Source organism: Oenanthe melanoleuca, chromosome 2, assembly GCF_029582105.1.
Source record: "Oenanthe melanoleuca isolate GR-GAL-2019-014 chromosome 2, OMel1.0, whole genome shotgun sequence".
NCBI classification, from domain to species: Eukaryota; Metazoa; Chordata; class Aves; order Passeriformes; family Muscicapidae; genus Oenanthe; species Oenanthe melanoleuca.
The window spans coordinates 106,916,315-106,979,879 of NC_079335.1; the positions used below are offsets into that span (position 1 = coordinate 106,916,315).

General features: G+C 38.5%; 1 protein-coding gene across 1 annotated transcript; it reads left to right on the top strand.

Annotated features, from left to right (window-relative positions):
• The first annotated feature begins 15,451 nt into the window (after positions 1-15,451).
• PIK3R4 (phosphoinositide-3-kinase regulatory subunit 4) lies at positions 15,452-36,960 on the top strand. The gene is made up of 19 exons (XM_056484688.1): positions 15,452-16,466; positions 17,604-17,737; positions 17,911-18,493; positions 19,815-19,949; positions 21,845-22,066; positions 23,420-23,593; positions 24,732-24,877; positions 25,960-26,163; positions 26,947-27,148; positions 28,703-28,902; positions 29,858-30,068; positions 30,404-30,569; positions 31,025-31,189; positions 32,257-32,468; positions 32,726-32,857; positions 34,027-34,127; positions 35,134-35,222; positions 35,680-35,788; positions 36,731-36,960. The coding sequence occupies exons 1-19, from the start codon at positions 15,737-15,739 to the stop codon at positions 36,899-36,901; spliced, it is 4,086 nt and encodes a 1,361-aa protein (XP_056340663.1). The 5' UTR covers positions 15,452-15,736; the 3' UTR covers positions 36,902-36,960.
• The last annotated feature ends 26,605 nt before the right edge of the window (positions 36,961-63,565 follow it).

Consider the following 63,565-nt stretch of genomic DNA (forward strand, 5'->3'; position numbering starts at 1 on the left):
CCAGTGAAATGAGTTGCCTTCTAATTTCATACCAGATGGTGGGACAAGGTCAGGACCAACTTGTCACTTGTGTAACTGCTTCTGAATTAGTCCATCTTCTTAAACTCTCCAACCAATTTAAAGCATTAGCCTTCCACTAAGCAAGAGAAGGGATAGGATGGGCAAACAAATTTCAGTATGTGTCATGGCAAGTTCCCCTGAGGGCTTTATCAGCTATTTTTTAATAGTTGAGGAAAAGGTTGATAAAAACAGCTGTGCAGAAAGATTAAATATATTTCCCATGTTGACATTTATACTGACTCTAAGTTCACAAACACCTCATAAAGTATTAGTTGTAAGGCAGTATGTATCAAGGCTGTTTTTCAAAGCAATTACACTTAATTTGTCAATCAGAGCCTTTCATCAGAAATAAAACAGGTAGAAGCAAATGAGAATTTATAGATTAATCCCTTGCCTCAAAATTTGCTTTTAAAAACATTACACACAGCTACAACAAGAAAGGTCACTGAAAAAATGAAATTTGGATTAACAGGCTGCAGACAGCAGCAGTAAACATTTCTGTTTGTCCTGGTAGCTTAACAGTGTAAACAGAGCAGGGGAACGCAGGGGAAGGTTTTGAATCCTCACTCTTACTGCTCAGAAGTGAAGAGTGCAACTACTTGAAAATTACTACATATCAAACAGCTGTAGAGCAAGTGGATGGAAAGGACCTGTAGAAGTTTCCTAGCTGAGTGCTTCTCAACAGTTTTTCACTGTCTCATCATATCTTAGATTTTCCAAACAATTTAAAATCCCGTAATGTTAATGAAATATGCAGCCAAATTCAAGCAAAAAAAATTAATAAAAATGATGATATAAAAAAAGAAAGCATGAATGATCACATATCAATACACTTGTTGTTTAGGTACACAAGAAAACATTCAACTCCAAATGAGTAAGACAAATGTCTCTGCTTAAATTCTGGCTTGTTCTTCAACTAGTAGAAGCTGAGAAACATCAATATAGACTATAGCTGAATCCTAAATTTTGTGTGTGTTATTATTCCTCACTGTGCTTGTGTACTCTGTAACCAGACTGTCAGCAATGAAAATTATACTAATTTCTTCAGTGACACAGGGACCAATCTAGTGGTTAGTTAAGCTGATAGAGTAATCTGTTGGTCAAAATGTGACCCCTGTGATTCATTCACTCTGCAATTTCTTAAGAAAATGAAAACAAGAATGTTGTCAAAATTAGCTGTGAAGTTCTTGGTTGCAGGTATCTGGGTTTGAACAGAGGCTGAGAAGAGACATGATCAGAGAAGATTTTTCCTTCGGGAAGTCATTCTTCCTTCCTTTCTAACACACTCCTGGTGCTTTGATTGAAGCATACAGTTAAAGATAGATTGTATCAGAATAGTTTTGAATTATATATTTGTTCAATTTGTGCAGATGAATATGAAATGATAATATTTTAACACGCTTCAGCACTAATAGAATCTTATGATTTTTTACTCAAAGTTTCTCTGTATGTGGGTAGGTAAGCACCAACTTTTACTCTTCATTTTGTATAAAAAAAGGAAGATAATTTTCTCTCAGTCTAGATTACACAATAAGTATGATAATCAAATTTCTAGTAATTGGGAGAATTAAGAGGCAAATTATTAGAAGTGGAAAATATTTTTTCAAATGATCCTCTGAAACACCCTTCATTTCAATGCTTAAAGGCCTAACTAAAAGTTACTCTGCATTCTATGTAACCCTGGTTAGTGAACTTCAATTAACCAAAAATCCTTCTTAAGCAAACAGTTTAAAGTCTTGAGATGCTGATTAATTATATTGGAAATTTCCTCAAGCATTAAATTACTTGGTTATCTGAAATAGTTCTTTGCCATTTTCTGCATACAGGTAATAGAGTGTATGACAGTACAGATGTCAGCTTGTTATTTTATCTAGTAACTCCAGAAATGAGCACTAAATTGGAAGGAATACTGTAGCACAGTTATCTAAAGTTATAGCTAAAGTGACCAGAATTTCTATTTTCAAGACCTTGCAGCTCTTAATGATGGTTTTAAATTATTCCTTACTTCTCATGAGAAATGTCTGGCCTACTGAGTTATCATGCTAGCCTTGACACCATGGGCTAATTAGATGTTAAGCATAACAGCTCAGAAAGGAAAAAGCCTTCTCCCAACATTAATTCTTAAGAGGATCACTTGAGGAATTTGTATGGCAAACCATTCCTGTGCAGGGTGCACAGAGGAAGCCCAAGAAACACCAGCACTGCAGATAATTTCCTTTCAGTGAGAGACAAGCATTGTGGAAATCAGGACTCTGCCAAAGCCTGGACTGCAGTGGCCATGTGTCTCTGTTGGAGAAACACCTGTGTCAAATTGCAATCCTCAGGGGCCATGACCACTCTGTTGACTTAGCTGAGGAATGGAATCTTCCCTGTCCCAGGAGAGGCTGGCATGAAACCACTTCTCTGCCTTCTCTTCTGAAAAACAACTATATATTCCTTCCCTTAGCTATTGCTTAGGTTTCTTTTTGGTTTTGTTAATCAGGATTATGTTATTTGTATACAATCACTAGTACAGAAAAACTTTCAACCAGGACATCTCCATGGATGCTAATTTAGCACAATTATGCTTAATGACAGTGAAACTGCTGATCAGGGGTATATTCATTTAGTGATACAGAAATGAAGTATGTCAAGCTCTTAAATCAGTGTGAAATGCCAAATTTCCATTACAAACAGAGATTCCAGTCATAATAAGGAAATAAATACCAAAGACAAATTTAATGCTGTGAGTAATCTCCTTATTGCTGTAGTTTTACTTTGATGGCTACTTTATGTAATGGCAAGTCTTTTCAGAAGCATTTTTGTGTCTTTTTATCAGGATAACTGTTTAACTGTGTTGGCTGCCTACCAGATCAGAGGATTCTACTGAATTAACACTCAGATTTGTTTAGCTTTAGCTAATCAGGTAAGCAGGTATGATGTTCCTGCAGGTCTTTCAGTAAGCTTATGTGTTGAAGAGTACAAGTTGGTGGAATGAAAAAGATCTGTAAAAGATATTATACATTCCCTAGGGTACCAGACTGCTTTTCTTTCTTTTATATTTTATATAATTATTACAAATCACTATTGGAAGAAATCCATGTTTTGTTTACAGTAAATAATTCTATAGCTATGAAGTTTAGATTAAGAAGAAGAAAATATGAAACTAAGAAAAGAAGTCCACAATAAATAAGGGAAAAGTGGCTAAAACACTATTAAAATTGCCTAGCAGCTAGGATGGGTGTTTTTTCCAGTGATACACCACCAATCCAAATCACTCTAGAAATAAGGGCACAAACTCAATTTCCATTTAGCCCTGGAGGTTATCTGCCACAAAAACCAGTGGAAGACTTGTCTATTTGAAAGGGGGAAAAAAAAAGTAAGAAGAAAAAATTACTTCTAGAAAGGAATTAATGAATATTTAATGATAGTTTTACTTCCAGCAGCCCACGTGTAATTTTAAGACCTAAAATCAAACTTGTCTGTTCATGTGAAGATTTTCAGGGTGTGAAAGAACAAGATGGTCTTCATCTTTTTTGAAACACCTACACCTGCCCCAGGACACTCAGAACCCTGGATCTGGTACTGGATAGAGAGGGGAGAGAGTTTCTACTATTACAGCCAAAGATTAAGTGGCCATTGTGCAAGAGAAGCCTGATTGTATCACTGTCCCCCATATCTATGTCCACCCTCCCCATGCTCACTGCAGCACCAGAAAATAGGCAGGGACATGAATCCTTTCCTGCCAAGTTTTCTCCCCTGCCTCAGCAATCCTGTTTTTGTGAAGGTGTATTTCAGATTACAAAAAGGATTGAGAGTGAGGAGTTCACCATCTTGTTTGTGCTTCTTGAACTTCAGAATTCTTTTCTTCCTTCATGACAGATTTTTGCTTTCCTCTCTTTGCCCAGTAAACACTTTCAGTGAGAATATGGAATTTCCTTCATACACAGGAACACTGGGATTTTTGGGAGTAAACAAACAGGCCCAGCTCTTCATCACTGAATGAGGCTTTTAAGGTGCCACTGTCTTCATCAGATAACAGTCTGTTATTGTTGGTTACATCATAGAAATAATTTTTGAAGCATGTCAAGGCTAGAAAGTAAAAAGCTTTTGCTACAAAGACATATTTTTGTGTGTTACTGTCTTCAGAGGAAGAATGGGATTATTTTGTGGCCTAGAAGTTGTCTCTATACTCTATACCTTCTGTTTTACTTCCCTTGTTTTGCCATGGTTTCTTTAGGACCCATGTTGAGCCAGAACTGCACCTGAGAAGAAATTTGCTCCTTGTCACATCAGCTCCAGGAGCTGTAAAAATGTGAGAGCACTGCTGGAAATGTCTCACTTCCTGAAATACATAGAAACTGTATGCATTACTTGAGTAAAAAAGATTCCTGTAGTGGTAGGACATGGGGCAATGGTGTTAAATGAAAGATAGATGATTTAGACTGGATGTAAGGAAGGCATTTTTAATGATGAGGGTGGTGGGGCACTGAGAAATGTTTCTGATGGAAGTTGTGGATGCCTTGTCACTGGAAAAGCTCAGGGCCATGGTGGATGGGGTCTGAGCAACCTGGTTTGATGAGAGGTGTCCTTGTCCAGGGCAGAGGGTTGGACTAGACGGTCTTTAAATGTTTCTTTCAACAAGACATTCTGTGGTTCTTGTCATTCAAACCATATTTCAGAATACTTCTAGTATGGAAATGCCCCATGAAGCGGAAGACCATGACTTTTCTAATACAAAATTATGTAAATTTGCTAGTAAAATAGGAAGGCTATGTACAAAAGATCAGCATGGAATCTTTATATAAACTATATAGGAGCTCCTGAATATTTTCTTTGCTGAGTTTCTGAACTCTCTATCAAGCTGTTAATAATGTAAAGGATCTCAAATGATGAACACAGTTCATGTTTGCAGAAAGAAAAGGTGATTTATTATTTACAAGAAGATCTATCAAATAAGATGTCAAATCACAGGTGGTTTTGTCCATACTGACAGGCTGCAGAGTGTTTATACACCAGTTTCATACTTCAGTTTGTCTTGATTCAATTTCATTAATAATTGACAACTGCATTTGCCTCTATATATTGGCAATAAAATACCATGCAAACAATATTTGTGAGTATACGTGCAGCAAATCTCGTATCAACACTGACTGGCTGCCAGATTTGGAATCAATTCACTGATTAGTTTGCGAGTGATTAATGTGAGTGCTTAATTTAAATCCCTGATTTAAAAACATTTATGGAAAGAGAATTGACAGCCTAAATAGCACTTCAAAGTGCTACAACTGTTCCTTCCATGGATTCTGCTTTTGTGAAGTGTGGGGGTAAATTTTTGCTCAGGTACAACATACCATAAGGTGATGATGTTCAAATGCCAAAATTTTCAGCCCTTCTTGCAACAAGAAATGATAACTGTTAACAGGTTTTCTGAGGAAAAACCGGAAGAAAATCCACTTTTTTTCTTAAAACTGAAAAGAACACTAAGAAATGGCTGAATAGGGTACTAGTACAATGAAAAAATATTTCATTATACCCACACTTGGAATTTCAGCCTGTTTTATGTACTTTACTTCCACCTAGGACATGACAAGCAAAATTGAATTTTGGGTTTAGATAATAAAACAAGTCCATGTAGAGAGTCCAACAGTTTCCTGGTGCAACTATTAATTCAGCTAGAAGCTTTTCTCAGCACTGTCAGACCTGGTGATTTCCTTCTCTGCATATTTCTGTCCTATATGGATTGGAAACCCACAGTCCAGGTCCAGCCATGGCTTTCCCAGCTGTCTGCTGTGCAGTTGTCCAGGAGCAGTGCAGAAGGGATCCATTGTAATGAATGTACCAATGGCCAAATGTCAGGGCTGACACTGGAAAAGAGGGGTTCTTGACACTAAGCCTGGTCTTGAAAGACGTTGTGAAGAAAGAAGTCTTAACATCAAAAAAATGCTCTCTTGGATAGATGATGAAGGAATGAACCCTAGAAGATCAAATAAATTGAATTATTTATTTTTATTAGGACACAGCTGCGTGCCCCTTCTTGAACAGACTGAATATTTCTTTGACTGAACACATCCTCTTGCATCTTTGAACTCATCCAGTTCTGTTTGTTTGACATGAGATACTGCCTTCTGATCCTTCCAAGGCTCTTCCTTTCTCAAAGTCAAAATCACAGCAGCATTTCAATAGCTAAAATAAATTACTGAACACTGTCATATATTAATTTATGTACATATGGAATAATTGTTTAGTTGATGTTTTCATCTGTTTAAATCTGTCTGGACATGGTGGAAGCAGACAGATTTCAATGTGAAATGAGAAATGTGCTCAACTGCATTATGGATTTTTCCCCTTTCTAGCTCCTTTTGGAAAGATTCATTGGTTAAACCCAACATGTGTGTAACACTGTCTATTAAGATCTAACATTACTGTTTTGCCCAGGAAGAATTCCCAGATATTTGGAAGGTGCACAGTTCAGAATTGATGTTCTCCTTGGCAATTTCATTTTTGTGAACTACTTTTGCAGCCTATAGCAAATTCCCTTCTATTTCTTATGGATATATGCAACATGAATAACAGTACAAATTTGTTGTGCTGCTCTGTTCTATAACTGTCTAGGTAAGAAAATGAAATTGCCTCTTTGTCCTATTCACTACTTCAGGCTGCCAATAAAAATGAAAAATCACAGTAACCACCCACCATGATTAGAAGAGATTTTCATTGTTTTATAGCAGCCAAGCAACTCAGAGCTGACCTAAAGTTCTCAACATTCACATGGGTTATATTCAAATTAAAAATTGATAGTAGAAACCCTCCAGAACTCATCAGTAATTCTTCAAAAGCAGCTCCCCTTTATTTTGAATTGAAGTGAATTGAACCCTATGGACTTGGTATGTAGAATCAGGGAGAATGGATTCTGGCCCTTTATTGCCTTCTGCCAATGAAAAAAAAATTATATTCATACTTGACTAGCAGGCACACACAATAGTGCAATTTTTTTGGACTTATTCACTGTTCTTCAGGAACACAAAAAGCACAAGTTCTTATTACTTAAAAAAAAAAAAAAAAAAGAGAATTTGCTCTGCAAAAACTTTTTCTTCATCTTTTGGAATAAACTCATGGCAATCTATCTTCATTTAAACTGTAAGGGATCTGGCTTGGGTCCTGGAATAGACTCTGGTTCCTTTTAAAACAGGAAAATAGCTTCTAAATACATTGAGCTGCTTTTTAGAATTTATGGAGTAGAGCACAAATCTAAGAGCTGGCAACATTTAGTGGTAATGAGGCAATTCTTACATGAGAGAGTTCATTACAGGATCAGCTCATGTTATTTTCCAGCAGCTGGAAAACAAATCTTTCACAGGCTGGGAATGAAAAATCTCACTTTAAAATTATCTTGTGTATACACAATTAGTATAAGATGTAAGCATAGCAGAATTCATCCTGCTGCTTCTAATGAAATGGGCTTTTTACTGAAGGAAGAATGGGTGTTTTGCTGAAGGAAGAAGTGATGTTTTCCTCCTACAGTGCAGAGTGGATAGTGGGTTTTGGCTGTGCTTTGCTCCTCTGCAAATGTTTTGAGATAGTTAACACTGCTCTTGTATGAGGCATAACCTGTCCCTGTAGTCAAAAAGCACAAACACAACAAGTATGCTTGGCTCTGTGGTGCAAAGAAGAGGAATTTCCTTACAAAGGCACATTTCCCAAAAATCTGCCATATCTCTCCAAGTGGTCTTTCCTACTGTATTTTTGCCATCAGATGGCTTCATAGCAGAAGTATGGCCCAAGAGGAGTATAAAGTCTCCTCCCAGCCTCAGACCTGGAGTGACTTTGCCAGCACTGAGACATGTAGATGCAATTCCTACCCACCTGTTCAGTCTTACTACTCTCTCACCACTCAGATTTTGACCACGACAAGTTGCAATAACACTGTTTTTCTAAGTAACTGTATTGGCCAGGCAGTAGATGCTACTACAGGAGAAAATCCACCTGCTTAACTCCTCCTATCCTTTTTTTTTTTTTTTAACTGGTGGTCTGCAGTGTGTATGCTGAGAAATTCTCTCAAATGACCCAGGGCTTCAAACAAAATCACCCCAAAATGGAAAATATTTTCCCTCTAATTTGCAGTCTGCTGCTGTTGAAAGTATTTTCAAAAGATGCTAAGACAACTATTTCACTTCACTTGCTATCCTCAAGTGTCTCTAAGTTTAAAAGATGCTTAAATCAGTTGAAAACAATAGGACAACAAAACGTCCCACTCATCCTTTTTAAAGGCTGCAGAAGCCCAAAGGACAGCTAGAACTTAAGCTCTCAAGAGGAATCCAGTCTTTCCAAGTCAGCTGCAGTTCCTCATCAGTTACTGACTGGCTCCTACACTCAGTAGTGGTGCAGAAGGGGATGGTGGAGACCAAGTTCAAAAACTGCTTCCCCTGCACTCAGTTCCCCAGCTGGCTGTCATCACTATTTCCCTCCTCCCCAGGCAGGTATTATGCAAGGCTCAAACATGCCTTAGGAGTGAGGCCACAGAAAACACAGTAATGGAATCAGGAAGGGTTGGGGAAAGAATGAAGATGGACTGAAAATGAGGATTTTTAAAAGAAGGGCATCTATAAGAAGCTTATTTTCTTGCAGAGGCTTGCAAACCTTACATTAGCAGCCTGACTGAAGTCAACAGATAGGCAGGCTGGACACTAACAGCAGTCTGAGTCAATGCCAGCAGTTTGTCTCAGAAAGAAAAGAATTATAGAGAACTATATAACTTAGGTAATAAGCAATTTATTTTTTTAGGCGTGTGGATTGCAGTGGCAAAAGTCAAGGAAGCTTGAAAACTCCTGACTCGAGTGTTGAGAAATCATAAAGAGCAATGTTAGACTGCTAAACCAAGAAAATCTTTTGCTTCAGACAGAAGATGCAAAAATAGAAAACAAAAACAACAGAAAAAAAATCACTAGAAAAAAAGCTGGCAGCAAAAGAACCAGGTATCTCAGCTGCAGAGAAGGCCAAACTGTGAGCTAGAAACAGATTGCCAAAGGAAGATACCCAAGCAAGTCAGCCAAGTGTTTATTTTGATTTACACCAATGCTTGGCCCAAAGCCCCAAACACTTTAAAATATACTACTTGAACAGTAAGACTGAAATTGCAACTTCAGCTTCAGATTAATTTTATAGTAACCTTAAGTTATTGTTGACCTTTAAAGAGCAACTACTAATGGTCTGAATTTCTGAGACAAGTGAATAAGCTCTGAATGAGACATGAGAGAAAGAGAGAGAGAGAGAGAAATAAAATCTACTCCAATAAACCAATACCAGTAGTTTTCCTGCTAAGAGTTTTTTTTGTTACTGAGGCAAAGGGGCTGCAGTTCTTGGCCTACAGCTCACCCAGGATGTATAAGTTTGCAGCAAGTTTCTGGCTGAATTTTTGCCTCTCTCTACAAGAATTCAAACTAGCTGGTAGTAGCAATTTCTGTCCTGAAATCCAGTCTATAGCTCTAAGAGACTGTCATATTGTCATGGCTCAGTGAGACCCAAAAAGAATTTCACTGTTGTTTGCAAACAGATTGATACGACTGAAAGTCAGGGTATGCTCTTCTGTGCTGGAGAAGATATAATTTAACACTCTTGGACCAATTTTTACCCTAATTATAGGCAACTGAGAACTTTGCAGTGAAGTTGGTGGGCAGAAATCAAACCCCTTACTGTAGGCTGACAGACAAATAACAATCTGCTAAACAGCAGAATGTAATTTACTCTGCATGCTAAAAATGAGTTTAAATAGCTCTAATATCAGGGATTCTTCAGAAATAGAGGACCAGTGGAATAAGATGCATGAATGACAATGCATTGATATGAAAAGAGCTCAGATGGTTTAGTGAACACTCTCCTACTCCTGGATGCATTAGAGATGCATTTCTTGAAGCAGTGAACAGACACCAGGACGAAGGCACAAAGCCTGAAATGGGGGAAAGGAAGCAGGAGAAGGGAACTCTCCAAAGACTAATCTGCTAATATATTTTTAAGACCCCTTTGTTATCACCAGCTTAATTATAACTGGATTTGCCTTGCTTTTTCTTACTCTCTTGCTGCAGCCAGAACTGGCAGCGACACTGCAATCCTTGAAGTAAGAGCTGATAAAAGGAAAACCCACAGGGAAGTCCGGTGTGCGGCTTTCCAGGCGCTTTGCGTGCCAGGAGTGAAGCCGTGCTTAATTACCTGCCTCCAGCCACTCCTTAAAAGCTGAAGAGCTTTTCTTTGTATGGCTACAGTAGCCATGGCAGCTGCTCATTTATTAGTTGCAGCACACATTAGAGCAGGCTGTGTAACAGGACTGTGTGCAAGGTGAAGATGGCAAATTTCTGTTTAAAAAAAAGGGGCCAATAATCTGTTTACTGAGAGCAGGTAATGGAGGTGCCAATCAAAACCCGAAACTGTCATGCATTTCACCATTAGGGATGTATGACTAACAACTGAATATTGCACTGAAGTACATAATTATGTTCTGATCTAACTAACCCTTTCATCTGATAATGGATCCTTCACTAAAGATGGGCCTGAGTCCATCATTTTTGTCTCAAATTTGGAAAAATCTTTGACAGTATTAGTTGTATTCAGACCAGGATTTGGAGCTAAACACTCTGACTGCAGCAAGACTGAGACTCTAGCAGTGAATTTCCCTGATATTTTACAGTTTCAGTGGGGAAGAGTAAGAGTGGAGAAGAAAGGGCACGGTTTGATACCACTGTATAAACATTACTGCTTCTGTCACTGGCAGAAAGCTGTCACTGAAAGAATAGGGTGGAACAGTTTTTAATGCTGTATGTCAACATGAGGAGATAATGAAGAGCAAAGTGAATCCATTCTCAGTCCTTTCTCCTGTGGACAAACCCACTATCACTGTGGTTGCTCTCTCACACAGGCCTGGAGGGCAATAATACTCAGTTATGGGGCTGACCATAACTATTTCACTGTCCTCTCACCTGACTTTCCATAACTAACACCACTGACCAGCCAGATATTCCCAGCCCTACATCACCTCCCCAGATATTGCCTTTTCAGTTTGTGGGCCAGGCAAACTTAACACCTGACTTTTCTCAGCAGGCTTTCTCCTAAGTGTACCTATTCCCAAAGAGCTCACTTCTTGCTTCCCTTGCAAGGGAGGAATCACTTTTAATTTCATCCAGATTTCCAGCAACTAGCACTTGCTAGCTGTTTTTTGCTGGGAAATTTAATATCTGACCCTAGTTCTGTGCTATCTTTTGCCTCTACAATTTCAGTAAATGAGGACATGCATTTGCAACATGATACTCAGCCTTTTGTCAGCAGATGTTTTGAACAGTCTCCTCTATATCTTGGTAAAATTATTTCCTACTGAGACAGGAACAGATGGGGTATGGGAAACCAAAGCCCTGGAAATGGTGAGTTATAATCACTTTGGGAAGACATCTGCTTTCCACAAAACCTGTCTATCTAAAACATGTTTCCAAAATGTGCTGGCCACTCTGTAAGACCCTCCCAAATTCTCATCAGCACACAAAATAAACAGCTGAAACACACAAAACACTCAACTTCCAGCAGAGATCTGCTTCCTTGGAAGCACTTGGTATTTCTGTGGGATCACAGCTGAGACCAAGTCTGGATCTGGTGGAGAGCAGCTCATTTAGCACAGGGCTGGTACCTTTACTGAAGAACATGTTAAGTCTCTGCCCAAGAACACAGTTTGGGATTTGTACCCTGGATTTCAAAGAAAGACTAAATAGTCATAAAATAAAATAAATTTTAAATTAAATAAAATTAATTTAATATATAAGGTGTTTGGTATTGGAGCTTAGGCTAAAATAAAACTAAAATACAAGACAATAAAAAGTATGAGGCGTTTGGCACTTGAGCTGACTTAGTCCAATGAAAGATGACCATTAGCTGACTTGTGGCTCATATAGAAGAGACATTTCTGAGTCTCAGGCAGAGGAATCAAATGTAGGAAAGAGGAAATTTACACAGTTTAGTTCCTGAGATTAAAGAGTTACACAAATTTCATTTGAAGCTCAAAACATAGCAACATTTCCCTCAGTGAATCTCCATAGTTCTCTAAAAAAAAAAAAAAAAAAGAGCAAAGCACTCTTCCTGCTCCACTCTCCCTGCAAGGAGGTGGTTATAAGAACTAGCCAAGCTTGCTGGTATATTTAAGGTTTAGGTTTTTAAGGTATGTAATAGAACTTGCTTCTACAATTTCCCTCTTCCTCTTTTTAATTCCCAAAGTTAAAAGTAGTTGCAGACACAGAAGAAAACTGCACCAGTATAACCTAATGGTGGGCATGTGTGCTAGTGCAATTTAACTTGCTCTGTGGCAGAAATACTGAACTTGGTCTGAATGAAACATTAATAGAAGATTGTGTATGAAAGTATCACACATGACTGGATGCTTCTGAGTACATGGTGTGGGAGTGCAAGGGACTGACATCTACAACACAATATGTTAGTGACTGAAATCAACTTTGTTTAAAATAAATACCATTTTCCCCTTCCATATGGTCTCTTGCTGAGTTTTGTGAAATTAATTTTGTACATGCTGCTTTGGTAGAAGGATCCAGGAGCAAGTGATTCTCATTCCAAAACAATTAGCACATGACTAGGGAACAAATCTGTCAGTACATCAGTCTGGAGACTAAACTTGAGGCAGTTCTCCTACCTTAGGTACTTTTAAAGAAAGTATTCTATAAACCATTTCTCTCACCCATTTAAGTCCCTGGGATCACTGCCATATTGCATACAGTGAAGTCTTGCTAAATCAGCAGGACAGCCTGTCACAAGATGTGATAGCACAGAATGGTGCTGCAGAATGTTTTAAAATGTACACACATACTAATCAGGGGTAATATGCACAGATCTTGAATCCATTTGCAAATTAGTAATTTAAAAAGCACCATTCCTAGAAAGTCAACTGACATATTGAACCATTTCGAAAGCAAAAAACTACCCAAAATCCTGGCATAGACAATCATAAGAAATAAAAACCTTCCAAGCCCTTTTCAGTAAAACATACAAATTTGAGATTTTCAAAAACTTTGTTCTTATTCCAATATTCTTTAGATTGAAGATTCATTAAATCTCCTTTCTTCTTTCAAAGCAGTTTTGGTTTCACACAACATAAATATTTCCATAACCCCTGGAATGAGTAAATAGGGATAAATATTTTGTACTGGGGCAAGAGTGTTGGAGATCCACAGGACACACCACCGAGCCCAGGCACTTTCCAGGCAATTTCCAGGCTTCATCCATGATTTAAAGGAGACTTCTGATATGACAATGCTCTTCGCTTTTCTGTTTCTGCAGAAACAGCAGAGTTCTGACATTTTCAAGAAATGATGAAAGGCATTGCATTTGCATAGGTACCCAAGGATGTTTGCTTTAGAAGGAAAACAGATTTGGGAGACAAGGAAAAAGATCACAATGTATTTGGCAGCTTATATAATTTCTGTTAACTTCAGCATGATCAACAGCTGAAATTAAGCATCTATTTTTACTTCTTGTACACTTCTGGATAAATGCTGACCAAAGATGCCACAGTGAAATGATAAGTTTTCCTTCCTATTTGTTTTTGATTTGAAGGAGCACCTAAACAGTATAAGACTAGGAATAAGTTGAAATTCACTCTTTTTCTTTTCATTTTATTGGTCCGAAGCCATAAATAAACCTCCTCTACTTGTTGTGGCCAGTTTACGTAAACTTCAAATAAAGAGCAAGGAAACATGTATCTCTCTGAGCACCTGTGCCCACACATGCTGTACGCCTGGCAGCACTGTGGAAGCTGTCACCCTGACACAGGTGGCTGAAAAACTGGCCTGAAGCATGACTCTAGCCCATCACAACTGTGTGCACAGGCAATAAATATATCTTAGCTGGGAGACAGCAGATAATGGCTCAGCTTGGAGCAAAGTCTGCCTTTGGCAGCTACAAAGAGCCCTGGCTATGAAAAAGCCCTGCCTTCTTTTGGAACAACCTGCCTCCTGTGATCAAAGGCTGGAGAGTACAGCTGAGCAGCAGGGGCTGACAGTTGCAACTGAGAATACTTTTCTGCTTTAAATCCATTTACTTTTTCCATTAGAGAGAACAACATCTATGTAACTGTTCTGCAGACAAGTCCATGGAGATTTCCTGATTATCCTTTTAGTAACTTACAAGACAATCAACCAATTTAGCCAGACCTCTAGCAGTCACTCAATTGTCTCCTTACACAGCTTTCTCCACCCATGTTATGCCCTAAAACGAGGGAATGAAGTTTCAGGTGATTAGGAAGGATCATACAGGGTACTATTAACATACTATCAAACTCAAAAAGATAGCACAGAAGTCACCACTCCACACTCCCTTCCCTACCCAGTGTGACAGAAGCTAAACAGTGCTGTTTACAGTGTTACAGCACGAAGCCAACCTGCCAAGTTTCTAGAAGAGCAGAAAACTGAGTTATGTGCCTTCTCTTCCAAATTCCCCTGGCACTTGATGCCTACCCTACCTGCCCTCCAGGTAATGGTCTTGTGAATGGAAATTATGTCCAGATCATGGGATTCCAAAGAGCAAGAACAGCATGACAGTTATGAACCTAGAAGGAGTTGTGCCTAAGCACTGGTCTAATGCCAGAAGGTTGCTGCTTCTCACTCTCCTCACCCTGATCCTAGTCCTAACCTAACCCTAGGCCTGGGCTAAGATTTCTGCCCTGGGACGCTAACTCTCCAGGCTTCAATTACTGATGTGAGAGTCCTGCTGGCAAGAAACCCTCGCTAGGACAGCTCCAACCACTTTGAAGACTGCTTGATTAAATGACCTCACACATGGCTGGTAGCAATCTTGTATTAAGGAGATTTTGAGTATACAGGCACTGGTCTGTGAGACCCAAATACCACATCTTCAGTAATACATCACAGGCAGCAAAGAAAGAACATGGCAAAGGGAAAAGGCAAAGGGAAGAATGAACAAACTCTGCCATGGACTCCCCCTTGCTCTCAAGCCCTTTCAGATTAAACTGTGAGGAAGTCAATGATTTTGTTTGCCACGAAAAGACTTTTTCCTCGTATTTCAGGTAAACCAAGCATTGTCAGAACAGACCTAGAAGTGAAGCCGCCAGAAAAAGCCAAAGGCACGCAGAGGGAAACAACTTAAAGCCGGCCTCTAAACATCACATAGCTGCCGCCCCAGCCTCTTCCCATTGCACAGCAAAGAACAAAAAGAAACTTTTCCAGAGAACGGAGCCAGAGGCAAAATAAAAATTAAAAAAAAAAAAAAAAAAAACAAGGAGGCCATGAGGCCAGGTGGCGATCAGAGGCGGGCCGGTGTCACCGCGCAGGCACGGCCGCGGTCCCCGGGACAGCGCGGGGCCGCCGGCGGGCGCAGGATGTGAGCTCACGGCACCGCCCCTTCCCCGCCCGCCCGGCGGTGCCGGTTCCGCCGCCCCGAGTCCCGCCTCGCTGCTCTCGCCGCCTCCGGGGCCGGGGGTCCCGGCTCCGCCTGGGCCGGTGAGCGCTGCGGGGGGAGCCGCGCCCCTGGGGCCGGGCCTGGGCAGCGGCGGCGGCCGGGCCCGCTCGGGGCGGGGAGCGCGGCCCGCGGGCCCGGGCGGCGGGGCGGAGCCGGGCTGCGGGAGATCCGCGCCGTGCTTGGCCCGGCGGACGCGGGACAGCCCCGGCCCGTGCCCGCGGCCGGAGGAGGTGCCGCCATGGGCAACCAGCTGGCTGGCATCGCCCCCTCGCAGATCCTCTCGGTGGACAGCTACTTCTCGGACATCCACGACTTCGAGTATGACAAGAGCCTGGGCAGCACCCGCTTCTTCAAGGTGGCCCGAGCCAAGCACCGGGAGGGGCTGGTGGTCGTGAAGGTGTTTGCCATTCAGGATCCCACCTTGCCCCTGACGAGCTACAAGCAGGAGCTGGAGGAGCTGAAGATAAGGTTACACTCGGCACAGAACTGCCTCCCCTTCCAGAAAGCCGCCTTGTCCGAGAAGGCCGCCATGCTTTTCAGACAGTACGTACGGGACAACCTTTATGACCGAATTAGCACCAGGCCGTTCCTCAACAACATCGAGAAAAGGTGGATCGCTTTCCAGATCCTCACTGCGGTGGACCAAGCGCACAAATCCGGAGTCCGCCATGGTGATATTAAAACAGAGAACATCATGGTGACCAGCTGGAACTGGGTCCTTCTAACTGACTTCGCTAGTTTTAAACCAACTTATCTTCCTGAAGACAATCCTGCTGATTTCAATTATTTCTTCGACACATCCCGGAGGAGAACGTGTTACATCGCTCCTGAGCGCTTTGTTGATGGCAGCATGTTTGCCACGGAGCTGGAAAACATGCGGGACCCTTCCACTCCTTTGGTAGACTTGGCAAATAGCAATCAGCGAACAAGAGGGGAGTTAAAACGTGCAATGGATATCTTTTCTGCAGGTACTTGGAGCTATCAGGTGTTGTTTTTGTGCAGAAGAGCTTAGAAGCTTAGAAGACTGATGTAGTACAGTATAGCTACAGAAGAACATAGTAGGCTACATAATTTAAGTCTATTGCTATTCTCTGAGGAGAGGAATCAAACTATTCTGCTATGGCTCAGCTATGCTCTAGGAAAGAGGTGGTTCTTCAAGGCACAGTCCATCATCTTCTATTGGCAGAGAAGCATGTGCCTCATGGGGCCTGAGAGGAGAAACCAGTCAGTTGTCCAGTTCAGGGGGGGACTGGAACAGTATAAATTGGCAATACTGGCTCTAGAAACGCCTTCTCATTTTATTTTCCCCACAGGCATGAAGTGGGAGCAAAGTGCTGTTATGGTTCCAATCACAAATACTAGTTAGAGTTTGGCTGTGGGAGACTGCCTTGAGTCTTGGCCTTGTCTTGAAAGTATTGAGTTTAGCCCTTGTTTTTGAGGGTTTTTTCTCCCCTTAAAGTCATTCAAATATGAATTGAAGGGAAATGGTTACTTCATTTTACAAGTTGGTCTTGTGGCCAACCTTCCAGGATACTCCACTGATAAAGCAGACCATTGGGAGCAAACTGCAGGAGCAGGTTCTTTGAAGAGAGACTGGTATCATGTACACAGCACTGAGGGTCTGTTTTTAGCAATCATGTGAGTGAATATATGCTGTCTCCCAGCATCAGCTGTGGGAGCAGAAGTTATTCCTCTATCTTCTGTAAAAGGGCTGCTTAATTTTGACCTACTACCCGATCCCTGCTGACTTACCACACTCTTAGCACACATGACAGTGATGTGGGTTCCTTTTCTAGTGGTGGATTTTCCTGCTGACAGGTGGCTGAAGTCACCATCTCATGTTTTCTACTGCAAACTCTTCTGCTGTTTACATGCTTGAAATAAATTACTTGGAACATATTTCAGGGATCAAGTATAAAAGCCAGGTTTTGGAGCTTGAGATGTTACCTCCTTCCTCCAAATTAATTTGGCAAGTAATTTGCCTTATTTTTAATCTAGCAAAGACTTGTTTAGGGTTTATTCTTGTCTGCATATAGAAAACAAAGTTAAAGTGTCTGTTTATATTCCTCTGACATCTTTGACTTCTTTTTTTCTTTCTGTCCCAGGTTGTGTAATAGCAGAGCTCTTCACAGAAGGTGTACCCTTGTTTGATTTATCTCAGCTTTTGGCTTACAGAAATGGCCTCTTTTCCCCTGATCAAGTCCTAAACAAAATTGAAGACCGCAGTATCAGAGAACTGGTAAGGATGAACTACAGGATTACAACCTCTGTGTGTTCTGCTTGCAGTTTATTTCACCTACTTTGGTAACAGATTGCTTATTGTTTGGGTTTGGGTTTTGATGATTTTGTATTACAAATGTCTAAACCTTTGATCTTTCTCTCCCGCTCCCTCCTACTTCTGCCTTTCTCAAGGTCACTCAGATGATCCATCGAGAGCCAGATAAACGTTTAGCAGCTGAAGATTATTTGAAACAGCAGCGTAACAATGCATTTCCTGAAATATTTTACACTTTCCTTCAGCCTTACATGGCCCAGTTTGCCAAGGAAACGTTTGTGTCAGCAGATGAGCGTATACTGGTCATACGTAAAGATCTGGACAACATAATTCACAATCTCTGTGGGCATGATCGCACAGAGAAAGCCGAGGGAGAGACAAAGGAGAATGGTCTGGTTATTCTAGTGTCTGTGATAACTTCCTGTTTACAGACTCTTAAATACTGTGATTCAAAACTGGCCGCTTTGGAGCTGATTCTTCATTTAGCACCAAGATTAAGCGTTGAGATTCTTCTGGATCGTATTACTCCTTATCTGTTACATTTCAGCAACGACTCTGTGCCCAGGGTGAGGGCAGAATCTGTGAGGACACTAACTAAAGTTCTTGCACTCGTCAAAGAGGTGCCACGCAATGACATTAACATTTACCCAGAATACATACTGCCAGGCATTGCACACTTGGCCCAGGATGAAGCCACCATCGTCAGACTTGCATATGCTGGTAAGAGGACATCCAGTCAAAACTCCAAATCTTGAGCTTTTCTGTATTCTCTTAACTGTTTCTGTCAGTAAAACCCTCCAGAAGTCTCAGAAGTGACTGCAGGTAATGACACCTGTACTCGCATTTCAGTAGCTCTGATTTTTTCCCTAAAATGGCCTGGTGGAACTGAATAAATACAAAACGAACTTAAAAGCATCTCTGTGTTGCTGGGCTGCAGAGCTCTTTTCCAGCAAAATGAAATTTGATATGCAGGGGCTGAAATTAGATTATTTGCTCTGTAATACACTGGCTTATACTGTAACAGATGTTTTCTTTAGATGTTATTCATATGTGTGAGTTATGCACAGTTCAGGAAGAAGCTTTGTAGTCATGCCCGTGTTTGCTATTTACTATGTACCCTTATTTGCTATGACTAGCAAATTTCAGGCGTATTGTTTTGGGTTTGGGGTTTTTTAAGTTATAAATGAAGTTTCCAGTTGAAAATGTCTCAGGTGATGTTTTTCTGTTTTTTTTACTAAGTAAACTGATAAAACTACTTATTGAAGACTTTGTATATGTAATGAGTGGAACCAGTTGCTTGTGGTCACCGTGATCAATTTAAATTTCAAATCCATCGATGTATTTAAAGGTAGTCACACTTTTGGTCAGACTGGTGTCTTAAGAGGATTTGGTCTGTGGACAGGCTCCACTGGCATTTTGCTGTTGTTTTGGATGACACTCAGAACGGCTGCTTAACTGGGACTTCTGCCTTGATGTTATTGTTGCTGTGCCAGCAGTGGCGTGACCCATATAATGCAGCCTGAGTTGCTTCAGCAGCTTCCAAATGGTGCAGAACGGTGCCAAATCGTCTGGATAGATACACTGACAAATGTTCTAAAAGTGGATTCTAGTGTAACAAGTTGTTATTCCCTAGGATACATGTCCTGGTGTGGTGATTTGTTGTTATTTTGTTGTGCAGTCTACTATGTGGCAATGTTAGTCAATTCAGGATATTTGGCCTTTACATTCTATCAGGTTATTTTGTCACTAAACTGAGATTAAGTGGCATTTAGTGGTGGTTCTAGAAAAATTAAATTAGTCTGTTACACCTAATATCATCAGGATTTTTCCACTTGTTTACATGACAAAAGTACTGTGTGAATTGATGTACTTCAATAGCTTTGCTGGGAGTCAACAGGAGTGGGTTGACCAGAGCATCCTGTGTAATTTCAGTCCTGTTTGCCCATTGTGACTGGTGTTGTCAGTGGCATCAGGGGGATCATCAGACTGGTGTAAATTGGCAAAGTAGATCAATTCTTAACCAGAATGTTTTCCTTTGCAGAAAACATAGCATTATTGGCAGAAACAGCTCTGAGATTTCTGGAGTTAGTACAGCTGAAAAATCTGAATATGGAAAATGAACCAAATGGTGAAGAAATGGATGAAACATCTCACCCTAGTGATAACTATGACACAGGTAATGTCACTTTTTGCCTGCTTAAAATTGCAAATCATGGGCCAAAGCTCCTAGGTAACATTGATCTATACTCATCTCTCAAAGTTTAGCCTTCCTGTTAAATGGGAAGAATGTTTTGCCTTGACCAGTACCAAAGTATGTTACAGCTTCACGCAGACACCTCTGCTCTGAATGTTGTGAGAGACAAAAAAGGGTATAAATGAACATATTTTTCTTCTCCAGAGGTCCTCAAGGTATTTGACTGTGATGCTGGCTGCCTGGTTGCATATCCAGCTTCACATCCAGCTTGTCTCATAAACAAGTCAGCTGCAAAAACACGCCTGTGTTCCAAATACTGCTTCTGTTGGAGTGGGAAGCAGCATTAGCTTTGGAAAACCTGTCAAATTCCAGCATAATCATTGTACTGTATTTTTCAGTCATTCTTCCTTTTCTCTTCCTCAAAATTTTTATCTGATTGCCTGGCAAAACTAGATATGTGGGTGCCATTTGGCAGTAACATTACTGTAACTTTGTATTGTAACTAGTGCAGAGAATGAGCTAAAATCCTAAGGATGGATTTTCTTTTCCTTTCCTTTTGGAAAGACACATGGTAATAAGTGACCTGTGTGTCATCTGCAGTGCCTTTTAGTGTTGCATTAATTCCCAGAATGAAGCTGGGCAAGTCTTCCTAGCTGGGAAGAGTTTGTGGTTAAAAACAGTCATTTCTCTTGTGGGCTAAGTAGATCAATCTGTGACTAATCAGAGTTGGTAAACATCCTGCACATATTCCATTTGGGGAAAAGGCAATTATCTCTTAACTAGTTGCAGGATGATACTTTAAAATAAAACAGCAATGAGTCTGCTAAAACCAAATATAAAAGATCCTCTTCAAATTCCTTCACGTAAGGCATGGGGTGCCCAGAATTTCTGAGGAGTGAGGGAGAAGCTCCATTGTATGGGCTGTGTTTCTAAGAAATGCTGTCCCCTGCCCTTGAGATAGCTTGGAGATGAAGGATGTAACACAAGGAAGGAAGAAGCTTTTGTAGGTCTGTTCTTTCCATTGTTTTAGAAACCAAGCATGAGAAATTTGAACCCAGGAGGCAGATTTTTCATGTGAATGATAGACAGGGTCATGATAGAAAGCAAATTAGCTGGACTTCTGACTGCAGGCAAATGATAACCATCTCTCAAAAATGGTGCAGCAGTAGCTGAAATTTTTGGGTTGCTTGTTTGAGATCCTGCATTGTAGTTTTAAATAGTATGCAGTGCATTAACAATTTGTTATTTCCATTTAATAGATTTTTTTTTTAATTGTGTGATGAAGTAGAAGCCATAGGCAAGGTCATCTTCAAATTTTTCATCAGTATTGTTAGGTTAACTGCAGAAATTTAATGAACCTCGAAGCACTCACTTTTTAAAGTGTTCTTATATTCCTCTCTGTATGCTTAATGAAGTGAATCTATCTACCTAACTAAAAAACATACTCTTGATCTGTTGTCAGTTCACAAATTTTGAAATTCATAGCCAAATAAACAAATCAACCCAAAATTTCCTGAAAGCATTTGTGGTAATGTTGCTGCTGACTCATTCTGCTGCTTCTTCACATCTGCATATCACCTATATGTATAAAATGAGTGGAATCATCTTAGTGAAAGTTGCAACAAGTTTGGAATAAATTGATCTGGGTAAAAATGTCTCACATTTCTCTACTCTTTGGCTTTGTCACCACCTGATGCTTAGCCCGAAGTCTTTGGTAAGCCCTTGTTGGAACTGTTGAGGTTCTGCTGCATCACCAACTTTACCAAGTTGCATGTTGTTCAGGGTGACCTCTCAGTGTAACACCTTTAGCAGCAGGTGGTACACGTGCACCTGCTGTTTCTCCTCAGCCAAAATGTTCATCCTGTTGTCCCTTGCAGAGTTGCAAGCCTTGCATGAAATGGTCCAGCAGAAAGTCGTGACTTTGTTAAGCGACCCAGAGAATATTGTGAAACAAACACTAATGGAAAATGGAATAACACGTCTGTGTGTCTTTTTTGGACGTCAAAAAGCCAATGATGTTCTTCTGTCTCATATGATCACTTTCTTAAATGACAAGAATGACTGGCATCTTCGAGGAGCTTTCTTTGACAGCATTGTTGGTAAGTGTTTGGTTTCGGCCAAACAGAGTGGAAAGAAAATAATATAAATAAATTAACAGTTTCCAGAACATTAAAAAATAAGTCATATAAAAGTGCTTATAAAGATGTCTAGAATTTATAAGAAAATAGTTTATGAATTATTGGGTGGAAATACTTCTTTAGGGAATTAGGATGAAACAATGTAGATGCAAATGTATACTTCTTTTAGTTCAAGTATTTAATACAAATAAGACTGAGACATTTAGGTTTAGGGTAGATTAATATTAAAAATTTGGAATTTAAATTATTTTTTCTTCTTTGAGTCTCTGCTGCAGCCACTAACTTAAAAAGCTAAATTATGGCAAGTGATTACTAGGATTTCTGCAAGCTCTGTAGTGCACATGGTCCCATTCTCTCCACTAGATTTGTTCATATCATGAAAACCAGGCACTGGTATATGCTAAAGTTATAACTGGAAAAGTTTTTTAGCGCCTTAAAAGCTCACCTAAAGATTTCTGTCCCTTCAGAATACTTCATAACAATTTTACAAATCTTACCAGTAATGACATCAGCTGTTAAGTATATCTAATGCACCATGTATGTTGGAAATCCACACGACCATAGTTGAGAGTTGGTGCTCAGGATTTGTGCATCAAGAAAACTTTCCCAAGTGCAGTTCCTGACAGCAAAAATGGTGTTTTGGGTCCATGGCAAGAGAAACAATCGTGATCAAACTTTCAGTGAGGCCATTATGGTAGCTGCACATTCCATTGTGACTGAAAGCCACAAAATGCTGTGCTGACAAGCTGCCAAGAGGTGATATTGATAACTTATCAGAAATTGTTTAGAAGGAGCAATGGAGAAGCTAAAGCACAGGTCAGAGTGTCCTGACTTCTTGCAAAAGACATCGAGAGACTTGTGAGGCAATTAAGAGTAGAAGTGAAGGCATGTAACCTATATTTTTAACTCTGCTCCCAGTATCTGTTCAAAGCATCCACAGAAGAATTAAGATTAAGTTCTGAAGTTATGTTTTAATTTTACTTGAAGCATTTGCTTATCATTAAAACTGAGTCTCTAACTGGTATATAAGTAGGTGCAGCCACTACTGCCTGTGGCTGTGGGCAGATGCCCTGTAGCAGTGGCACTGAGGGGATTTCTCTTATCTGTGCTATTTCTCTCTTCTTCCTCCCTTCCTTTTAGCAAAGGGTTGCAAAGTCCAGCATTAAGACATGAACAAGTATTTTCTTATTACCTTATTAGATTAGAAAGGATAAAGTTATTTTATGTTTACTCTCAATTCTGATAAGAAGACATAGAGTTTTGTGGTGTTTATAAATTTGTTTTGGATTTTTATGTGTTATTTTTATGTTTCAGGTGTTGCTGCTTACGTTGGCTGGCAAAGCTCATCAATACTCAAACCTCTGCTTCAGCAAGGTCTCAGTGATGCTGAAGAATTTGTCATTTATAAAGCCCTCAATGCTCTTACTTGTATGTGCCAGCTGGGGCTCTTGCAAAAGCCCCACATTTATGAGTTTGCTTGTGATATTGGTAAGTTGGAATACTGGAGAATACCCTGTTTTCCTAGTAAGGAAAAGAAATCTCAGTAATACATAAAGTACATGTCAGCTTAGCTGTTTAGAATATAAACCTGTAGTTCTGCTTTAGAATCTAAACAAAATTGTGGCAAGGACCTACTGCTAGTTGAACCATGTTAGTGTTCAGGGCTCTAAAATAATCATTTTGGTGGAACAAATTGGAAGCATCTTCTCAGCTTTTATATAGGGCAGAAGCAAAAAACACTCACTCCAAAAACTTTCTGCCTTAAGATCTTTCCTGGGTTTACATGGCAGCCTGCTGTAAAAAAAAAATAGTGGTTGCTTCAGGTAGTCCATCAGGCACATAACTTGCAAATACTTACACATTAGTCTTTGAAGGTGAGAGAATTCAGACAATCGTGATCCTGTCTTATTCTAATTCCATAAAAAGCCATTAACTCAATACACCCTTGGTTGGAGAGTTGCTCTCTCCTTCCTGATCAGGCTTATCAATTTAATTTAGATGTGCTCAAGATTCAACAGCTATTTATGGGGAAAAAATGACCAAATGATCTTTTGAGATGTAGTCTGTTTCTTAATGTTACAGTTTTTAAAATGCACTCAGAATTTGGGGCAGATGGTCTGTGATTGTCTCATGACTAGATACAGTGCCTTGACAACAACTTCTTAAAGCCCACATAATTAGGGGGACCTCTGAGTCTCATAATCTTAGAATATAAGTAGTGAATCTTCAAGGAAGAGAGGGAAAGCAGAAAGGAATAAAGTCTTTACTTAAAAAGAAAAAAATAAATCACCAGTTTTAGGATTCACTAACTGTCAGAATGTGGTTGAGATTTATTTTTGGATTAGTCTCCATTGCAAATCTGTAGTTGACAATTCAGGATTGAAATGAACAAATAAGGAAAATACACTTTTTGGCAAGAGCAAGGAGATTGAGCAGCATGAGTACAGTGAAATCCATGAAATAATTTCCTCCATATGAATGTTTTTACCTTGGTTCTCTGGAGGAGAGGAGGCTCTGTTTGGGAGTAATTCTATTAGAAGGAAATTATATCACAGGCTGCCATATGCAGGATGATCTCCTCTCTTCTGTATGAATGATATATTTTAACAGCCTGTTTTTCTTTCAGCACCATTTCTATGTCACCCTAATCTTTGGATATGTTATGGTGCAGTTGGATTTATCACTGTGGTGGCACAGTATTTGAATATTGCTGATGTCTACTGCAAGCTAATGCCATACCTCCATCCTTTCATCACACAACCAATAATACAGGTAATTCTAATAATATTAATGGGAATATGTCTGGAGTAGTCATGATTCTTAAGTTTGTCTTGGCCATGGTCCTGGCTATAATGACCATATATACTTTTTTTTTCAATTAAGATTATAGGAAATTATAGGTTTTTGATCTCTGCTGGCAGGTTTGTAGAATGGCCTTTGCTTTCCATGTTTTAAAGACTGTTGTCTCAAATTTGTTGCAAAATGCAGAACATTTTACAAAGCATAAAATCAACAGGTGTATTTGGTTCAAGCCTTTTCTGTCTTGTTTATAGTCAAACTCTTGCAATATTGTGCTAGTTTAGAGAAGTGTAAAAGGCATAAAAAGTTGGCTGTAAAACAAGTGGGTTTATGTTCTGTGCTTTGATCTACAAGATCAGTCAGTTAAGCAGTGATTACCTTGCTTGTGATTTCACCGGCACCACTCCTGTGTGTCAGTGCTTTGCTGAGGGTTGGGGCACAGTGCTCATAATGAATGAAGTAATTTACTATAAGTGCACATCCAGGAATGACCTGCATGATGCTGGTAGTGTGATCATATAGGCATCTTTGCATACAACTTCAGGACCTGTAGACTGCACCTCTCAGGTGTTTTGATAGATAAGAAATAATTGCAGCTACGTACATTGAGAAATGCATCCCGTGTTTGACATTTTGCTGTAAACCTTGCAGATGGGAGCTTCACTATAATAACATTTTTTCCTTGTTTGCATGTTCTTTGTGCTGTGTTTTAGGCATTGATTTGTAAATTTGTCTTGTTCACTTCCTGCACCATATTTTCTTCTTCATTTTAGTATATAATGCTATGCAACACTGTATTTAGCAAGCAAGTAGTGGGTAACATTAAGTTGGATTGTAATATTAAGTCCTCACTCTGGACTAATTTTGAAGTTGTTTTTCATGTAGACAGTAAGATATGAGAAACACTGTATAGGAAAGAGGGAAAGAGAATGGAGAAAGTCTGACATGACCAACACAGATGTTATTTTTAACAAAGGAGACAAGCTGAATCTAGATGATTTATACAAGTTACATGGATATCATCATGTTGACTGGTCTGTTGTTTTGAATTGCAGGTAGATAAAGAAATAGTCCTGTTAAGTGTACTTAAGGAGCCTGTCAGTCGTTCCATATTTGATTATGTCTTAAGATCAAAGGATATCACAAGCCTCTTCCGACACCTTCACTTGCGTCAAAAGAAGAGAACTGGAGCTCTCTCTGAGTGCCCACCCCCAGAGGATCCTGCCATTGCACAGCTGTTGAAGAAGCTTCTCTCACAAGTAATTGGGTTTTATTTGTACTTTAAAAGTCAGGCTTGAGACTCTTGTATACCTCCACAAACCCTGACCTTGCAGTTACTGCTATGAGGGACTCCCAGTCAGAGGTTCTGATCCTCCAAGCCATTAACTTCACTGATTTCAGTATATGCTTGTGGACAAGTTGTTCAGAACTTAAGATTTTTAAAAGATCTGCCAGATACAGAGATATACAAATACTACCTAAGTCTTTAAAAAATGGCTGTAAGTCTCAAACTTCTGATGCTTCTATGATGTGGCTGCATTACGGAGCATTGCTGGAATAAGTGCATTGTGCTGGATAAAGGAGTATGTATTTGTCAAAGCATGGGCCTGTGTGCTAAAAGCAAATGGAGCTGGAAAGTATTGAGGCTCATGTGTGAAGAGGGGAACATAATGAATCACCCACCCAAAGTAGTGAGGACTGGGAGGAGAAAGGACTGGAGCTGTGTGGGGTTTTTTCCTCCTACTGCCTGTGGGCTGTAAGCATGGTCTAGGTAGCAGCTAAGCAGATTGCACCAGATAGTGATCCAGCATTAAATTCTGTTCTGCCCTTTCACTTTTCCTTGCCCCATTCCTTAGGAGAAAAGATCTTACACTGTAGTAGCTTACCTTATGTTTTGTATGAGCAATAATGCTTTGAATTCTGGGGATGTGCTCTTCCACACTCCTGAGCCAGTCATTAATTTTACTGCTTCTTAAATCTTCATACCTTGATGCACGTAATTGTTAAAAGAGAGTAATATTACCTTTTCTTTTATTCTGTAGGGGATGACTGAGGAGGAAGAAGACAAACTGTTAGCACTGAAGGACTTTATGTTAAAATCTAATAAAGCTAAAGCCAATATTGTGGATCAGAGCCACTTGCATGACAGCAGTCACAAAGGGGTGATTGACTTGTCAGCTCTGGGAATAACTGGGAGACAAGTGGATCTTGTTAAAACAAAGCAGGATTCAGATGACAAACGTGGTTAGTATATTTTGTGATCTATATAGTTGAAGTCTAGCCTTCCTTTCAGGGTGTTCTCAGTAAATCAGCCTACATAACTATCACCATCCTCACTGAGTTTGCAATAGGAAAATTACTGCTGTTTGAAATATGAGATGGTGGAATGTTCTCTGATCATTGAAAAGTGGGGATTATTTTTTCCCCTGAGAGTATTTTAAATTATTTTGATTGCATGTGCAGTTGTTCAGCTGGTTGTGACAAACAGGACTCTAGTGACTCATGGCAACAGTGTAAATGTTGAAGGCTACATATCTGCTCTGTTTCTCTCAACAAGTGCTAAGCTCTTTCACTGTAGAAATCCTGGATGTTTTCTTGAGATAGCCTGAAGAAAACTAAAAACTCCTCAAGCTGGCACTGAGGACTTGCCAACTGTTGCTCATCCAAGTACATACTTTTTCACCCTTGGGTTCTTCAGCTTCCCATCCACTCCCATTTTACTTTTTTTTTACCTGCTCCTCTTTCAGAAAAAAAAACCCTCTTACATTTCCTTGTTCAGATCTGAAATCCACTTGCTGCTGACTTTTTTTCCAGTTCTCTGGAATTCCAGTTCTCTGTATCCTCAAAATCCTTATTTACCAGACAGCTTGAGCTTCCCCTTTACTCTCTTAAGCTTGTATTTCCTTCCTCTATTACATCACTGGTAGGTGCTATTTTTACATATAAAAATACAGAAATATCTGTAAAGCCTATAGCTATTAACATCTTATTTCCACAGTTAGGGTGTTTTGCATATAATTGTAAAGGAAAGTACAGAAATATAGGATTTTTCTTTTTTTTTTGCATCCTTGAATCAGGAGTCAACATGATTTAAAAGTTAGTGTATATGAAGTCTGTACTTGAACTAATTTGTTTCACCCAAAGCTGTTACCCTTAGTCTTGTGCCTTTAACTTTTCTTCACTGATTTTGTCCAAATTTAATTTGTCCCATGTTTTTATTTTTCTATCTATATTTTACAGTTCTAAGTGACTCTAAAGGAATGCTGAAAATAAATGAATTTCTAACATGCTTGAATCTACAGGTGATATTGCAGTTATGATGGAACACTGATTGTATTTGACACTAACAATGATTTGTGTACTGTTACAAATTTTTTCTTGATGTCCCTGCTCATTGCAGGGTGTTGGACTAAATAACCCAAACCCTTCCATGATTCTGTAAGAAAAAATTATGATATGGTGGAGTCTAAACCTGCAGCCTTCTAGATGTAAGCTTTCCCTCTAGGAAAGTGATTTATTACATGAGTAAACTATAGAATAAAGAAGATGTGAACACACATGGCAGGTCCTTTGTTTGGTTTCTCTCATAAATGCCTGTCAGCTGATCTCCACAACATAGCAGTAGGGTTTTCTCTGTACATAAATAACATAAATAACAATCTGGCATGTAAATATTAGACTTCCATATAGTCTCAAAGTAATGAGTGATCCTGAGTGAATGTTGTCATGGTAATGTTGGGGTTTCTTTTTTTTCTTCTCTTCCCACCTCCTCCTTCCCTCCCTCCAAACTACTTACAGCTAGAAAGCATGTAAAGCAAGATTCAAATGTAAATGAAGAATGGAAAAGCATGTTTGGGTCCCTGGAACCAGCAAGCATCTCCCAGCCAATATCCAAGGGGCATGGGCAAACTACTGATCCTGAAGCCATCCAAGCTGGGAAACCACTTCGTTCAGAGTCCTCAGCTGGCATTTGTGCCACTTTGTCCTCCTCTCCACAGGTATACATGAAAAATACTATGTCCTCATCTTAAACTGAAATGATTTAATTGTTTTAAAGACAAGTGGAACTATGGGGACCTGATGTTCTTGTTTTGTTCAGAGGTTATTTGACACTGGCCATGCTATTGGCGGGTGTCTTCTTCAGAAGAGTTGCTGACTTTTAATTTCTTATTTTTAAAACAGGAACTGAGAGAGGACTGAAGTAAGTTTAGTCCATTGAACAGAAGAGCTTCACCAACAAATAGATGCTTTGAACAAAGAGATGGGACTTTGTTTAGATAATTATTGTGTAAACTTTTCGGGCAGGGAAGGCTTTTCCTCAAATTGCATGTTTTGATACATGTTGTGAGGAAGAGATATCATGGTTTTAACTTGGAAATCACTGCAACATTTAGATACCCTGTACCTGTAATATTTAGTACTGGCTAGAGAAGGATAGGCTGGGAGCTCTGCAAGCCATGAAGGCATCTCTTGGCACTGAACACTTTACTGTTTCTCTTCTAGCTGGAGATTAACTTCTGCTAGCTTTAAATGAGTGTGTCTACCCTGGACTGTAAGGGAAACACTCCACACTTTGGTTTTTAAAGCCCAATGTAAACAAATTTGAGAGCTAGCCTTTAATTCTGTCAGTCTGGAGAGCAATAACTGCCTCTGTAGTAATTACATTAATAGGTGTGCACAGCACATTACAGTTTTTATAGATAGACTACAAAAACAGAGTAGGCAAACAGGGTAGAATAAACAAATGGTTAGTCTTTTATATAAATAATAATTTTCACTATTTTTGTCTTCATGCAAGCATTAATTTTTTTAATGCTAATTAATTGCTAATTGATTCAATAAAAAAGATTTTTTCCATTTTTATTCACTGTGTGTGACCCAGAAATCTTATGAGGGGGATTTATCTGTCTGTAGAATGTAAGGCATATATTTTTAAGGGCTGATTTCTTACAGGCATCTGATGGAGCAGTTGTCCAGCCCAGGAAACCAGCCCTGCAGGCCCTGAGCAGCACAATGTCCCCATCTGCACACCAGCTGCGCATCACCACCTGCAAAACTGAGCTGCAGCAGCTGATCCAGCAGAAGAGAGAGCAGTGTAATGCAGAGAGACTTGCCAAACAGATGATGGAGAATGCTGAGTGGGAGAGCAAGCCCCCACCCCCAGGTACATCACAGGCCACTGAGGTTATCAGATAAAAAAATTTATATATATATATGTATAATTTGAGTCAAGACATCGTCCTTTCATGAAAAAAGTGTAAAAGATGGGGAAAAGAGGAAATTCTTAGTTTAGGAAATGTGTTTACTCTGCAGACCAGCTATGACCTAGCGTCTACTTTAGCAAGTAGGCTTTTGCCTTTAATATTTAAAATGTCTTAACACTGTTTTCAGTGCTCTCTGTGCTTTGCAGTTGTAATGACTGTATCCTGATATAGTTAGTGGATGGATCTAGGGGGATTGCTTGTTCCTAATTAGGTAGTGGTTTTGTTTTCCCTGTAGGATGGCGTCCCAAAGGGCTGTTGGTGGCTCACCTTCATGAACACAAGTCTGCAGTCAATCGCATTCGGGTCTCTGACGAACACTCCATTTTTGCCACTTGCTCAAATGATGGCACAGTGAAGGTCTGGAACAGTCAGAAAATGGAAGGAAAAACCACTACAACCAGGTAGCTTAAAAACCTGTGGTATTTGGAGCTGCAGTTTTAGAGTGAAAAATAAAGTAAAGCAGGGAGCAAAATACGAATCACTTGTGGTGTGCTGGAAGTATCACTAAGATATATTGGTGTTCCTCTTGACTTGCATCTGTAATATTAGATTGCTGTTTCAATTAGTTAATAAAAGAAAAAAATACAAAGGGACTGCTTTGTAGCCATAATAATTGTAGGCTTTTAAATTTAATTTCTGTACATATATAAATATATTCTGGTGTTGTTGGCTTTTTTGCTTTCTCATTCTAGAACAGCTAGAAAATGTTATTTTCAGAGCTCTCTCAAGAGCCGTTGGTTTTAAGTAGGTGTTTAAAGAGAAGTTTGGTTTTTTTAATTTTTTTTTTTTATTTTTAAATGCCACCAAAACTAACCTCTTTTTTTTGTCTCCCCATATTTCTCTCTATACTGCTTAGATCAATTTTGACATACTCTCGGATTGGAGGACATGTAAAGACACTTACATTTTGCCAAGGCTCACATTACTTGGCCATAGCTTCAGATAATGGTGCCATCCAGCTTCTTGGTATTGAAGCCTCAAAACTCCCTAAATCTCCTAAAATTCATCCAATACAAAGCAGGTATGTACTTAAAGCAGTTAAATTTCACCACACAGAGAGCTCAAGCTGTTAGTATTTTCCTCAGATAGACTCTTAAATTTGCTCTAGGCTTCCTGCTGGCTGAGCCCCGACTGTACTGGAAGGCTGTAATCCATGTTCTTATCTTGCTTCATAAAGAAGGGTTGAAAGGCAACTGTGCAGAGCTGACCATTCTTAGCTGGCTATAGAATATTTGTACTTCCTGTGTCACTGAACACATTATGAGCTTGAAACAGCCATTCTGAGTAGTTCTCAGTTGTTTTATTTATGTACTGGGATTGGTTAGTTCCTTTGTTGCAATATTAATATTTAAAAGGTGATGTTGAAGGTTCTTTGCAGGTCATTAGATAAATGTTTGCAGATGTACAGCATGTGATGTGGCCTCAGACCTGCAATTTTTCCTCCCAGGCTCTTAATGTGATAAGGTGGTAGAGATATGGGTAATAGGATACTATTTAGGGGAGTCTATGGGCTTGGTTTAGCTCTTTCTTACCTCCATAAGAGCAGTGTTTGAACATTTCTCACTGAAGCTACAGCTTAATCTTCCAGTTTGAGTGAGAGAGATATCCAGGCTTCAGAAAGTACTCACAGTACTGCTGGTGGCGTCTCACAGGTGTGGAGCAGAGAGGGAGAATCACCTCCCACAGCCTGCTGCCCACACTTTCTTTTCTTCTATTGTGGCTGGCTCTTTTGGTGTGAGCACACATTGCTGGATCATGCTGAGTTTCTCATCAGCCAACACCCCAAGTCTTTCTGCTCGGGCCTGTTCTCAGTGTATGCTCAACACAGTCTGGGTTTGTGCTTGGGATTGCCCTGACCCAGGGCACAGAGCTGTGTTTGTCTGCTGACAACCTTGCAGGATCTATCAGCAGAGAGATTTTTGAAAGAGTATAAGTACCTATTGTACTAAAATCAGAAAGCTGTTTCTGGCGGTTGCCTTAAGAGGTGGCACAAAGAGGAAAAAGCTGCTCAGCATAAGCTGTGGGAAGGAGTCTTAAACTTGGAGGGAGTCATACCTGTGTCTAAATTAGTTTATGTTTTTAACCCAGGTCATTAGATTTGAAGGATGATGGCTGTGTGGTAGATATGCATCACTTCAATTCAGGAGCCCAGTCAGTACTGGCTTATGGAACAGTTAATGGGTCTCTGGTTGGATGGGATTTGCGATCCAGCAGCAATGCTTGGACACTGAAACACGATTTGAAGTTAGGCCTCATAACTTCATTTGCTGTGGACATACACCAGTGCTGGCTGTGTATTGGTAAGCTTGTATTTCTTGTTAGTTTCTCTCTCTTCCCTGCCCCCCTCTTCCTTTTGGTTTTCTCTTACAGTAACTACAGCTCAAGCTTTTGCTTGATCTGATTTTGCTAGCATATGCTTTTCTCAAACAAGAGGAGAGAAATATTTTCTCATCTATTTTTGGGAAGCATTCTGCCTGCTAAGTACTTGAGGCTGAAGGCCATTTTCCTAGGAAGAGAGCACAAATCCCTCTGACTAAGGGGAGCTTTTTCTCACCAGGAACAAGCAATGGTACCATGGCATGCTGGGACATGAGGTTTCAGTTGCCCATCTCCAGCCACTCTCATCCTTCCAAAGCCCGAATCAGACGCCTGCTCATGCATCCTGTCTATCAGTCCTGGGTAATAGCAGGTAAAAGATGTCTTAAACTCACCTCACAATAGCAAGAGGTTGTGATTAAACCAGTTTTTCTTACACTTTCTGCTTCAAGCCCTGGTGGGAAGTTGAAAAGGAAAAAAGTACGGTTTAGCCATTGTCGAAATAATAGACAGCCTTTACAATTCTCATCTTCTGAGAATTGCAGCTGTCATGAGGGGCCCTCCCTGTGTCCTGTCTACCCCATCCCTTGTTAAAGACAAAATGTTGCAAAAGATTCAATTCAAACTCATGACATGTATTGAAGCTGATGGAAAATCTGCCACCACCTTTTGTAGAGCAGAGACTGAATTCCAATTCCCCCTTCAATCTAAGCCAGCTGTATCATGGGTTAGAACTTTTGGAAATCTCCAAATTCCTTATCCAGTATGGTTACAGCTGCTTCATCCTCACTGCATGTGGCACTGTCATAGACTTTTTTATTTTTGTGTCAGGAGGATATTCTGAAATGGACAAGAACCTTAAACTAATCCTACAAAAACAAAATCTATCAAGTTGCTGTAAAATGAGAGTAATTTGAGTTTCATATTTTGCTTGCTTCTTAGGCTTCCTATTTTGAATTATTAACTACCCTGGGAGATAAAACAAATTTCTTGAAAAAACATAGAAATAAAGCAAGTTTCACTGTGTTTTTAGTTTGTTTCCTCCCTGTGAAAGACTAATGAATGACAAAGTTCATAATTTTGGATTAATATTAAAAAGTCCTTGCCTAATAGGTTCCTGCCAGGCTTGTAAGCAATCTCTTGAACAGAATTCTTGGCCTATTCACATGAATGTGGAACTTCATTGTAGCTACTGAACTCTGCATAGGAGTATTCTCCAAAGTCCCTGATGACTATGCTGAACAAACCATCTATCCTTCTCAAAGAAGGCTGAGAAATTATCTAGGGAGGAAACTGAGGGTTTTATACATTTTTAAAAGGGTTGGGAATTAAATCAGGTTTCCTTTAAACTTGAATCAGGCACATTTAATTATAGTGAAGCTGCTTTCAAGAGGTAAAACCAAAGTACTAGAGCAAGACAAACACAAATGCTGCAGGGAGCAAACAGGGAATGTCTCTATGTGATGTGATGTCAGTAGTGCAAACAACAAGAGCCAACCAACCTGTTTTGTGCTTTTTACACTGGCTTTATCTTTCCTGTAGCTGTCCAAGGCAACAATGAAGTCTCCATGTGGGATATGGAAACTGGCGATCGACGCTTCACTCTGTGGGCCAGCAGTGCACCCCCTCTTTCAGAGCTGCAGGTCTGGTCTCTTTCTTTTCCAGTTTCTGTTGTGTAGCCAGGGTTAGAACAGCCTTAGACACCATGCTGTGCATCAGTACAACACTTGCCCTGGGTTTCATTTTGCCATCATAACTGTTTTACTTGTCAGAATTCAATCCCCTTTGTAGAACAGCACTGTGACCTGAATCTTGACTGGTACCTTCCACTGACTGTGGAATGTACTTGTAACACTCATTTGTTATACCCCCTCATGTTCTTGGAAAACCAGTGAGATGGTTAAGCTTATAAAGATTATGAGAAAGCCAAAATTCATGATGTGGCATCTTGTACTTACTTTTACTTGCTGTTCCTGGGGCTATGCATACTTTGTAAGCATCTGCTCTTTTACACATTCTTTCTGCATTATAATACCACTACTACACTTAACTGCTAGTTTAAAGCATGAAGTTACTCTTCTTCTAGGATATAATTGGGAAAGGAGCAATCTGGAATATCGTTCACAAGTGCATAGAGAAAAATTATCACAGCTGCTTCTATAAACATTGTAAATGCATATCTGGAATCTGCTTAAACCTAAGTTTGTATGTGCTACAAGGATTGCAGGTTGAGTTCATTTCAGTCCTGCCCTTTTTTACACTGGGAGCTCCATGGTCTTAGTTTTCTGTTGTATATCTGTCCCATAATGCCTTCACAGTCTAAAAATATAAGCATCCATGTGCTTTTCAGTAGGATTTCCCTGCCTGATTATTTTTAAAATAGTCTCTCATCATTGAGAATGTAATTTCCAAGATTAAAAAAAAAAACAAAAAAGGATTGCTGAGGGTTAATTTTGTTGCATTGCTCTCTAAAGTGTAAGGGAGCAATTTGCATTCATTATTAAGATGTGGCCCATTAAAGTAACTTGGTATTTCCCAGAAAGATTTGGAAACTGGGTGAATAAATGTGGCAAGGAATGCATTCCCTTTCTGAAGCATAGTGACAGTCATTGCTAATAAGTTATTTTTATATTCTCTTTTTCCTGCTAGCCTTCTCCTCACAGCATCCATGGAATATACTGTAGTCCAGCTTCTGGTAATCCTATATTACTGACAGCAGGCTCAGACATGAAAATCAGGTAATCATACTAAACAACTTTCTTATTTGTCACCTTCCCCTCCCCCACTGCTGGTGTACTAAATTTTGCCAAGTGTTGCCTAAGTAATCTCTAAGAAGCCAAAACAATGATACTGAACATGTGTTCATTAGTAAACATCAGTGAGCTGAGGAAATTGTTCTCAGCAAAAGGACTGCAGAACTTGGTGCTTCTCTGAAACACAATGTGCACTCTGAATCACAGAGTGTATCCTTCTGTAGAATTCTTCACGGGCTCCATGACAGAAACCAAAAGATAACTCATGTGTGAGCTTGATATGAGTGTAGATTTCTCTGCATCACTCCCTTCCACTAAGTGTAGAAAGCAGATAGCATTTGTACCAACTCATTTTCAGTGTAAGGGCAAGACCACTTTTAAGCAGCTGTTTTAAGCTGATAAAATTGAACATCTCACCTTGATTTTGTTTCTTCATGTTTAGGTTTTGGGATCTAGCCTACCCTGAGAGATCATATGTTGTTGCTGGAAGTTCCAATTCTCCATCTGTTTCCTACTACAGGAAGATAATTGAGGGCACAGAGGTAGTTCAGGTATTTTGCTTTGTTTGATAGACACCTATTCTGCTTGCCTTTGGATGGCCCTATGGATTATATTCATTGCATGATGTCTTTAATTGTAACTCACTCTTTGTGGATGGTGTCAGCATTGCATTTTTGGGCAGTTGGGAAGAAGTTACTTTAAAAGAAAAACATAACATAATTTGTTTTTGACAGAATTTGACTCACCAAATGCTATTTACGTGCAGAAACCAGAGTCATATGTTTCTTTTGGGACACTGAAATTTAGACTTTTAACACTTTTGGCTTTGATCAGTGTTTGGAATGTCTTTTGAGTAAGATCTTAGCAAGGCAATGTGAGATTGTACTGGCACTGGGATAATACAGTAGCTGCATGCTGAAGATTTTGCTACATCCTTCAGAGTGACTTTGGGAGCTGGCGGTGTTGCTAGTTATTAAACAGCACAATGTTTTGTTTCAGTCCAACAAAGTGAGTGCTACTTCAAAGGTGACTAAAATAAGTCAGTAGGGGTCTACCCAGTGCACCTCCTTTTTAGTGTTTCTTCTCAAGCTAGTAATTTACATTCATGCTATTGAGGCAGTTTTTACAAAAGCTTAAGGAAGCCAAGATGTATGTGTTCCTGTAACTTTTTTCCCCCAGTTGGAATACCAAACCTTAGTGTCATTGAAATAAATATTATAAAAATCCACATTATTTACCTAATCAAAGAGCTGTAATATCAGTTCAGATTAAGACTTAGGCTGTGTGTGATGAAAAGAAATGAACCAAGGAGTAATCCTGAGAAAACTGTCAAATGGTGTGAGATTGTATGGTTGGGCATTTTTGTTTGATTGTTTTTTTGGTGCAAGAGGTTTTGCAGTCTTCTTACACTGACAACCTAATAGAGATAACACTCTCTCTTTGCAAATGCTCACCCTTCTGTAAATAGTATTTCTCACTTTGTTTTTACACAGGAAATTCAGAACAAGCAGAAGCTGGGGCCCACTGATGAGACCCCTCGGAAGGGTCCAGAGTCCCTCCCAGTTGGGCATCATGACATTATCACAGATATCGCCACTTTCCAGACCACACAAGGGTTTATAGTAACTGCCTCAAGAGATGGGATTGTTAAAGTGTGGAAATAAAAACTGTACTAATATATAGTATGTAAATATTTGTAATAAAGAAATAGTGTTATAATGAAGTTTTCAAGGACTGTTTCCAGTTAATGGAATGGAATGGACTTCAACAACTATAAAAGTGATGATAAAATCAGTTACCTGTATCCTACCACCCTGTTGACACAATTCCTTATCACTTCTTATATTAAAGCTTTTTGGTATCCATAGCATTTCCTTGAAATATCAGGGAATCTATGAAGTCACTTAGCTTGGTTTTGACTACATTGTTCTTTAAGAACCTTTCAGAAAATTACTTAAGGATGTCCCACATGACACATTCTAAACGTGCACAAAGCAAAGAGCTGTTGTCTAACTGCTCCTGTGTTGAATCTGAAAAATTAAATAAGAACCAGTACACTGATGTCCCTGTACATTCTAATAACTAAAATAAAGTCCACTTGAGCTTCCCTGTTTGGTACTTGGGTTTCTTTACATCCATGATTCCACTGCAGTGATTCCACAGTCTCAGCTGCCAGAGTCATTGGGCTGTGCATTGTCATTTGAGATCAGCTTAGAGTTCTGTTAATCCATAGCTGTCCTTTGACAGTTGTGTCCTTGATCCCAACTGTGCCTTGCATCCAGCTTGCTTTAAACTTGGCTAAGCTAAGTCTAAGGCTAAGCCCTGCTGTCCTGGGAACTTAAAGACAGCTGCACTGCTGCACTGTAGACATGCAAAAGGGGAAAGAAAACAAAATTATATTCAATAATATTTATCAAAACTCTTACATCTTATAGAATACTATTTTATTAGTAGCATAGATTTTTCAGCTACAAACTTATTGTTCCCTTTAATAATGAAGGCTTCTGGCTAAGTGGGAGTGCTGATTTACCCAATAATTCAGGACAGGTCTTTATTTTAATACTTCTCAGTAGCAATATTGGTTCAGTCCCTGTTCTCCCTCCCAAACCTGGAGAAATGGCAGATTAAACTCAGCGATTTCATCAATATTGAATCAAAAACATGTTAGAACTCAGGATCTTGGTGTTTCACCCACAGTTCAAAACACAAGCAGCTGCCTAAACCTGTCCCAAAACCTGAAGTGCAAAGATAGAGAACATTGTGTACAGAGGCAGAACTGAGGTTCAGTGAGTACAGGGGAATAATTTGTAGCTCCTTCAGGAAAGGGGGTCTTAAACTAAATTATACCACATTGGTGACAGTTGCAATTAGACAGTTTTGGTGAAATATTCAAAGGGGAATGGAGAACGGATGTGAAAGGGCATGATATTTGCAGTGACGTTTCCTCTGTGCTTGTGTCAATAGAAGCTTTGTATCCTCAGATTAGGCCTGAAGCACAGCTTGGCAAAACTTTAAAAGGAGGCTGAAGCAGCAGAATCTCATCAAAAGAAGGCATGGATTTTCTTACCAGAAAGGCAATTCCATCTGTGCTAAAGGAAATTACAAAGACTGCAAAGGTGGAGAGCACAATCATGAAAGACTCCCATTTAACTGCCATGATGATGATGACATCCTACTGCTGTGTGACATTTAAGCAAGGATAATGTTTTCAGATAACATATTCACAGTGGCATGTTGAAGACTAGTATGAGGTAAAGGAAACCTTTCAAAAGTCATAAGTTACACTAAAATGGAAAACACAGAAAAATAAACTTTGGAAACCATACGTAAAGTACAATATAGAAAGGCAAAATATATTCTCAGGAAAACATTCTGCAAGAAATAAAAATAAGTTATAAACTCCAAATATATTGGGAATGGGAATCTGACAGTTTATATTTGGCCAATAATTGAGGAAGGTGTAAAAGAAGATTTCAAACAAAACAAGGCCATGGCAGATAATTAGATGGCTACTTTGTGTTCACCATGGAGGAATTCAGGAGGGTTCCTATGCTGAAACCTTGTCCCTTTTCTGCACATGTATGTATTGTACCACAGGATCTCTTTCCCTGAAATATCTGTCAGGTTGGTAGGAGAGGGTTCAATCAGTAGAAAATTTCCAAGAGCAGGAAATTCTCATCTAAAAGATGATATATTTTAAAGGGCATCAGGAATGAAACAGCCAAACTGCTAACTATGGTTTGGAGCCTATTGCTTAAAACTGCTCTAGTATTAAAAAGCTTGAAACTGACAGAATTCACACCAAATCTTTTAGAAAAATCCTATAGAGTTTTGAGACCAGCCTAGTGTATGCAGTAGGAAAACTATTATGAATGATTAAAAAAGCAGAGTTGTTAAAGGTGTCAGTAAATGTGCTCTGTCAAGGAAAAGGCAACAACATGTAAGGTGGAGTCTTTTATCATAACCTTATCTTTGAAAGAATTGCTAGACATATGAACAGTACATGTTTAGCTGATTGTCTTGCTTTTCCAGAAGGCTTTGGACAAATTCCCCAAAGAAAACCTTAAAAAAAAAAAATTTAACGTTGTCATCTGATACAAAATATTCCCACAAATTAACACTGTTAAAAATGGTTGTTAAATTAAATGCTATGTAATAGTAGTATCTGAATACTACTTTTCTGTGGAGTAAAGCTATCAGTAGAGGTAGGTGACCTCTGTTTGCATAATGTTTATCAATGACTTAAAAAGAGAAAGGAACAGCAATATGCCCAAAGTGGCTGAAGATAGTAAGTTACTTGGGGCAGTAGGAACAAAAAAGTGGCTGCAAAAATTTTACATAAGAATTTCATTATGGTGGATGGCAGAACAATCCCATGTGAAATTAAATTATTTGTAGGTAAAAATGGTGTGCATGGTAAACACAGCCCACTCTGGACTTTATGTTTATAATGAAGAGTCCTGATTGAGTCCTGAATAAATAGTTCTATTTATCCTAGGGAAAAAAAATACTGGAATTACAACAAACAGTCCTATGAAACTATTAACTCAGTATTCGGTATTGATCCAGAAGTTAAAACAAATGTTAGACACTACAAGAGAAAGAATTGGATAATACACCAGTGAACAAACCCATGGTGCCCTCTTACTGAGAAAAATGTGTGTAGCACTTCCCCCTAATAATGAAAAATATATCACACAACTGTGGGAGGCACAGAGAGGCCTATTGTGAGTAAAGAATGACTCCAAGTCAGCATCTGGAAAACAGAAGCCTGAAGAAAGAGATAAGAGATCTGTAAACAAGCAATGGCACGAAACACTGAATATGCAGTAACTGCTTGCTCATGCCTTTGATGCAAGAACTTCAGAGAATCACATAAAAGATGAGATAAACATGTATCAAAGAAGCTACTGTTTCATAAAGCATGCAATTAAGTGATGAAACTCGTTGTTTTGGGCTGTTGTGAACATCAATGTTTGCCTGTGTTCAAATACAGTACTTAAGTACATTCAGACCAAAGAAGAATCCATTAAGGGCTACTGATAACAAAACTGCTATATACAAAAACGCCATGTAGAAAATTAAAGTTGTGATTTTGCAATAACTCCATGAATTTTCTGACAGGAGTAGCCTGTGAAAAAATAATAAAATTTTATTTGTGTGCACACAGGTTTCTGTAAAATGGGAGAGGAAATTGTGTTTTTATTAAAATAACTTCCTGAATGGAATTCAGTTTCCATGAAAACAGAAGTGGCTTCATGTTAGCAAGACTGTTATGAATTACCTGACTATTCTGAGATTTAAAAATTCCAGCCAGAATCACAAATTCCATTTCCTTCCAACTTTAAACATGCATGGAGTAGAGTATCCTGAGTATAGGAAAAGCAAAGGCTTAGCTTTTCTCAGATAATTTACCTCTTGTCAAAATTAGACCAGCTGGCATAAGGCACAAAGGTGCCATGGATTCTGGGAGCCAGAAAACCATTAGCACTACCAGTAAAGTAAAGCTGGCAACAGCTCTGAAAGTAGAAAAAAAATTCTATTTTTACCTATGAAGATAACAGTCCAGATTTTCTTCTCCAAGAAAGGAGAGGGAAAAGCAAAGTGTTAAAAATCGCTGGTTTTCATCCTGCACTGTAATGAGTTTGTGCTGTGCTGGTTGGAGCCTCCAAGAGACTCTTCTATTCCAGCTGACACCACTTTGGCAGCCATCCTCTAGAATGCAGTGTAGGGATAATGACTGAAATGAAGCCTGTTTCCTCACCTTATTATTTCCATAGCTCATTGATTTCTTCAAAGTGTCAGCTTCAAAGGAGATAATTACACATTAAATCATCATCTACATACATCTGTAAAAACTGGGGTTTGAACAAGTGAATCAGAGACTGGAAGAAACTGAAACAGAATATTATTACAGTACATTACATAGGTATTACATAGAAGTGATTGGATAAGAGATACCAAGTACAGTCTCTTGGGAAGAGAGTATATCACGAGAGACCTTGCTAGCATAATTAAGGAGAAAGAAGTTAATATTCTTAGATATACAGAAAAGAAAGGCATTGCCAAAGAAAGTGGTCTCTCAAGGATTTGTGGAAAGCAAGGACAAGAAGAGTGTGTCTAAAAATCACAAGGGAGACAAATGACCTGAGAATTATGCAAGCAAGGTGAGTAACAGAAACAACTTGCTCTCAAGTCCCAAATCAAGGATGGTATATGTTTCTGTTGCAGATGATCAGAAGGAGAGTATTACATCTCTGAAGGTAACCAGGTCAGATGGGCTAATCTGCAAATAAAATTGACTTCATCCATGTACACACTGTACAAAAAGGTGACATTGCAAGAAGAAAACACCTTTTTGTTATTTATCTCATTAAAATAATCACCACTGAATCTGAAATGAATTAATAAATACATGAATCAACATGAGTTACGGTAAATATTCAGGAGTGGTGATGGCAAGGACAAAATCATCTTCTATTGTTTTCAGGATGTCAAAACTTTCATTAAAAAATAGGAGCTTGGGCTTCCCAGTAATCTCCTCAGTATGAGATTTACCTTGGCAGCTCCATGTAAATATCACATCTGCCTGTGAGATGCAGTTTAGAGGGTCCACTTCTGGCACAGTTTACATGATCTCAGTGGAATCTGTGCTCGAGCCAAAGAAGGCAAAATGCTTAGGAGAAGGTTGGAAATGAAAGTCAAGCCATAACCATCTGCCAGCAGCAGCCACCAGAATGTACTTTATTCTTCTCTGCTTCATCCCCTGAGTATACTACTAACCAGGTTTGGACATTCCCATTTTTATTAGGACTTCTTGCAATTTTCACATGCATGAGTAAAGGCATCTATTTCAAATAACATTTTTTAAACCCTTCTTTTTGATATCTCACTTATGCATGGTTTTAAAAGAATGGCTTCTCAAACAAAAATTGCAAGAGTGCCTTAGCATCTGAAAAGGGGAAAAAAACCCCCAAGAATAAAACAGTAGCAAAAGTGAAAATAGAAATAAAGATAATGTGTAAAGTCAGGAATTTCTCCTGAATGCAAAGCAAATTTTGAAAAGAATTTATTTCTAAATGGCAGCTGAGTTAACTATGCAGAGCAATGAAAAAGATATTGCCAAGGGAGACAGAACACTTGACTTTTAAAATTCATAAATCCTTATCTTGCAATAAAAATGTAACATGCATAAATGTATAGCTTTGTATTAACTAGCACAAGCCAAAATTTTAATCTCAGTCTGAGACAGAAAAAGGCCATTATGTTCTAGGCCATAAAAAGGCAGAGTGAAAGAAAAAGCCCCTGGCATTCAATGACACTTTTCCATCATACACAAGCCCAGTTCACTCCTCATACTGAAAAGTAACACATGATTTGGAAATCCGTGCCTGTCAGTGTATCATATTACAAGACAGGCTATGTTGGAACATCTCTTGGTTTTTTTGTTTTGCTTGGAGAAAATGAGCATTTTATGCTGTACTGTATTTTGTGAATGTCTTCTCAAGAGGAAAAAAAAGAATCAAAATGCCAGAGTGAGTTAGTACAAACCAGGCACAGGGAATGGTACAGTCACAAGTAGTACCATGGTTACTTTCACAGCAAGGATAAAGGACTCAGGATCCAGAACCACAAGTTAATCATGTATGGCATAGCTTTTATTCAACAGCTTAATCAGAGAAGATTAGCTGGAAGTCTACTTCTTGGTTCATTTTCAGTTTTAAAATATGGCATCCTGTAAAATTCTTCACAATTTCATAACCAGGGCTAGTTTTAAGAGGAAAGGTTTAAAAGCAAGTTCTCAATGTGCACAAGGAAAATCTGGCCACTTTGAGAAGGAAGGGTGGAGTATACCAGTCCTGCTTTTTCTAAGATTCTTTTCTAGCCTTCTTTCCAACGAAAATGAGCTTGATATTGTTACAGTCTCTGTCTGTTTATTCTTGCCACAGTAGAACTGTGAACAGGTTGGCCAATTTCAACTAAATGTGACAGAAAGGTAGAGGTCCCAAAGTTCTGGAGTTCCTGCAGGCTTTAGAGAGATGACAGCAGTACAGAGCTTAGAGATGAATTTAAAGGTCTATTGAGAGAAAAAAGCAGGGTGTGAGCTCAGGTACAGCCTGCCCTGTCCAGGAGACACATCACATACACCCAGCCATGGTAAAGGATAATTCCATATATCATGTCATTTTAGAGCCTCCTTATATTTTACAGTGCAATCATTACCAAGAAAGCCCAAATACTTCTGTGCTAGGCATGCTAAGATGTGAAGTAAGAATCCAAGGAAAACTTCACAAAGGAAGGGGCAGAGGGATCAAACAACTGCAGCTGTGTCACGTAATTGAGATGTCTCCAAGTAGCTTGATGATTTTTTTGTTTGTTTTTGGTTTTCGTGAAATAGCTAAAATAGATGTAAATTTTTTACTAAAATTTTCTCCTTTTTTAATATTTTGACTGGAAAAGAGAAGGGTTGGAAAGAAGAAGAACTGGTAGAACTGAATGGATTTCAATGTTTAACTGTGCTGTGAAAGAGCAAGGAGAGAGAAGAGGAAAGGATGCTGAGAATACATCAGATAATAATAATAATAAACAGAATCAGGACAGTTGGGGTGATGGCAGAGAACAGAGTGGGAGAGCCCCTCCTTCAATCCTTTCCCTCCTTACTTGCCCAGCATGGCCAAGGACACAACTGTTGCAATAAGAGTATTAACTTTTTTTTCCCCCATTTGAATGAACAAATAACAAATACTTTAGAAAAGACTTCTTGAACTCTAGAATGGAGAATGTGCAGTTTCCTTATTCCCCCATACTCACCTTATAGTTTAATGAAGGAAATAGTAGCCAGTCTTTTATGAATATTCAGATCCAATTCTTCTTTTACAGTAATTACATGAAAATTAATCTCTTTTACAAAGTTAATGCTAGTCCTTCTGTAAATAGGCTCAGTGGCTTATACTTAAGAGAAGTTTAGATCAGCAAGAAACCCAGTGTATATATAATATATTTAATATAAATATATTTAATATATATAAAATATTTTTACTGGCAATTCTGATAGTTATATATTTTTGCTTTGTAGTACAATTCTTCTGTGTCATATTGGGTACAACAAAATTCCACATTAAAGAGTGTAATATGTGAAGTGGTTGGTAATTTTAACAATATCAGAACTGACTAATATATAAAAAGAAAATTATATTCTGTGTTGAATGTGTTATAGTTAATAGGCTCTAAAGAATTATGGCACATGCTCATTTCTTGCTGTTAATTTTTTAAAATAATTATCTGAAGCTTCATGAAAAGTGCAACCTTTGAGCAGTCAACACATTTTCCAATTGTATGATGACTTGAAATTACATAACTCAAATGAAACTACAGTTGTCTCCCTACAAATCTCTTCTGTTTTTCTGTATCAGAACTCCATTACAGCCCAGCTCTTCACAAGGTTTCTTGGAAGATAAAGAAAACTCTTTTTTCCTTGCACTCCATCTTCACATTTACTAGATTTCTATACCTGTGGGAGACAATTCCATGCTGTGAATATAGATGAGGCTGTAAATTGCAAAGAGGATACACACATGTTATCTCACAAATATGACAAATTTAATTTTTACTTCTCAATTCTCTTTCATCTGAAAAAAATTGTCCTATGGATGATTTTTGTGCAGAAGATTTTAATAAGGAAGGATATACATGTTATAGCAGAGCCATCAGGATAAATGGAAATCCTGCAATGTAGTTTATTAACAATAATGACAACAAAACAAAAAGTAAAAAACAAACTTTACAGCACCTTGCAAATCAACTAAGACCAGTAAAGAACCCAGCTGGATAAACACTGTGGTAGGATGCAGCTTCTCAGTGGTCTCACCTGTGCAGTACAGAGGCTACATATTTACATCAGAGCTCAAGTATATTTTCAGGTTTCTGAAAGCAATGGAGATATTTTATTTCTCTGAGGCATGAGAAACGGGTACTGTAATTTCAAAACTGTACTGTAGGTAAAGTATCTTTCTAGTGACCTTGGTCTCTGTAACTCTTGGAAACATTGAAGAGAAACAGACATCTCTCTGGAATGCAGTGTACTTTCAGAGTAAAATCAGGAAGAGCTTCTGCCTGTCTTCAGGTTACTGTGTGCCTTTTAAGAGCATTCCTTCTCCCTTTCCCAGACATCTGACAAAACAAACACAAACATCTGCTTATGAAGACAGAAATTTATTTCTTTGGTTATTTCTTCCCATCTTCTGCAGCCTCTTTGTTTTCAAGATATCAAATATTTTGTTGAGGGAACCTCTACCCAATTCAGTGCTTGTAGATATAAAGAGTACTTTAGGAGCCTGTGATGGAAATAGATGGGAATAAAACACCTCTCATCACTGTGGAGAACTGTAGTGGACTGGAGCACTATAGAGCCCTTTCTCCTCTTAAGGTTGTATGAGAAAAGAAAAAATGAAAAGCTAAAGATATGAAGATATGGAAACTGGAGAATCCATGTACTCCACCTGCAATTAATTTGATAGACTCTAACTCTGTCTGAAGGAACTGAAATCCCTGCCTTATGGTCTCCTTTTTTATAAAGACCTGCTGAAAATGACTTCTCATCTGCATGTTTTTAAAAGAGCATCATCAGATCATGATTTCAGCAAGCATTGCTGATGCATTGTGAAGGGACAACGAATAGCAGAAAATTGCAGGGAAAAAGCATTTCATCTCTTTATGGTGCGGCCAATTTTCTTCTTATAACATTGTATCTGTAGTTGAAATTCACACCTTGGGAAAGGTATGGAAGCTAGAAAGAATTCAGAATAAAAGTTACAAAGATTATTTTAACATTTGATTGCAAACCCCAAAACCAATTCTCAGGAAATGCAATTCAAGAAAAAGCTAAATATTATTTGTAGGACTTCTTCTTGAAGATCTATTCCTTTTAGCTAAGCAGCTATTGACTATTCTGATACCTACTCTGCAGTTCAGTTTTTATTCACCTAAATCTCGGTGGAAACAGCTTGGAGCTGAGAGAAACCAAAACACATTCTTGTAGTTTAAAAGGCTAGCTCTCAGCAGGTGAATGAAAAACCATCAGGCTTCTTGTCCCACTTAGAGAGGATTCACTTAGGAAATGGATGGAGGCTTATGTGAATCATTCACTTGCAAATAGAGAAGGAGAAAAGTAATGAAAGGAACAGCTTGAAGCAGGGGCAAAACCAAAGTTGATCATTACAAGTCAGTGCTATTATCAGCCATGATCCGTGGTGATGTGAACTGCTGCTAGAGAAAACTCAAAACAGGGTAGCTGCAGATAAGAGATGGTGTTTCTAAACATAAGAAAATCGAAACAACAACTCTCAACAAGCTGTTCTGGTTTTTTTTCCTCCAAGAATAGGCTTTCAAGGTCTTTGGTTTTGCTCATTATTGTCACCATTTTTTCCAGTGCAAGAATTCAAATTCTTCTCCAGGTTCATGCTAAAGCTGCCTTAACAGGTAAGAAGTTCTTAACTGTAAGAAGACAATGTGCCTGCCCACATAACATTGATCCTTCAATACAGTAGTAATGGGAACCAGAAAAATGTTAGGAACTTTCACACACTTTTTAGTTGTGCTTCAAGGGAATATCCCTGAAAACAATGGCTTGAAAACTTCATGTTTCATAATGTCTTCATTTTTTTTTTGCTGGCCAGAACTCTGATTCTGCAGTCCTTTTGCAGCACTTCCCAGTGTGTGTCCTAGCAGGCAGTTCTATGGTGAATTTCTGCATTCAAAGTGAGCCCTTTGCACTTTGATTCAGTTTCAGAACCAACCAATGCCTTTCACAGGAGAAATCACAAAACTTGCTACCACCAGTGACGTTCTCATTTGTTTTGACTTCTCTTTTTCCATTGTGTTTATGCCTTTGTGTAACAACAACAACAACAAAAGAACATTTTAATATTAAATTGTTACAGCACTTGGAAATGTCAGAAGGACCCAATGACTAGTTTCATGTGACTGTAAAGCATATTTAAAACACAGAAATAACACAAGGGATGTCATTAATTATGCACAACAATTTCAGATTTTTTTAAACATGGTATGACATCAATTTCTAATGTGTCTTTTATAGTCCAGTTCCACTCATTCTCTTTGCAAATCAAGCAGAATTTTACCAATAAAACAAAAAACTTGTTGAAAATACCCATGAAGGACAGTGCTCTGAAAGCAAATCTTATCCACTATTAACCCCTAATGTCTGAATAATTATTTAGTGGACTTACACAGCTCTTTCATTCTGAAAGTGGAGTCTATTGCATTTTTCCTTGGGCTCTTCTGGCGTGTAGTTGTCCTTTCCTGTTCAGAAAAAGGTAATACAATTCATTAGTTTTATGGGATTTAGAAGATTTTGGCAAAGTTTTACCCTTTATCCAAAAATAGCTGCAAATTAAGTGACTTCATTGATTTTACACACTTACAGCCAACACTATATGTATGTGAATGCTGTGGTAGTCTGATCCTGCATTCATCAATAGGAAAATTTGAATGAAATAAATGAAGGACCTAAATAAACTTAAATTTCAATGAATGTGAGGATATGTGAGCTATATTTATACCTTACTTATTTATTTCCTTAGTAAGGTGTTCTGACTTTTTGCTCAATGTCTTTTTATATGGTCTATATTTACAATTTAACACACTTTGTAAAGGATGCAGACAATTACTAGACAGTTCTCACTCTCGTTTGACAGGCAGAGTTTATATTTTTACAGTAGTAAGAAAATCAGGTGTTAGAATGAATTCTGAACTCAGTCACATTTGTGTTGTCTGTATTTAAACAATCCTGATGATGGCTGAATTCCCTCTCTAGCTATATGGTGAATCTACAATTTATGATACCAAATATCTGACAGAACAACTTTCAGGAATTACTCCAACAACTCTTCAGAATAAACAAAGGCAATACTTTGAGTTCACTCTCATATATAGCTTGAAATGAACTTCCTCATATTTTTACAAGAAAGACACTAAACTCCCTCTCTGTCCAGGATGTGACACAGAGGAAGCAGCAGCAGAGATCACTGGCACCTCTGGTGATTTTGCAAAGTGAACAAAGTTTAAAATTGTGCTGCATGCCAGAGTACACAAAACTTTACCAAATTGTATAATCTTTTATTGAGGCATTTTAAAGTGGGGTGTTTTTTCAATTCATTGGTTTTAGAAAAAAGTCACACCTCTTTGGATGAAGATGAAAAGTGCTTAGGGAAAAAGTTAAATCCAGTGAATGTGAAAGAAGTGACAGGTCAGATCCTGCTGGACTCAGTCTCATGAGGAGGCCTGAGGCATGTGAACAAGAACAGAGATTTTCAGTAAGCTTCAGTCTTTCATCTGTTAACCTCTAAGCTGAGCATGACATTTGAGGAAAAGGAAGAGGTTTCCATTTCAAATAACTTATCTGCAATAGAAACCACCAGAATGGGGCTAAATTATTCATTCTTAATGAGAAACACAGTTCCCCTCTGGGGTTTTTCACACGAGTTACACTGTACCTAATATATTCTGTTCATAGTCTAGAGTGACATGGAAGTCTTTTTCCTGGTTAACACTATTTAATTATGCCAGTCAGAATGAAAGCCTAATCACTTAAAATAATCATGGACATTGCTCCATAAGCTTCAACTGCATGCTAGAGAAACAACACCTAATAATTTTTTTTTAAGAGTTTTTTTCATAATACAGGGCAAAAATGAAGAATACATACTTTAAATTAATAAAATCCTTCCCATGTAGTGGTATTATTATAATTTCTGCAAGATCACATAGTATTTTTGGTGAACATTAACAAAATCTAAATCAATAACTCTATTTTCTTAATGTAAAAATCTTCCACGTCTTTCCTATAATTAGTTTTTCATATATCCTTTTACTCATTCCTAATCAGACAGAATAATAATTTACTCTCAACACCAAATTTATAGTTACTGTACATTCTTTTTTACATCTTTTCATAGAGATGCACCCTCATTCCACAGCATGTTCTTTAATGCCAAATGTATGTTATTATATTTGGTCTTTTTCATCTTAAATGAAATTACATGATTTTCTAGGACATTTATAATAGACAGACCACATTTTCCTGTAGGGCCACTTGGCAGCATTAAATAAACCACTACAGTTATGAACTCCTTTCTAACTTTTTTTTACAGCATGTGACAAGAGTATAAAATCCTTTTAGAAACTAAACAGCCAAATAATAATAAAAAAAATCCATACTTTAGTGAATTTACAACATGCAGCAATTTATTTTAGAAATAGGTTGTACCTATAGTAATTCTACAAAATGCCCTATTAAGATGAATGTGACTACTAATAATTCTAAGCTTTATTACTTAAAATATGAGAAAAAAAATTAAAAACACCTCCAAAGAGGTTTTGTAATGAAAACTCATTAGCTTCACTGTGGGCACCGTTGCTTTTACCTCAAACTTTATAAGAGAAATGGTTTGTTGCTTTGAGATTTTGAAGTCATCAGTGATAAGGAAAGTCTACCTTAACAACATAACAAATTGAGTTTTTGCAACCATGGATGGGAGAGATTTGCAGCCAGGCTGCTCTGCTGGTCCTTGTCTTCCAGTTCCAAAGTCTTCCTATGCTCATGTTTCACCATTTCTCTTTCCTGAAAATAGTGCATTAACTGTGTCAGCTTCACTGCCTCACAGGGTGCCTTTTCCCAATGTAGTTTCCTGGTCTGTGCTCCTAGACCAAAATGGAAAAAGCCCAGTTATCAGCCTTTCATTTATTTTCTTTAAAATAAATGACGGAGAATTAGAAATAAGATCACATGAGGAAAGCACATCCAGTGGCAGAGTGCTACTCATTTCTGAGAATTCATTTTGTAAAGTGAATCTGCATTCACTCATAGGTAAAACTGGGTCAGACACATCTTTATACAGGATTATGGCTCTTCACCAGAACAGACAAGTAGAGGCATTTTGCAGTTTTTCTCATGTAGCAGAAGCTCCACACCCATTCATTCTTCATTCAATCCCTCAAAACAAGAAACTTCACAATGGCTACTGGAATGACTTCTACTGCACTCATCTCCATAACAGCTTGTTTTAACAGAAGAAGCTGGTCCATGGCTGTAAATCACAGCTATTTTTTTCACTTTAGCACCTTGTACAGCTCTCCCAAAAATATTCCTGACAACAAACCTCATCACACATCCAGTATCCTGTTCACTGGAGGATCTCTGGTAAGAAATTTTTTTAGTCATTTGAGTAGCATATTTTTGTTGTGAAACTCTGGGAAGTAGATAAAGTGGTGGTAACAGAGTTGAGGAAGCAAAAAACACCCCCAAATTATTTTGTTTTCTTGCATCTCAGACACAGAGAGTAGTACACATAAAAGCTATGTAACACAATGATGAACTGCATCCCACACTTGATAGAAGCTCAAAGAAAAAGGGGGAGCTAGACAAAAATCTGCTCAATGTATACTGAAATGAAGCACAGAAGAGTACAAATTGTTGTTTGTGTGGAAAGGTATTACAAAAATATTTGAAAAATAGTGCTAAATTCTATTAGCATTATTAACAGATGGAAAAGCTGCAGCAGAGAAAAGAAGTTGCTTTTCCAGCACCACCTAAACACAGGACAACAACAGGGGTAGAAATGATCTTGGGTTTTGTGCAAGTTCTGGCAGGCCCACATTCACCTGCACTCTGAACCTCTGGTAATGCAAATCTGCTGCAGCCTGAGCCCCCTGGCTGAGTGTGCCTGCAGAGGAAGGACCTGCACTACTGACCTCAGAGTGAGCCTGCAACAATCAGCATTGGGGTGTACAGCTGCACCCTGCAACTTCAGCACACAATATTCCCTTTTAAAGCTCCTTGGTGGCACAGTGAGAGCCTACACTAATTCAAGTACTGCTGTGTGGCTCAGATACTGATTTGATGCTATTATTACTGCATTACTACTAAGAGAACAGTTCAGGTTTTATAATGTGTGTGACATTTCTGTAGTAAAGCATATTTCATCTTGTAATTACTCCAGCCATTATATTGCATCAAAAAGCAGAATTGTGCTGAAGAAAATAATCTGCTGCATCATGAAGAAAAAAGTAATTTAAAAAAATCACAGGCTACAGCAGGCAGCATAACTACAGTAACTATAAGATCATTTATCTAGCACTCATGAAGGGAGGAGATAACTGACTCACTATTCCAGCCAAATTCAGTGTAGGACAGGGGTTCCATTATCATTTCCTGTACATAACTCTTATCAGACACATTTGGGTATGGAACACACCAAGTACTGACAATAGTTAGGGGGCAAAAAAACTGCATAAAACAAAACAAAAGAGAGCAGTATTGAAATCAGAACAAATAAAGAGGAGGAAGTTTTAAATAATGGGTGTGATAAAATTATTTGCCAGTTCAGTGTGAAGCAATGGAGGAACTGATGGGAGTGAAGTTAAACAGAAAAGAAAGTCAGAGAAGGGACAAGTAAGACAATCTGCAGTGCTGAAGCTGCAAGGCAATTAGAATTATGAAAGGCAGAGAAGGAAAATGCAAGCTGTATGTCTTAGGGAAAAGCAGAAATAAAGAATAAAAAATAAGAAGAACAGGAACATAGAGAATAAGGGGAAATGACAAAGGAAATAAAGAATAAAAAATAAGAAGAACAGGAACATAGAGAATAAGGGGAAATGACAAAGGAGAAAGAATGACTACTTCATTATTGCCAACAATACCCTTACTAATGTGTTAAATAATATATCACTGGAACAAAAGGGTGCAAGTCTCTAAGAAGACCAATGACCTTTATTGTAAATAGAAATTTGTGATGTATAAAAGATTTGAAGAAACTACATCCAGTTTTAAATGTTGCTTTTCAGTTCATTTTCTCTTACCTACAAATGGATGAGCAATCTGAGGCTGCAGATCAGTAAACACCTGACTCAATGAAGGATTTAACCCCTGTGAAGGAAACACACACCTCAGGATGTTTGGTTGAGTGGAGCCTACCTTTACATAGGCTAAGTAGTTCACAGCTTATCAGATCTCTGCTAGGTCAATTTGACAAATAAACACCACCATTAGTATCAAAACATAGGAGAAAGATGTACTCACCATCCCAGAAAGCTAAAGAAAAAGAAGGTTTACTTGAAAAATGTTGCATCTGAAGAGTTTTTGAAACAAAAGCTGAAATCACTGTTGGAAGACACACTAGATTTATTTTCTGTAGTTCTATGGACTTTAAACCTTTTTGTGATTTAAGATGCATTTCTGTCTTCCACTGCTATGTATGCTTGCTAACCTCCTTCTGGTTTTACTGAAGAATGGAGTAAAAGGACAAGTAGGACCTGGCCCTGCTCCACACCAAACATTTTCATTGAGAGTTTTCTCTCAGAGTTTATAGATATTAGCATACTTCTTGTTGTAGAAACTCACACTGTTTGGTACAGCCACCTCCTATTGAAACAGGATAGACAGACTATGAAAAATAATGCAAACTTACCTCATGGTAACTGGAACCACTGGATACCAAGATATTTATTATTTCTAATAAATTATGCTACAGCAACTTCAGTAAAATAAAGTAACCTAAACAAGCAAAAAAACTCCCAACTTTTGCATTCTCAACCCTAACATCATTTTTCAAGCACCTGCCTGCTAAGATCATACATTCACAGGAGTGCTGAACACAGAACCCATCTGATATTAATAAATCAGGGAAGAAAGTAAGTGATTACTCAGCTTTACAGTATCAAAATACAATTGAATTTAGGTGATGAGTTCACATGGCTAAGGACAAGAACAAAAAGCCATACACAAGCAAATGAGTACTTACTGAAGTCATGCATTACATGTGTTTGCAACATACACTTTGCTTGAGATATGTACAGAAAAATCAGGCTTGTCCATTCAGTCATTTACTCCCTTAATAAAAAAAGAACAAGAAAAAATTTCAAGTTATGTTCTCTTTACGTAACTTAATTTCTCAGATATTTTACTAATCAGGGGAAAAATCAATCAAAGCCAAGGATTATTTGCATTACACATGTTTATATGTTTTTTTAATGTCTACTATGATTTGAGGAAGTTGAAATTCCACAGTAGAACTGAAGGGTTTACTACCTGTTATCTGTTATTTTAATTATATATTTCTATATATAAGTATATATACACACACATATATACACATATATGTGTCCATACATAAATATATGTATATATTATCATCTTGATTCCATTTAGGTTAGGAAAACGTGTGGTTTTGTGTTTGTAGTGCTTTCAGAAATTTTTGAATATGACTGTTTCAATTCATTTCACCTTTAATCCTATTTTGAAGCTGTAAAAAATTCTCAGTATATCATCTGGACAAAGATGTACAGGGAAAATACCATCTTAGCAAGAGCTGCAGACTTCTTAGCAATGGTAACAATTAATGAAGGGAAAATGAACCCAATCTGTCTTTTATCCTGTGTTGAACTTGCAAAGCTGAAAGTTAAAAAGGAAATAAATATTTCGCTTGAGACTAAAGATACATGCTGTTGAATTGCCACAATGGCACTTCTAGAGAGTTTGTTAGAAACACATAATTGCAAAATTTATGGTCCTACTGACAACCAAAAATTACAGGAATCATTCTCTTTTGCATTAGTTAAAAGGAGAGGCTCAAAGTACGAGTTGGGTACACTTTTCAAACATGCACAAATCATGCATTTAGATGGTGACTTCTGGAAGTTACATTTATAGGTATACAATCAGCCACTTGCATTCAGAAGTACCTGATCTGTACTTGCATACAGATGGACTCCCTGTCTTCTCTATTTAATAAAGTATTGAAGGTCACAGAGTAATACAGTCATGCAATTTACAATATATGGGCAACACTTCATTGGAATTAATCAGAACACTGCACAAATAACTACTCCAGACCACCACAACAGGAAGAAAATGTTCTGTTTCATTCCTTATTTTCCCTTAAAAGTGAAAAAGAACAAACATAGTTTCCAGTAATGACAAAATATTTGGAGTCCAGGTCTTGCCCTGCATCCTAGAGATCCCCTGTCACTTCAACTGTCTTCCAGACCAGCAGGTCCTGGAATAGTTCCTATTATGAATAGTACCATGTTACATATGTGGAATTCAAACAACATAAAGAGGCAATATAAAATTTTTATCTCCTATTGGAAATGAGCAGATTTCTTTCCATCTTCCCTTCTTTGCTACATGCTGAAGTTCCACTGAATAAACAGTAAGTGAGAAATAAGAAAGAAGAGCATCAGGTTTGACACCATTTTCACTTATAAGAGATGAACAGCCTGGGTGGATAAAAAGCACCAATTTTCTTCTAGTAGTTCAGCTCATTTTTGTTAACTGAGTTATTCATCCAATATGTTCAAAGTCCATTTAAAAATACAGTCCTTAAAATAAAATTAGCACATGCTTCAGCAGAGAGCAGCCAGCCCTCGTCAGTCCCTGTCATAGCAGAGAACATCTGAAGTTATTTTTCAGCCATGGAAAAGCTTGTGAAGAAAAGGGAGAAAGAAACACATAAGGAGCCAGAAAAAAACCCCTAAAACCAAAAAAACAACAGGACAAAGAATGTAATGGGGAATAAAAGTGATCATCTCACTGCTCTTAAACCAGCTTATTTCTTCTACAGCAGTTTTTACCCAAAAGACAAAAAAGGAAGATGAGCTGGAACCCATATAGTGGGATATCCAGAGATGGTCATTGCTTCTGTTTGGTGTGACTTACACAGACACAGAGCATTAACAGCTTTTGCAAATGAGAGATGCAATATTCAAAAACCAATACAAGTGTGAAATCAGCACACATAAAGGAAGAGAACCTATTAAAGAATATCAAGGATCATGTGCTTGTTGTTCTTTCTCTATTTATTTCTAGTCCATGTTCTCCTGCAAGTCTCTTGTCTCTATCTTTACCCTAGTTAGTTGGAAAAAATGCAATTAAAATCAACAAAAAGTTGTTCTGATAAAAATGCAAGGTTCTCAAGAAATTATGACACCATTTTCCCCCTGAAACACATGGATATGGAATAAAAAAAAATTAGTCATAGATTTGTGTGAAAGAATCAAACCAAATTTGCACAATGATCAGTCAATTTTTTACTGGAGAAAAGGAAAATGAGATGCAGCTGTTACTTTACTGCAGTATCACAAGATAACAAAAGACTTGCAACATCTTATTTCACAGAACTGAAAGTACTCCTCCTTTTAATCTGCCACAACTTTCCTGTTGACTGATGTATTTTCTCCAAATAATACTGTCTGTGGCAGAAGTGGGCTGCTTCCAAAGTGTGATTTATCTGCTTGTTTACTGAAGCACACACTGATTTCCCATGAGAACAGTGAAGAGCTGTCAGTTCAATTTATTTAACAAAACTTCTAATTGCTCCCTAATTGCAGTGTAAGCACAAATACTGGAGAAAATATTAACAGGCAATTTCTGTGCACAGAACATTGAAAATGCCCAGTGATATCAACAAGAGCAGCCTCTGGCAGATTTTCTGCATCTAAGGGGGAATGTACATCAGTCAGCAAAGTGTGGGAACATTAAGTACTTTTTTACTCTTTTTTACTCCCTATACAAATGACAACTTACCAGAAAGCTTTGGGTCAGACATCTTCCCAGAGTGTCACCAAACTGTGGTGTTCAGTAGAGTGACTCTGCTTTTTCTGTGGTGATAGCTCTGCATCCAGAGAGGATAGACATTAAACAGCCTCATTGAAGCCCTAAGTGTAGCACCAATTTCACAGATCAGTCCTACTTATGCAATTTTTGCATTGTTTTGAGAACTGATTGGGGTTTCATACTTCACATTCAGCCTGAAAAAAAAAATCAGTTTTTGTCTGGCTAAATTATTCCATTGGATTGTGAAATCAATATATTTACTCTGTTTTTTTTAATTTAGTACTAAACCACAATTACACAGAATATTTGAGAATGCTGTGGAGGCTGTAGGAAGTATGAGCATGAACAACAAAAAGGTAATGCACACCTACAAAAATCCCAACTGCCCTTGAAAGCAAGTCCTTACAAAAGCCCCTGTGCCACAGCACTTGGAACAAGAGACACACACAGAAAGGAAACCAAGGAGCAAAGGTAGAAAACCTTTTTAGGAAGGGCTTTCACTAATGAAATAATTAGAATTCCTAGGAACTAAAATGATGATAATTATTAGATTAATAGCATTGATTCATACTTGATAGTTTCTGCATGACCAAATCTGTGACCTTTCCTCTTGTTTTCTGTCTTAACTTACCGTGATAAAACTGTCAAGGCTCTGCTAATAGCTGGTTACAGATAACTACAGCAATTTATTAGATATAATTGTAGAATTTATCACAGCTTGGAAAAAGTACTGGTGCAGGAGAAGTGCCTTACACTATCACTTATTTTCTTCATTATTTCTAGGAAGGTAGCATTATTATAAATCTGATATTTTATTGGTAATAATGAAGTTTGATTAATTTTTTAAAATTGCTTTTGCCTCTTAGCATAATGTATCTCTGGTTAGAAACATGTGCTTATAAGAATTTTGAAAAATTAGTTATGGAAAATATTCAGACTTCAATCCTCAGCTGGTTAAATGTCAAGTACCTTATAATTCAAGAACATAGCATGCTTTCAGTATATTCATTATTGGAAGACTTCCTGGTTTTTCTGTCCTTTTTGACCCTAAAAATCAATGTGTGCAAAAAAGTTCTGTTAAAACACACAAATCATTAATCCACTTGTGAATATTAAAAATGTTCACCTGAGGCTCTTTGTATCCTAGTTTTCATTGCAAGCCATTGTAACCAGTCTGTTCACAACTGATCTGTTTCTAAATCTTTGTCTTGTTAAGGATTTTTTAAAGTGACAGTAATATGTTGGGACTAATATGTTGGGATAGTAATATGTTGGACAGTAATATGATGGGACTAATTGCATTGACAAGGTTTAACTTTTTCTTGACATCTTCCTCCTATGTGGAACATGCTTCCTAGCATTTACAGATGTCAATGAAGAGTCCAGAGAATCTATCTATTCAGTCTGATTTCAGCATTGAACACTGCAGACACAGAAAGAACTAGCAGTTCACACAGCAAAAGTAATTCAAAGACAATACTCCTGAAATGATGCAGTGGTAATGTTCTTGAAATAAAATCTTGACATTAAAAAATCATTTAATTCTGTAGCCACCAGGAAAGACTTGCTGAGCACTAGGCCTGGTGGTGGAAGCTGACACAAGTAAATGAAAAAAAGAAATTTTATACATCTAACAATGCATGCAAGCTATAAATACCTAAAACTTGCAGTTTTATCTGTGCAATATTTGGAGCACATATAGCTCTGTGTATCCTTCAGCACCTCTATAAGGACAGAAAGGGTAAGAAAGTTTTATCTGGAAGTGAGGTACCAAGCAGTTATTTTAAAGCATTGTACATGTGGTAAAAACCACCTTCTAATAAAGACTACTACAACAATCTTGTCTGTTTTCTCCCCTACACTGGCCTCTTCTAATGAATGAACACCCTATTTTCAAAACTACCCACTGGCTGTTCATCAGTAGTTTGCTCTGTTTCAGAGGAGTGAAAGTATTTTAAATCCTATAATATCTCTTCTGATAGAAATTCAAACAAAAAAACATGCAAATAACTTTGTGGTACAAAGTTGCACCTTGTGCTTGAGAGATTATTGAAGACATTTTTCACAGGGACAATGTCATGAAATAGCCAAACTATTGTTCTTAAATCCAAACCCTGACCGATAAAAGATGACAAAGTGTTACTGATATCCAAAGTCACCCTTTTCTCCTTTCTTTCCAGGAACCCCAAGAGATCTCTTAGAGACAAAATATGGTATGTTATTTCATTTTTACCACTTGGTAACTTTGAGGTCAAGAAGGCAAAAGAAAGAAAATAATGTATCTCTTCTCCACTAATCCCATCACTCCCATCCTCCCCATTGTTCCTGAAATAATAAAAATGTGCATGAATTTTTCACATACACAACCAATCTACCAAACAGGGGAAAAAGGAAGAAACAAACCCCTAAACACAGGAATTAATGCTTGCAGTTAGATTTCCCATGTGTTTCCTAGGTGAAACCACAAACTAGATACTGCAGCAGATACCTCCAGACAGCCTTAAAAAAAAAAGGTAACATTTATTTAACACTCACTGACATCTCTGCAAAACTCTCAAAATCTTCAATTATTGAAAGAGAGAACCCTAAAGAATACTGCATTCACACATTCAAATTGTCTACTAGAGTAATATTGTACCCTCTTCCCAACAAATCCTTGCATCCACAAAAAGAGAAACTATGGCAAAAGTTAGGAAAATATGTAATAAAAACATTGAAGAATTATTCTAAAGCACAATTAAACAGTATTTTCAAACTTTTTGTTTAATCTTTAGATCTCTTTACCTGGAAATGCCATATTACCTGGTCTTCCTTTTAGTCCTGGTGGCTCTCTCTGTGCATCCTCTCTGAGGGAGGTGAAAAGAATGGCTACAGTCAGTTGCAGAAGCTGGTTTTTAACCATGCATGTGTACCAGGAAGAGCCAGCTCTATTGAAGTTCAGATGCATCCTGGGTTTTTTTTTCTAATTTGAAGCAAAGTGGAAAACACTTAGCTAGCCACCTAGTAATCAAAAAGCAATTATTTTAAAAAATGTTTTTTGAACAGTTATTAAAACTTAATAAATGGTATGTTTGTAATTTCAGGAAGGCCGGGTATTTTATATTGCTATATCACTATTTTCAAAAAAATGTTTTCATCTTGTTTTTTTAAAGTAATATGTGATGAAAATCCTTTTACAGGATATTAAGTAGTGATTTTAGTTCCAATTTTGGTGGGAGCAAGTCTGTACTCTGATGTTTGATTTACGTGAACTCATTTGAGTTGAGGAAAATCCATTCCTATGATGACAGAACACTTGTTGCAAGAAAACATTTATTTTGCAGGATTATTAGCACACTCTTTACTGAAGTAAATAAAAGACATCTACAGGTATTCAAGTCATTAGGAAACAACTGTCAGTGCAAACTACTGCAATGCAGTATTTCTGGACATAAAGCTGGTAACTCTTTTAAATCCTCAGCAAGGCTACAGCCAATCACCTAACTTCCTCATGAGCTCAGGCTCTGCTGATCTAAGTACTCTGAAAAAATCTCCTGCACTCCATTACAGGTACAGGAGGTAATCTAGGCACAGCTGAGATAGGGAGGCAGGATAAGAACAGGGATAAGACAATTGCAACATGGTCTTCAACTACAAGAATATCTTATTTTTTGCCAGTCCTGGCAGTTGACTCTCAACATCCATTTTAGTAATTAGAGAGCTGGCTCTTGATGGCACTTTAGACATGTCCTTTCTTGGGGCTGTGGCTGCTAGCAACTGCCTTGCTTTGGGAATTCTCTGGCAGCTCAGAGATTTCTTGTCAAAGAAAGTGTAAATATAAGAGAATCTCAGAACTTAAAGCTGTGGATTAAATTAGATGAGAAAACTAATTAAAGAAGAGGATGTATATGATATTTCCCCCTTAGATCCTGCTAGAGAACATTTCCTTCACATCTCTGTTACAGTAAACCCTTGACCTCCCTTGCTGAACATTGCAGTTAATTGGTTTTTCCTGTGTTCTCAGCTATTTCTGCAGGTTGGCAATAAATATCTGGAAAGGTGTCATACACAGCTTCCTTCTAAAAAGTGTTTTAATTTGAAGAATTCACAACCAAATACCATATTTCTCAGATGAAACTGATATATAACTGATATAATCTTCCATTAGACACACTTAAGAGCTAAGGCTTTTTAGGTTTTTCATTTTCTTATTTATTTATTTACTTCTTTTACTTTTTTTTTTTTTTTTTTTTTTTTTTTTTTTAATTTTTTTTTTTTCCTTCAAATAAGGAATTGGATTTGGAAGTAAAAAAATGAAAAGATGTTCCCTAAGATCCTAAAAACTGCTGACAGGCATCCCTGGAACATGAAATATGCACTCACCCAAAAAGAAAGCAATCTAGGCAGAAAAGGATGCTTCACTACACTACTTGACTTGGGAAGCAGAGGATGTACATGGCAAAGGTGTCTGTTGTCCAGAAGGTGCATTCAGGTTTGATGTGAGTTGAACTATGCCAGCTGCCTCTCAAGTCATTTGGATCTTTTTTTTTGCTTCCTGTGAGAGACACAGTGATGTACACCTGCTAACAGGCTGTCCTGTAGAATTGTTGGAGAGCAGCACTGCTATGAGGCTGGCAAAAAACTTGCCCCAGAGGTTCAGAGACTTTTTGGACACTTTCTTCTCTTTTCTTTCATCTGCTGAGAAAGGTCAGGTCCCAAGAGCAGAAGACATACCGTGCAGGAAAGAGCACAAAGAATACTCCCTGAAGGTAAAAATAGTCAGGGAACATTGACCTTGACAAAATAAAGGTGAAACCAAATGAGGAAAAGGTGTCACCTAGATAACTTGCATCTGCAGAGAAACCTCTTTTGACCAAAGACTGCTACCAGATTTCCACAGTAACTCGAGATTTGCTCAGAGATTTGTCCCAGCTGACAGGAAAAGGAGAGACAGGCAAAAATGGTTGATGACAACTATAACACAATCCATCTGCAGAAGTGCAGTTCTATATAGGGCTGTCAAAAGGGCACAGAGAACCTATTTGGTCTAGAAAAGGAACAAAACTTAGAATGTCTAGGAAGTTGGTCCCTTAGAGAGATGTTGGAACATATTTGCTGGCAGGACTGGTGACTCTGTAGGGTCTCATGCTGGGGTAGCCTCTTCCCAAAGGACTGCACTCTGTGGGAGGGACTTCACACTGGAGCAGGGAAAGAGCATGAAGAGAGGTTTGGTGGTCACCTGGTATCCAGACATGGTCAGCCCACTACCTGTAGGGGTGGAGAATGTTCTGATGTTTGTTGGCTGGGGTAAAGCTGATTTTATTCACAATAGCTGACATGGAGGTCTGTTTTGTGTTTGTGATGAAAAGAGTGTTGATAATTTAGGGATGTCTTGGTTGCTGCTGTGCCATCAAGAAAGCTGGAGAGGCACAATTTGGGAGGGGGCACAGCTGGGACAGCCAACCCCCACTGATCCAAGGGATATTCTACACCACATGGCAACATGCTCAGCACCTGAAGCTGGAGAAGAACAAAATAGGAGGTGTGCAGAGTAATGCCATTTATCTTCCCAAGTAACCATTACACATGAGGCAGCTCTGCCTTCCTAAGGATGGCTGAACTGCCTGCCCATGGGAAGTGGTGAATTAATTCCTTGTTTCACTTTCCTTGCATGGCTTTTACTTTACCTATCAAACTGCCTTTGTCCCAACCCTTGAGTTTTCTTGCTTTTACATTCCCAATTCTCTTCTTGGCTATATGGGGCATAGTTGCTGGCTAGGGTAAAACCATGGCAATCCTTTCTAGCTGCTGGGACTAGTGTAGAATGAGTTCATCTTTGCCTGAGGTAGGAATAACCCCTAATATAAACCTAATAATGAGTTTTCCTCAGCATATTTTTATTTGCACTACAGAAATTCTATCCCCTTCCCAAGTATGTAAATTTTTGACTGGTTAGGGTCAGTCTGGTTGGCAGATTCCCTAGTGTTCACTAACCAGGTGGCCTTCACTAAATGCTAAATGCTAAATGCCATTATTTGAAGATCCCACCACCCATTGCTCTCAGTCCATTACACTGTTTGATTTTTCTAGAGGCTGGTGCATGATAGGTAATGTGATACACCCACAAATGCCATATTCTTTGGACCAAGTGTCTACAAGATAGTTTAGGAAATGAGTTCCAATGATTAATTTCTTTCTGGAGTACTCTGTCCCACAAGACTTGCTTTTCAAGGCCCAGGAGGGCAGTGGCAAGGGGCACAGGGTGTTTCCAGCCATCTGCCACTATTTTAAGCACGTGACTCTTGCCATCACAGGTTTGCAGGAGTGTGATATAGTCAATGTGCCATGTGTCCTCATACTTACATTTTAGTCACTGTCCTCTGTACCAAACATGTTTTAACAGCCTGACTTGCCTAATTGCAGTGCACTTTTCACAGTCATGGATAATGTCTGTGGTTAAGTCCACTCCTCAGTCATGAGACCACCTATGTGCTGCATCTCTTCCTTGATGTCCTGAGGTATCATGGACCCACTGAGAAAGTAATAATTCATGTTAATGTTGCCAGTCCAAATTCACCTGAGCCACCTCAGTCTTGGCAGCTGCTGGTAATTCTTATGTACTTCAGTGGCCTGACTCTTGGGTACATGAGCATCTACATGACATACCTGTATAAGCAGATTCTCCACACAGGCAGCAATATTTTAGCACAGTGTGGCAGCCCAGATGGGCTTAGCCCTATGGTGCCAGTTACTCTGCTTCCATTGCTGCAGCCAGGCCCACGAGGCACTTGCCAGCATCCAGAAATCAGTATAAAAAGTTGATCACTCTTCCTGTTCAAAAGCATCTAAAGCCAGTTGGATGGCTTTGACCTCTGCAAATTGACTCAATTCATCTTCTCCTTCAGTAGTTTCTTTTTATATATTTTTATAAACATTTATATATTTGGCTTGTAGTAGGGGACTCCATACAGTGGTTTTCCATATCTGATGCCTTCCCACAGGATGGCAGGATCCAGCAGTAAACAAGGCATACTGCTTCTCACATTCTGCTGATTTATTATATAGTGGGGCATTATCAGCCTGTGCTAACTCCTTCTCAGGTGACATTCCAAAATCTTTGCCTTCTGGCTAGCCTATGATGACTTCCAAGATTCCTGGATGACTGGGCTTTCTTATTTGAATTCATTATGTGATCCATGTAGCATTAGCTGCATGATGTGCAGAGGGAAGCCTCCCTTAGAACACCCAATCTAACATGGGTAATCAGGATGCCAGGAGAAGCACCTAAAAATCTGGATCTCCTGTGCAGGTCCCTTCACTCTGTTTTGTCGTATGGCAAAATGGGCTTTCATCAGGATTTGAAATATTTTCTTCCCTTTCTCAAAAATTTTTTTGCTGTATTGCCCTACACAATGGTATCATCAATGTACTGTAGGTGTTCTGGAGCTTCACCCTGTTCTAGTGCAGACGTGATCAATCCGTGGCAGTAGGGCTTTGTTTCCACGCCTGGGGCAGTTGATTTCAGGTGAACAATCATCCCTCCAAGTGGAAGAAAAGTATGCCCAGCACTGCCACCAAAGGGACTGAGAAAAAGGCATTAACAGAGTCAGTTGTGGCACTGCACTTGGCTGCTTTTGACTGCAGTTCATATGGAAGTTCAGCTTGTCTGGTCCAGGGGCACTGAGCAGTGGCACCAGAATGAAATTCCCTCCTAGTT

Bases quoted from the DNA above. Each gene is read 5' to 3' on its own strand.
- PIK3R4 (XM_056484688.1), top strand. From the start codon at position 15,737: ATGGGCAACCAGCTGGCTGGCATCGCCCCCTCGCAGATCCTCTCGGTG. The intron at 22,067-23,419 runs GTAAGTGTTTGG...TTTATGTTTCAG, and splicing joins TTTCTTTGACAGCATTGTTG to GTGTTGCTGCTTACGTTGGC. The intron at 28,903-29,857 runs GTATACATGAAA...GATTTCTTACAG, and splicing joins CTTTGTCCTCCTCTCCACAG to GCATCTGATGGAGCAGTTGT.